The 52,690-nt window shown below is 49.3% G+C and overlaps 1 protein-coding gene across 9 annotated transcripts; it reads left to right on the top strand.

Moving 5' to 3' along the window:
* The first annotated feature begins 15,527 nt into the window (after positions 1-15,527).
* Positions 15,528-52,396, top strand: OSBP (oxysterol binding protein). 9 transcript variants are annotated; one of them, XM_081544575.1, is made up of 16 exons: positions 20,680-23,351; positions 24,583-24,739; positions 24,890-25,057; positions 25,152-25,360; positions 27,525-27,775; positions 32,130-32,328; positions 32,585-32,687; positions 32,993-33,047; positions 33,227-33,358; positions 37,930-38,175; positions 38,437-38,557; positions 46,845-46,948; positions 47,992-48,087; positions 48,800-48,981; positions 49,866-50,086; positions 50,226-52,396. In XM_081544575.1, exons 4-16 carry the CDS (start codon positions 25,165-25,167, stop codon positions 50,366-50,368), a joined length of 2,049 nt encoding a protein of 682 aa, XP_081400701.1. In that variant the 5' UTR covers positions 20,680-23,351; positions 24,583-24,739; positions 24,890-25,057; positions 25,152-25,164; the 3' UTR covers positions 50,369-52,396. The 9 variants fall into 9 exon arrangements, 8 of the variants coding, with proteins under 8 accessions (XP_081400698.1, XP_081400702.1, XP_081400699.1 ...); XR_014069506.1 differs by lacking the exons at positions 20,680-23,351; positions 24,583-24,739; positions 24,890-25,057 and adding an exon at positions 15,528-20,648 and having other exon boundaries at positions 48,481-48,981; XM_081544572.1 differs by lacking the exons at positions 20,680-23,351; positions 24,583-24,739; positions 24,890-25,057 and adding an exon at positions 15,528-20,648.
* The last annotated feature ends 294 nt before the right edge of the window (positions 52,397-52,690 follow it).

Raw genomic sequence — 52,690 nt, 5'->3', positions numbered from 1 at the left:
TGTAGTAAGTTCGTGTTAGCTATTTCAAACTTACCACAGCATCATTTATAATAGGAAAATTAGAAATAACCTAAATGCTCACTAGTGGCTAAGTGATAAAGTATGTGTCCTGGACAGGTATAATATTTAATGATGAAAAGTGTTTATGGTCTGGTGTGGGGGGAAAGCAGAAAGTATATATGCTTAGAATGCGGTTCTTTTACAAAAATGTATATGTGACGGGGACGAAGTTGGGAGGATGTGCTTCCTAGGAGGCTCGGTGGACGCAGGACACATAGGTTCCATTCCCGGGGTCAGGAAGATCCCCGGAGAAGGGCACAGCCCACTCCAGTGCTCTCGCCTGGCCAATCCCATGGACAGAGGAGCCTGGGGGCTACAGTCCACGGGGTCGCCGAGTCGGACACGACGGAGCGGGAGCAGTGCTCCTGCAGGTTTACCCCTAAAGACGCCCGTCTCCCAGTGGCAGGATCGTGGGGAGCTTCCTTTTGCTTTCAGTATTCTCCAAATCTTCCATAGAAAGCAAGCATTGCTTATATTAGAAGAAATACTGTTTTTGAAGAGCTTAGTTACATTAGAAAATGTATATAATGTATAATGTTGAGTATAAGTTCTATATATGTATATGACTATGTGGGCAGTTCAGTTCAGTCCCTCAGTTGTGTCCGACTCCTTGCGACCCCATTAATCGCAGCACACCAGGCCTCCCTGTCCATCACCAACTCCCGGAGTCCACCCAAACCCATGTCCATCGAGTCGGTGATGCCATCCAGCCTTCTCATCCTCTGTCGTCCCCTTCTCCTCCTGCCCCCAATCCTTCCCAGCATCAGGGTCTTTTCCAATGAGTCAGCTCTTCGCACGAGGTGGCCAAAGTATTGGAGTTTCAGCTTCAACATCAGTCCTTCCAATGAACACCCAGGGCTGATCTCCTTTAGTATGGACTTGTTGGATCTCCTTGCAGTCCAAGGGACTCTCAAGAGTCTTCTCCAACACCACAGTACAAAAGCATCAATTCTTAAGCGCTCAACTTTCTTCACCGTCCAACTCTTACATCCATACATGACTACTGGAAAAACCATAGGCTTGACTAGACCTTTGTTGGCAAAGTAATCTCTCTGCTTTTTAATATACTGTCTAGGTTGGTCATAACCCTCCTTCCAAGGAGTAAGCGTCTTTTAATTTCATGGCTGCAGTCACCATCTGCAGTGATTTTGGAGCCCAAAAAAATAAAGTCTGACACTGTTTCCATTGTTTCCCCATCTGTTTGCCATGAAGTGATGGGACCAGATGCCATGATCTTAGTTTTCTGAATGTTGAGCTTTAGGCCAACCTCTTCACTCTCCTCTCTTTCATCAAGAGGCTTTTTAGTTCTTTTCACTTTCTGCCATAAGGGTGGTGTCATCTGCATATCTGAGGTTATTGATATTTCTCCCAGCAATCTTGATTCCAGCTTGCGTTTCTTCCAGCCCAGCGTTTCTCATGATGTACTATGCATATAAATTAAATAAGCAGGGTGACAATATACAGCCTTGACATCGTACTCCTTTTCCTATTCGGAACGAGTCTGTTGTTCCATGTCCAGTTATAACTGTTGCTTCCTGACCTGCATACACGTTTCTCAAGAGGCAGGTCAGGTGGTCTGGTATTCCCATCTCTTAAAGAATTTTCCACAGTTTATTGTGATCCACACAGTCAAAGGCTTTGGCATAGTCAATAAAGCAGAAATAGATGTTTTTCTATTGCTTTTTCGATGATCCAACGGATGCTGGCAATTTGATCTCTGGTTCCTCTGCCTTTTCTAAAACCAGCTTGAACATCTAGAAGTTCACGGTTCACATGTTGCTGAAGCCTGGCTAGAAGAATTTTGAGCATTGCTTTACTAGCATGTGAGATGAGTGCAATTGTGTGGTAGTTTGAGCATTCTTTGGCATTGCCTTTCTTTGGGATTGGAGTGAAAACTGACCTTTTCCTGTCCTGTGGCCACTGCTGAGTTTTCCAGATTTACTGGCATATTGAGTGCAGCACTTTCATGGCGTCATCTTTCAGGATTTGAAATAGCTCAACTGGAATTCCATCACCTCCACTAGCTTTGTTCGTAGTGATGCTTTCTAAGGCCCACTTGACTTCACATTCCAGGATGTCTGGCTCTAGGTGAGTGATCACACCATCGTGATTATCTGGGTCGTGAAGAACTTTTTTGTATAGTTCTTCTGTGTATTCTTGCCACCTCTTAATATCTTCTGCTTCTGTTAGGTCCATACCATTTCTGTTTTTTATGTTCTTTGCATGAAATGTTCCCTTGGTATCTCTAATTTTCTTGAAGAGATCTCTAGTCTTTCCCATTCTGTTGTTTTCCTCTTTCTTTGCATTGATCGCTGAGGAAGGCTTTCTTATCTCTCCTTGCTATTCTTTGGAACTCTGTTCAAATGGGAATATCTTTCCTTTACTACTTTGCTTTTCACTTCTCTTCTTTTCACAGCTATTTGTAAGGCCTCCTCAGACAGCCATTTTGCTTTTTTGCACTTCTTTTTCTTGTTAATGGTCTTGATTCTTGTTTCCTGTACAGTGTCACGAGCCTCCGTCCATAGTTCTTCAGGCACTCTGTCTATCAGATCTAGTCCCTTAAATCTATTTCTCACTTCCACTGTATAATCATAAGGGATTTGATTTAGGTCATACCTGAATGGTCTAGTGGTTTTCCCCACTACCTTCAATTTAAGTCTGAATTTGGCAATAAGGAGTTCATGATCTGAGCCACAGGGGGAATGGAAAAAGGAATACAATCCAGGGTGATTGGAGAGCGGTCGGTGTCGGTGGTTGCCTTTAAGGGGGAGGATTGTGGAGGATTTTGTGTGTCGGTGATTGTTCCTCGTTTCCATTGTCCAAAGTATCTTCAGTGAGCATGTATTGCTGTTAGAACCAAAAGAGCGTTATTCTCTAAAAAGTGCTAAAAATCATAGCCCCCTACTTTCTAGTGAGAAGTGGTAATAGGACAAAAAAGTCTAATCTAGTTGTGCTTGATTTCAGAGCCAATGTATTTGACTTTGAAAGATGAATGTGCTAAAAAAAAAAATGTGAAAGCAAGTCATTTATCCTGTGAGGTGTGGTCAGGTATTCCATTATTAAACACTTAAAATTCCACTGTTAAACAGTTGAGGAATCAAAGAACCACTTTAAGTCCAAGCTGTATCTCCCAGTGAGTTTCTATATTTACAGAAATTGCATTTTTTTCTCACTGCTGAATCAAAATGGGTGGATCTCAACTCCATCCACACAGAAAATCTGCTCAGGTCCATTGTGGCCTGAGTCCCAGTCGGCTGGCTCTCACCAGAGCTGCCCTGTCTGTCACCAGGAAGGCCACGATGCCTTACCGAGTCTGATGCAGACCACCAACTGCCCACCACTGTCTCCTTGTGGAGAGCAGTGAAGTCCTTCGTGTGAAAAGTCCAAGTGGGGAAGTGGAAGGCATCTTACACTTCTCCTCACCCATCTATGTTTAAGTATGTTGGCATTGCGATCCTTAAGAAAGTAAGATACGGGTTTTCAGGCAACAAGTCTCGTGTCTTAAGACCACAGGCAGCATAGTTTCAACCATGAACCTTCTTGAAGCAGAGGCACAGTTGTGAATAGACTGCAGGTCCCCTAACAACCTCAGCTTTGCCTTCTATTTTGTGAATGTTGCATGTAAGACTGTTGCAAAGAGCTTGTTTACTCACCGTGACTCTCTGAGCTCCACAGTTGAGCCAAGTTCATTCTTCAAGGTGACTGTTAACCGAAGTCAGGCCTGAGACCTCGGAAACATCTAGACGGGGACGAGGTAATCAGTGATGTGGGCACTTTCCCTGTTGTGAGTAGAGTATCTCTTAAATTGCTTACGACTTAGTACCAATCTAAAGGATTCCACCACCACCCCCGGAAAACCCTGGCTGACAGTTTAATATATTGTCCTCCAAGTGGTTTCTCTATGCATATGCAGGACACAGAACAGTAGATACTGGATTTTTCCTAATGCATCACGGATATCCTTGTATGTCGATATAGAGAGATACCACTTTTTATTTTAATGATTGTATGGTGTTCACTGCATGCCATAATTTAACTGCTCCCCTATTAACAGGTTCCATCTTCAGATAGTTTTTGCCAAGTCATTACTGTTCATCCAGCAGTGAACAAAGGTAAACCCGCAATTGCCGTTCGGTTGCTCAGTCTTGTCTGACTCTTTGCGACCCCATGGACTGCAGCACACCAGGCTTCCCTGTCCTTCTCCATCTCCTAGAGCTTGCTCAAACTCATGTCCATTGAGTCAGTGGTGCTGTCCAACCATCTCATCCTCTGTCGTCCCCTTCTCCTCCTGCTGTTAATCTTTTGCGACATCACGGTCTTTTCCAGTGAGTCTTTTCCAGTGAGTCAACTCTTTGCGTCAGGTGGCTGAAGTTTCTGGAGCTTCAGCTTCAGCATCAGTCTTTCCAATGAATATTGAGAGTTGATTTCCTTTTGGACCGACCACTTTGATCTTGCAGTCCAAGGGACTCTCAAGAGTTCTCCAGCACCACAGTTCAAAAGCATCAGTTCTTCGGCGCTCAGCCTTCTTTGTGGTCCAACTCTCACATCCATACATGACTACGGGAAAAAGCATAGCCTTGACTATACAGACCTTTGTCAGAAAAGTGATGTCTGCTTTTTAATATGCTGTCAGTGTTTCTATAGCTGTTTTTTATAGTGTACAGAGAGCACTGACATTGATTTTCTAATTCAAGTCTTCTCTATTACCTTTTGAAATATTAGAATGGGCAGCTATAACTGTACAGTACCCAAACGAGATTAGCAAGACCATTCAGCTAGTAAGTGCTCCAGTTTAAGATTTAAACCGGAAGCTTCAAACTCCATATCCAGCATCATGGCTACAAGAAGGCTCCTGCTTCTGGATACATGTTTCATGTAGCAGCAGCTGAGAAGCTGCAAGCATTTAAGGACACATCTGCAAACTCTTCTGATTGGGTTTTAATGCCTTCATTTCCAGTAGGCAGATTGAATAATTCACTCTCAGTAGTGTCAAAAATGTGATTCAGGTTTTAGCTACTGAGGTCTATTACAAAATATAAGAATCAGAATGACAGAAAGGCAGCTGTCGGGCATCTGTTTGGTCCTTTTGGTTTAAGCATTTTGAAGAGGAGATTTTAAAAAAGATTTGCTCCCACACTTCCATCTCAGTATTTGGAAATGCACTTTTTATATTAGATAAATTCAGCCCCAGGCGGCCGGCTCACTGCGTTGACACGGGAGCGCCACCAACGCAGCAGTGGCCTCACTCACAGCCGCGCCCCAGTTCCCAGCACACACACACACCAAGCAAGCATCCAGCCAACACCTTTTCATAAAATAGTTGGGCCACAAAGAAACAGCCTGAAGGGATTATTCAGATCTTCAAGACTGAGAGGCAGACCTTAATGGCATGGACTCATCTGTGTGTGCAAGGCCCATTCCAAACGACATCGTCACTCACTTTATCACCACAACCCCTAGGTCGGAAACAATCTGATGCAGTAAGCCAGACAAGCACTCGTGAATGTCCAGCGTTACTCTCGGTACAGAGGCGACAAAGGCTCTGCTCTGGGGGGATCTGTACTGTAGACAGAGGCCAGGAAAGGCCTTGATGAAAGGTGACGTTGAAGCGGGCAGAGGACAGGCAGTCAAAGGGCTCGGAGGAGCGTCCCCAGCAGGATGGAGGAGTGACCTCTGCCCGAGATGAGAACGGGTGGGGAGCTCACGGGACTATGGCAAGTTAACGTCGCTGGAATGGAGTGACCACACTGCGTTGAAGGGCTTTACTCACATTGCAGCGGGAAGCCTTCACAGAGTTTGTAAGGAAAAGTACAAAACATCTAATCTATTTTTAAGTCACTTTGCTGGGTAGGGGGTGGGGAGGGATAAATTAGGAATTTGAGAATAACAGATACACACTACTGTATCAAGTAGATTAAAAAAACACCTAACATATAGCACAGGGAACTATGTTCAATATCTTGTAATAATCCACAAGGGGATAATCCAAAGAAGATATAAGTATATATATGGATATGCACGTGTGCATATGTAACTGCTTCCGGTTTGCTGTACAGCAGAAACCACATTGTAAATCAGCTATACTCCAGCAACAACAAAACTCAAGGTGAAGTCCTGACGCCCCATACTCAGCATGTGACTGTTTTTGGAGACAGTGCCTTTGACAAGGGATGAAGGGATAGTTAGGGAGTTTTAGTTGGACATGTACACGCTGCTGTATTTAAAATGAGTAACCAACAGGACCTACTGTATGGCACAGGGGACTCTGCTCAATGTTATGTGGCAGCCTTGATGGGAGGGAGGTTTTGGGGAAGATGGATGCATGGATATGTGTGGCTGAGCCCCTTCGCTGTTCACCTAAAACTCACATCGTTAATCAGCTATATGCCAATACAGAATAGAAAGTTCAAAAGAACAACAAAAAAAAAGGTTTAAAATGAAGTCATAAAAAATAAATAAAATGAAGTCATTAGGGTGAGTTCTAATCCAATATGACCAGTGTCCTTACAAGAAGTGGTGATGCGGACACAGGCCAGACGGGAGCCTGTCTGTGAAGACACGAGACAACAGCCTCCTCCATGGCAAGACGCCGGAAGAAGCCGGTGCCGCTCACACCTTGACTTCAGGCTTCCAGCCTCCAGAACTGTGAGAAAATACATTTTCATTGTTGAAGCTACCCTGTCTTTGGTACTTCGTTATGACAGTCCTGGCAAACTAGTAGGTGTCAAACATTTTATCATTAACTTTTTTTTTTAATTTTTGAAAATCCACAGGATAATAGAAGAATATATATCCAGCTGTTAACAATGGTCATTTCTAGAAGGTGTGGTTATAGAGAATGTTCATTTTCTATATTTGCGTTTCTGAACACTTACATCTTTCATAATGAATAGATTTTGGTCTGTATTTGAAGGAAGCAGGCCAAGGGGGAGAGCATGGACATGGTTTGCCCAACACTGCAGCGAGTGAGTGGCAGGAACAGACACCCTGAATTACATTCACAGTCATTCCCAACACTTCTCCATCTAACAGAGAAGCAGACGCCTTGTATGGAGCTTCCAAAACTGCTCCTTAAAAGAAAGGAAATACCTACTTGTCCTGCTTTCTTTCCTCTTCTTGCTGCCTAGAATGCAGTTATAAAGACTGCAGTTCCAGCAGCATCTTGGGGCAAAAGAAAATCTCAACGACAGTAACAACGCGCAGTGGAGCAGAAAGAAGGAGGCTTTTTCTGAAAAGACTTCAGTGAGGTACCATACAAATCCTGAGCTGCCTCCCTCTGAATTTCTTTCATTATTATTTTTTTAATTTCTTTAGATGTGAAAATAAACTCTTATGTGTTTAAACCAACGTAAACTGGGCCTCTGCCCCAGTGGCTCAGTGATAAATATCCACCTGCAATGTGGGAGGTGCAGGAGACTCAGGTGCAATACCTGGGTCGGAAGATCCCCTGGAGCAGGAAATGCAAACCCACTCCAGTATCCTTGCCTGGAGAATCCCATGGACAGAGGAACCTGGCGGGCTACAGTTCATGGGGTCGCAAAGAATCGGACACGACTGAAGTGCCTGAGCTTGTACTTGCAAATAAACCTAATCTGAATCATTGCAAAGGATTTTTTTTTAGCCATTCAACATGAGAATTCATTAAGTGCTATTGGGGAGAAACATTTTTTAAATGATCTTTTTAAAAAAATTATTACAAATTTGAAGGAGTTCTTCACACACAGCCTCCATTTTCTCTGAAGTACAATGCATGATGAGCTGGTATGAAAGCGAGGCTCTGTGTAGCCTGAAGAGATTCGTTAAAACGTTAGTGTAAGCCCCTGGGAGAAACAGGAACAGGGACAGGCTAGTGAAACTTTTTAAAGATAAAAGTGTTACAGTAGTTCTGTTATATTTAAACCAAACATCAGTTCGTTGTGTTTATGACGCCCGATTTAATTCCTTGAACAGTTTCTGTCATTAAGAGGAAAAAAGATTCCCAGGCACCAGTTACATGAAGCCTGCCAAGGCTGAAGAACTTTTTGTATCTATGTTTGAATGCTGGCTTTGCTTTTATAAGATATTTTGCTTGTTTGATTCTCAATTTTTTAAACTGTAGACCGGGTGGTAAAACAACTGGAACAGCGACAAAGAATAAATGAAATTACATTTGTAAAAGTGCTTGACACGCAGTAAGAGTTGATAATCCCTCGCTTTACTAATCCATTTGTACTTCCTACGAAGTCCCAGTATTTCTAGGTTTGTTATACCTGCTAGGAAGATGTGTGTGGGGTCCTGCTTGGATGAGTTATGTCGTGCTGCAAAGATAGACTTGTGTTAATGAATACAGTAAGGCCCCTGCATAGGAACCTTTAAGTTGTGAACTTTCAAAGACATGAACGTGCCCAGGGAAGGGAGTGAGGGAGACAAGAGGAAGAAGTGAAGAACCCAGGAGATTCAGCACAGGAAATGGCCAGGGGATTGCCTTTGTCTGCGCCTTGGTGTCAGTGTCTCAGGCCCCGGGCCCAGATGCAGAACGGCGCACGAAAGTTGCCGCAGCCGTTCAGAATGCAATCCAGCGCTGCCATGTCATCTAAGACCGGGAAGAGAGAGCCACACTGCACCGGATCGCTTTTCTCAAGACGGTAGATGTACAATTGAATCCAGCAGGGAACCAGGACCCGTGCCGTCAAGGTCAGGCGTGAACACGCTTGCAGCTCACCCCCGGCTCCTCCTGCTGACCGCCCTTCAGCTCTACCGTTTCCCCCCTCGTCTCCCTCCTCCATCAGTGACTCTTCCCGCCTGTTCACTCGATGCCAGCCCCCGTGTGTCAGCTGTTGTTTACTGTTCTACTGTACTGGAAAAGGAAATGGCAACCCACTTCAGTATTCTTGCCTGGAAAATCCCATGGACGGAGGAGCCTGGTGGGCTACAGTCCATGGGGTCGAAAAGAGTCAGACACGACTGAGCGACTTCACACTCACTCATTGTACTTCTAAGGTACTGTACTGCAAGATTAAAAATGTTTATTTTTTGTCTTTGTTTTTTATGAATTATTTGTGTGACAAGTATTATAAACCTATTACAGCACAGTACTACAGCTGATTGTATTAGTTGAGTACCTAGACTAACCGTGTTGGACTTACAAATTGGATTTACAAATGTGCTCTCAGAACAGAACTCACTTGTACGTGGGGGACTTACCATAGTGCCTATCAGTTAATAGTGCCTCCTGCTAAGAGGTTAGGGATGTGAATTTTCCCAGCTAGTATGCAGCTCCCCCTTTAAAAATTTACGATCAATCCCTGTGTGATCGTGTGTAAAATACACAGAGAATGTGGTCTTTGCTGTCTGGGTGCACCCAGTTCCCTTGTAAACCACAAGCAGAGAGTTGAATAACCTCCCAGAGACCCCGTTGGAGAATCTGTCCTCACTTCTGTGCCTTCCTCGTTTCAGTAAATTTCATCATCCTGCTGCACAAACTTGAATGCAAGAGGAAGACCAAAGGGCTGGGATGTAGTTCTGGCTCCTTCCACACACCCAGCATGCAACGACTGGCCAGTTCTGTGGAATAAGCAGCCAGCTGTCTCGTCTCACGATTGCATACCTGCAATAGACCAACCCAAGCTGAGATTTCCCCAGAGCTGAGGCTTCTGCTGTAAGTGCCTCTCAGTTCAGCTTCTCCCTGATCCTGTTTCCTGCACCCCCTCACAGGTGTTGTCCCTGCAAGCGCTCCTCAATTAACTTGCGAGGCAAACCTGACTCAAACAAACTTGAATTTCTGCTTCGTTTGGTTGGGGGACACACTGTTGTCCTTTGAAATCACGAATTACTTTTTTCCAGGAAGAATTTTTTTTATTGATTATAAAAAAGGTAAAACTGGGAAACCAAATACCTGGAGTGATCACACTGATAAGATCTGCATTATGAAACTATTATTTGGCAAAAGTTGGGAGAGCAAGCCAGTGACAATGTGGAGGGAGAATGATAGGGAAAAAAAAAGCATGAAAGTTACTCAAATACGTTTAAAGCTACATCCACACAAAAACATGCACAATAATGTTTATAGGAGCTTTACTCACAATTGCAAAACTTGGAAGAAACCAAGTTGTTCTTCAGTAGGTGAATAGATAAACTGTGGCCCATCCAGACAATGGAATATTAGTCAGTGCTGAAAAGAGATCATCTATCAAGCCATGATGGGCTTCCCTGGTGGCTCAGTCAGTAAAGAATCTGCCTGTAATGCAGGAGACCCAGGTTTGATTCCTGGGTCAGGAAGATTCCCTGGAGGAGGAAATGGCAACCCAGTCCAGCATTCTAGCCTGGGAAATCCCATGGACAGAGGAACCTGGTGGGCTACAGTCCACGAGACCATAAGAGGTGGACACGACTTAGGGACTAAACCACCACCAAGCCATGAGCAAAGCTCCACAGGATCCACAAGGCAGGAAAGGTTTTGTTTTCATTCCAATCCCAAATAAAGGCAATGCCTGAGAGTGTTCCAACTACCATACAATTGTACTCATTTCACGTGCTAGTAAGGTTATGCTTAAAATCCTTCATGCTAAGCTTCATCAGTACTTGAATCAAGAACTTCCAGATATTCAAGTTGGGTTTAGAAAAGGCAGAGGAACTAAAGATCAAATTGCAACATTCATTGGATCATGGAAAAAGCAAGGGAATTCCAGAAAAACATCTACTTCTGCTTCACTGACTATGCTAAAGCCTTTGGCTGTGTGCATTGTAATGAACTGTGGAAGAGTCTTAAAGAGACAGGAATACCAGACCACTTTACTTGTATCCTGAAAAACCTGTACTTGGGTCAAGAAGAAACAAAACCAGACATGGAACAACTGACTGGTTCAAATTTGGAAAGGATCATGACAAGGCTGTATATTGTCACCCTGCTTATTTAACTTCTATGAAAAGTATATCATGCAAAATGCCCAGCTGGATGAATCCCAAGCTGGAATCAAGATTTCTAGGAGAAGTATCAATAACCAGAGATATGCAGATGATACCACTATAATGGCAGAAAGTGAAGAGGAACTAAAGAGCCTCTTGATGAGGGTGAAAGAGAGTGAAAAAGCCGGCTTAAAGCTCAACATTTAAAAAACTAAGATCATGGCATCCAGTCCTATCACTTTATGGCAAATAGAAGGTGGAAAAGTGGAAGCAGTGGCAGTTTTTTCTTTCTTGGGCTCCAAAATCATTGTGGACAATGACTGAAGCCATGAATATGAAGATGCTTGCTCCTTAGAAGGAACGCTGTGACCAACCTAGACAGCATATTAAAAAGCAGAGACATCACTTTGCTGACAAAGTCTGTCTAGTCAAAGCTATGGTTTTTCCAGTAGTCATGTACAGATGTGAGAAGTGGACCATAAAGAAGGCTGAAGAATTGATGCTTTCCAATTGTGGTGCTGAAGAAGACTCTTGGGAGTCTCTTGGACTGCAAGATCAAACCAGTCAATCCTAAACCAGTCAAATCAGTCAATCAAACCAGCTGATTTCCAAGAAAATCAACCTTGAATATTCAATGGAAGGACTAATGCTGAAGCGGAAGCTCCAATACTTTGGCCACTTGATGCGAGGAGCCAACTCATTGGAAAAGACTCTGATGCCGGAAAAGATTGAGGGTAAAAGGAAAAGGGGGTGACAGAGGATGAGATGGTCAGACAGCATCACCGACTCAATGGACATGAATTTGAGCAAACTCCGGGAGATAGTGGAGGACAGAGGAGCCTGGCATGCTGCAGTCCGTGGGGTTGCAGAGAGTCAGACACGATTTAGCAACTAAGCAACAGCAACAAACATCAAGCCACGAAAAGACATGGAAGAACCATGAATGGATGTGACGAAGTGAAAGAAGCCAATCTGAGAAGGCTACATAGTATGTGACTCCAACTATATGACATTCTGAGAAAAGGCAAAACCATGGAGGCAGTAAAAAGATCACTGGTCACCAGGGGAAGGAGGGAGGGATGAATACGCAGGAGGATTTTGAGAGCAGGGAAACCGCTCTGTATGAAGATGCATGTTTGTCTGTCTCAGCCGTGCCCCAGGGCATGTGGGCTCTTAGTTCCCCTGCCCAGGATAGAGCCTGTGCCCCCTGCCTTGAAAGCATGGAGTGTTACCCACTGGGTCGCCAGCCAAGTCCCAAAACTATTCTGTACGATACTATAATGGTGGGTACATGTCAGTATACACTTGTAAGACTCGCGGAGTATACACTATTCAGAGTGAACTCCAGGGATTTCCCTGGTGGTCCAGTGGTTCAGTCTCAGGGCTCTCACTCCCAGGGAACTAAGATCCTGCAAACAATGCGGTGAGGCAAAAATTTTTTTAAGGGGTCACTATCCTAACCCCAGGGCTTCCTAGGCTGCCAAGGCAGGAGACATGAGATATGGGTTCCATCCCTGGGTGGCGAAGATCCCCTGGAGGCGGGCATGGCACCCACTCCAGTATTCTTGCTGGAGAATCCCATGGACAGAGGGGCCTGGCGGGCTATGGTCCACAGGGTGGCCAAGAGTCAGACACGACTGAAGTGACCCAGCACTCTATGCACCTTTAATTGCTTCCCATTGTTCCTGAAATAAAACCCAAGCTCCTCAGGAGGCCCTGGAGGCCTGTCACACCTGCCTTCCCCGCCTCTAATCCCTCTGCCTCACGTATGGCCTCTCTTTTCTTTCTTCACACAAGAAAGACTGTCTCCATCCTTTTATTTCTCTAATTCCCCTCCAGCCCCCAGCTGCTCAAAGAGGGTTCATCCCTGTTTGAAGCAGGTTGCACCTGCCGCTCTCTCACGGCGCCCTGGGGGTCCTCCAGGTTACTTCGGGTATATTGTTACTGTCCACATTTTCTCTGTCCAAGTGTGTGTGTGCGTGCGTGCAGTCACGGCCGACTCTCTGCGACCCCATGGACTGCAGCCCGCCAGGCCTGCAGTGGAATTTTCCAGGCCAGGAATACTGGAGCAGCTTGCCATTTCCTCCTCCAGGGGATCTTCTTGACCCAGGGATGTAGCCTGCGTCTCTTGCGTCTCCTGCATTGGCAGGCAGATTCTTGACAACTTGCACCACCTGGGAAGCCCATGCAGATACTGTATATACTGTATATATTCATTTGTATGCTTCTGGTTTAATACCTGCCTGTCCTTTACATTCCACGAGGAACTACAGCGTATCCATACATTGACTACTCTGCCTCCAACACTTGACCAAAGCCTGGGGATTATACGGGAGATGCTCGATTCATATTTGTGAAATGAATGAATACGCTGCGCTTGAGATGGAGCAGGGCTCTACGGTCCTTGCCTCCCCTCCGCCATGGCTTTTGTCTGCAGAAAACCTTAGTCAAAGAACATGTTTAATCAGAGAAGTGAAAGATGTAAAAACAAAGGAAAACAGTCAAAGGAGACTAAATAATAATAATGTAGTCATTAAGCAAAGTCAAGGACCTTTAGTTCTTTCTCAAGGGCTACAGATAATATTCAGAACAAAACCCTGTGAGCTGTCTTATCGATACTGAAACACCAGGTGGAGAAGTTAACTACACGATGACCGGACTGTACCCAGGACAGGAGCAGCCACAGTTCTGAGAACCGGCCTCAAAAAGTACAGGAACATCTCAATAGAACCGATTCAAATGTATTTTTTTTTAATGGCTGAGTAATAGCACCGTTCCATGTCCGATACATGAGGCACGTGCTCAGGGCTGGGGCGGTGGGATGACCCAGAGGGATGGGGTGGGCAGGGAGGTGGGAGGGGGGTCCAGGAGGGGGTACACGTGTGAACCCATGGCTGATTCGTGTCGATGTATGGCAGAAACTACTACAATATTGTAAAGTAATTAGCCCCCAACTAAAATAAATAAATTTATTTAAAAAAAAAAAGTACAGGAACAAACGGACTGGAACTGATGATTAACTGTACCTAAAACAACAAAGATGATGCTGGTCAGACCACCAATGAGCAATCTGAAGCTGCCTGTTGGAGCTGATTGTGCTGTTTCTGCGTGTAGCAACCCCGGCCCCCTACTCTGTCTATAAAAGCTCTCACCCCTGGCTCGTAGGGTCGGGGGGTGGGGAGTCAGCCTCTGGACAGCTGTCCACCACCCTCCCTGCACCCCCAGTTGCCGGCATCTGAAATAAAGCAAACTTCCCTTTCCACCAGCCTGGTGTATTTATTGGCTTTTGTTCGGCAAGCAGCCGGACCTACCACCCACTCGGTAACAGGCTGTGGGCTGTCATGAGGGAACCGAAGATGAAAGAGATACAGATCACACACTGGAGGAACTCACCCCGAGGAGGGGTGACGTGGTAGGAACACAGCTTGCTACAAAGCAAGACAGTGAACATCACAGGAAATTCCGAGTCCTGAGGAAGCGGTGCTCTTCTGCGCAGAGAGCTCAGAGCAGACTCTGTGGAGGGAGGGAAAGGAGAGGGCAAAGGTGGGTACGGACGCAGGGATCAATGCAATTGGAGCGTGGAGTGCATCAAGGCAAGAGAGGCGGAGAGGCTAGAAAGGAAGGGACACCAGCCGGTCAAAGGCCTCACGTAGCAGGCAAAGGAGCGTGGGCGGCACTCTGGAAGCGTTGGTGGGCAACATTAACTAAGCCTTTTTAGACCTTTAAGGAAATGTTTTCAGATATACGATAGAAGTACGAAAAACAGTACAATAAATACCTGTGTACTTCTCACCAACATTCACAATTAACGTTGTGTCTGCGTGCGCGTGTGCCAAGTTCCTTCAGTCGTGTCCAACTCTTTGCGACCCTGTGAGCTGCAGCCCGCCAGGCCCCTCTGCGCTTGGGATTTCCCAGGCAAGCACACCGCAGCGGGTTACGGTGCCCTCCTCCAGGGGATCGAACCCGCGTCTCCTGGGGCTCCTGCATTGCAGGTGGATCCTTTACTGCTGACCCATTGGGGAAGCCCGACCTGTGTCTACCTGCCTTTATAAAGGAAACCAACCCTGAATACTCACTGGAAGGGCTGATGCTGAAGCTGAAACTCCCAATACTGCGGCCACCTGATGCGAAGAGGAAAAGATCCCGATGCTGGGAAAGACTGAAGGCCAAAGGAGAAGGAGGTGGCAGAGGGTGAGATGGTAGACGGCATTACTGACTCAACGTGAATCTAGGCAAATTCTGGGAGATAGTGGAGAACTGAGAAGCCTGGTGTGCTGCAGTCCACGGGGTCTCAAAGAGTCGGACATGACTTACTGACTGAACAATGGTAACAATTTGCTCTTATATATAGGTATACAGATGTGTTATGCTAGTTGCTTCAGTCGTGTCAGATATATAGATACATACACGTAAATGTGTGGTATGTGTGTGTGCATATCAAAGTTTGTATTATTTGGGGGGGGGGGCTTTCTTTCTTTCCTGTTCTGACCATTTCAGAAGAAATTTACAGATTGCTAACACTTCTCCAAAATCTGTTTCTTTTCATTCAGTTTTATTGAGATCTAATTAATATACAGCACTGTGTAAGTTTAAGGCATACAGCACAATGATTCCCCTTACATACATCATGAAATAATGACTGCAATAAGTTTAGTTAATATTTGTCATCTCATAGACACAAAAGTAAATAAATAGAACAATTTTTTTTTCCTGTGACGAGCACTCTTAGGAGTTACTCTCTTAACTTTTATATGTAAGGTGGAGCAGTATTAATTATGCTCATCATGTTGTACATTACAGTTTCCAGTACTTATTTGTCTTATAACTGAATGCTTGTAACCACTGGCTACCTTCACCCTACTCCTCCCCTCCACCACCGCCCCCTGCCACAAATGTGATCTCCTTTTCTATGAATTTGTTTTTCAAGTATCATTGACCTACAACACTGCTAGTTCCTGTTACACAAGATAGAGATTTGATATTTCTATAGATTTCAAAATGTTCGCCACAACATGTTGAGTTACCATCTGTCACAATACAAAGATATTACATAATCACTCTATTCCCCACACTCTACATTTCATACCAGTGGCTAATTTATTTTGCAACTGGAAGCTTGAACCTCTTAACCTCCCTCTTAATTTCTCTCCTCTCCCCACCTGCCTCCCCTCTGACAACCACCTATTTGTTTTTTGTATCTGTGACTGTTTCTGTTTAGTTATGTTTGTTCATTTTTTTAGATTCCACACATAAGTGATAACATACTTTCTTTCATGTCTTTCTCCATTTACCTCAGTAAGCATAATATCCTTTGGGTCCATCCGTGTTGCAAAATCCCATCCTTTATATGGCTGAGTAATATTCTATATTTTCTTCATCAGTTCATCTCTCAGTGGACCCTTAGGCTGTTTCCATGTCTTGGCTATCGTAAGCAATGCTGCAGTGAACTTGAGGGTGCCGATATCTTTTTTGAATTAGTGTTTTCAATTTCTTCAGATAAATATCCAGAAGTAGGACTGCCGGATCAAACGCGGCCGTTCTACTTTTAGTTTTTTGAGGAACCGCCATACTGTTTTCAACAGTGGGTGTGCCAATTCACATTCCCACCAGCAGTGCCCAAGGGTTCCCTTTTCTCCACACCTTTTCCAACACTCGTTACTTGGTAAATTTTTTTTTTTTTATATTGGCCATTCTGACAGTGTGAAGTGATAAAACATTGTGGCTTTGATGTGCCTTTCCCTGATGATTAGGGATCATCAGGGAAAAAGACGATATTGAGCATCTTTTTACATGTCTGGTGGCCATCTGTAAGTCTCTTTGGGAAAATGTCTATTCAGAGCCTCTGCCCATTTTTTAATTGGGTTGTTTGGTTTTTTGAAGTTGAGTTGTAGGAGTCCTCTGTATATTTTAGATATTAATCTCTTATCAAATATAGTTTGCAAATATCTTCTCCCATTCAGTAGGCTGTCTTTTCATTTTGTTGACAGTTTTCTTCACTGTACAAAAGCTTTTAAGTTTGAGTAGGTGCTATTCACTTATATTTTGTTTCTCTTGCCTGAGGAGACATACCCTCCAAAATATTCCTAAGACTTAGGTCAGAAAGCATACTGCGTAAGCTTCCTTTTAGAAGTTTTATGGTTTCAGGCCCTACATTCAAGTCTTGGATCCGTTTTGATTTATTTTGTAATATGGTGTGCGAGTTTGTAGTAGTCCAGTTTGATTCTTTAGCAGGTAGTTTAGCCATGTTCCCCAAAACCATTTATTGAAGAGGGTGACATTTCTCCAGAGTCTACAGATGCTTTCATTCATAGCCATAATACAATATTACATTGAACAAATGTAATAACTGCCTAACATCATCTAATACAAGTCCATTTTAAAATTTCCCCAGTTATCCTCTGATGTCTACAAGAACAGTTTTTTGTTTTTGTTTTGTTTTTGTTTCAGAATCAAAAGAGTCAAGCATTTGTTGGGGAGGTCTCTTTTAAAAACACTTAAAAAAAATTTACAACAATCACCACGTGACTCTGTTACCACATCACTTTTCCTTAATCTTTCGCTTATCTTCTGTAAAACTAGCTGTCTTATAAACTGTCTCACATTCTTGATTTATTCAATTGTCTCCTTGGGGGGTGTTGTTTAACTGGTTCCTCCAGCCTCTGTAAACTGAAGGATAGATCTAAAGTCTTGATTGGACTCAGGATCAAGAAAACTTAATTAAGCGGAGCTGTATACTTCATGCTGCAGCACACAAGTTCAGTTCAATTTAGTCCCTCAGTCGAGTCCAACTCTTTGAGACCCCATGGACCGCAGCATGCCAGGCCTCCCTGTCCATCACCAACTCCCAGAGTTTACTCAAACTCACGTCCATCGAGTCGGTGATGCCATCCAGCCATCTCATCCTCTGTTGTCCTCTTCTCCTCCTGCCCTCAATCTTTCCCAGCATCGAGGGCTTTTCCAATGAGTCAGTTTTTCACATCAGATGGCCAAAGTATTGCAGTTTCAGCTTCAACATTAGTCCTTCCAATGAACACTCAGGACTGATCTCCTTTAGGATGGACTGGTTGAATCTCCTTGCAGTTCAAGGGACTCTCAAGAGTCTTCTCCAACACCACAGTTCAAAAGCATCAATTCTTCGGCGCTCAGCTTTCTTTATAGTTCAACTCTCACATCCATGCATGACTACTGGAAAAACTGTAACTTTGACTAGATGGACCTGTGTTGGCAAAGTAATGTCTCTGCTTTTTAATATGCTGTCTAGGTTGGTCATAGCTTTTCTTCCAAGGAACAAGCGTCTTTTAAAGCGGCAGACAAGGGACCTCATAAAAAATGTTGGCTGTCCCAGGGTTAATGATAACCCAGTTGCTTAACTGGGTTACGGTGGGGACAGCCGGATTTTCCTCAGTGTAAAAGTATGTGTTTCTCCTTTGTGGTTGGCAAATAAACAGAGGGATGTATTCGGCAATACAACTTAAATTTTGTAGCTGTTTAGTTTATCAAACGTGTTCATATATGCATTTAATCAGAACAGTATCCCTATAAGGTTTTATTCCTTTTTAACAGAAAGGAAAACTGAGGCTGGGAATGCTTAAGTAACTTTCCCAGTCAGAGGGCCAGTAATTAGAAAGGCATGACTCTCAAGCATAAAGGGGTTCACTTTAGTTGAGTTAAAACAATCCTCTAACCTACATCTACCTGCAGATTTTCAAAGTGCATTTTATCTCCAGAATTCAATAAATGTCTCTTCTGTTAAAAACGTTTTCTAAAAAAGGACATTTTTCTTTATTTTCCTGATACCATGAAGCACATTGCCAAGAAAAAGCGACTTGTTTTCTAGCTAACAGCTGTTTCTATTGTCCAGCAAAACTAGCAAAATCTAACAGATGCCAGGTTCCCGCAAAGCTCCATTTGTTCACGACATCTAAATGTTAAATGAGTTACTGAAGTTGTGACTTTCACAGATGTGTGAACAAAATCAGTGTATCTAAAATCTGTGCAAAGTTAAGCATACACACGTGCCCTTATGATGCTAAAACCAACAAGGGCCTTTAGGGCTGTTAGAGACATGAGTCCAAGTATAAATCAAGTCAGGTCCCCGCAAGTCCACTTTCTCCTCACAGCTGGGTCAGCAACTCGTGGGACAAAATCAGGAGAAGCATATGACAGTCTAGAATCAAAAGATAAGGTGTGTGGTGCTCTGATGGGCAAACCAGGAAAGGGACAGAGGAAGGTGGATTCGGGAGGACAGCGGGGAAGCCATTTCTGGGCTCCCCAGGATCCTGGGCCTCCAGCTCGCAGCCGGCAGCTGAAAGGGAAAAACTCAGGCAAAGGCCGACTACGCAGAAACACTCTTCCTAACCAACTGGCGACCTTAACTCAGAAAGAGCGACTCCAACACTGACACACAGCATCAAAACACGAGTTAGAGAAACTGACGAGCTTTCGCCACTAGCTGCTGCTGATAAGTCGCTTCAGTCGTGTCCGACTCTGCGCGACCCCATAGACAGCAGACCACCAGGCTCCGCTACTAGCAAACTTCCCCAAATGCGAAAGCAGGCGGGCACGCCCCCGAATTGCTCTTCCCGGATTTTATTGGCTGCCCTGGCCTGACCCGCCCCCTCTCTCAATTGGTCTCTTTCATTGGTCAGAAGTGTCACGCTCGAGCGTTCACAGACATTTCCAGGAGCCAATCACCTCCAATCATCGCCCCGGCTCTTCACCGACTTGCGAGTGACATCCATTCCAACCAATAATAGATGAGAGTGAAGATGCGAAGTGTAGACTCCGCCCCTTTTCCCTCAACGCGTTCAGTGAATGGTAGCAAAGGTTGAGCAGCTGATATCAACCACCAATCCGTAAGGGCGGAAGAGGGCCGCGGAGACGACTGATGGGAGGAGGTGACGTGGCGTTGACGAGTGCACAAACTGAATGAGTGGCAGAAATATTGGCCAATCGACATCCACACGGGCTGGGCTGTCTGCATTCTCGAGTCCTCCCTGAGCGCCGGAGACTTCGGGAAAGCGCCAATGAGCTTGACCTGAGTCTGATTGGCCTTCACCTGCACCAATCAGCGGCGGGCCTGGCGGAAGCGTCCCTCCTCGGACGCTCACTGGGCGCTGCGGCATGACAGGCCCCAGAGAAATGCCAATGTCCTAGGGGCCCTCCGCAAGTGACACTCGGCGGCACCAATCGACTTTCTTCCTCCCCGCGGCCGGCCTGGCGGGGCGGGGACGCTGCGCGGCGGCGGCTGAGGCGCTCGCCGAGTGGGGCCCTCCGGGCGGCGACGGCGGCTCTCGTAGGCGGTTCCGGTCGTGTATCAGCGGGCGGCGGCGGCTCATGGCGGCGACGGAGCTCAGAGGAGCGCTGGGCCCGGGCCCGGCCACCATGGCGGCCCCGGGCGGCGGCGGCGCCGGTCCCCCCGGGGTGGGAGGTGGAGGCGCCGGCGGCCGCGGAGACTCCGGGCCGGGCTCCGGGCTCGTGCCGGGCGCGGCGGCCGCGGTGGCGGCGGGCGGCCCGGGCCCTGGGGCCGGGGCCGTGGCGGCGGCGGGCCCGGCTCCTGCGCCGCCGGCGGGGGGCTCTGGCGGCTCGGGCGCCGGGGGCTCGGGCTCGGCTCGCGAGGGCTGGCTCTTCAAATGGACCAATTACATCAAAGGCTACCAGCGGCGGTGGTTCGTGCTGAGCAACGGGCTCCTCAGCTACTACAGGTAACTGCTTCCGGGGCGCGTCCCCTCCGCCGCCGCCCGCGACACAAGCCCACCCTCGCGAGAGTGGGCGCGCCGGGACGTACGGCGCCGCCCGGCCCCCGGTGCCCCCCGGCCCCCGGCCCCCGGCCCCCGGCCCCGGTAGTTGTTCCGGGAGCTTCGCGTCTCGTCTCGAGTTGCGTCCCTAGCAGCGCTTCGGTGCAGTGAGGAGTCCGCAGGGAGGGCGCCGTTGTCGGTGCTTACGGGGGCAGAACCCGGGCACCGCTCCCGGGGAACTTGCTGTCAACGTCCCAAGGCTTGGTTGTCTGTGCCCCGGCTCCGGAATTCAGGGTTATCAGCGGCCCTGGACGTTCCCGCCGTTGCTCCCTCCACGTTCAGGCACAAGGACGCCACGCACAGGGTGGCCTCGGGGTCTGTCCCCAGTCCTGAGCTCCTCAAGATTCGCCTCAGCCCTCGCCTTTGGACAGCCCACAACGGAGACGTGCGCTCAGAGTTTCTGGTAGTTTGGTCAGCCCCGCGCCCTCCCAGGGGAGATCATTGAGTGTTCCAGCCAGGATTGCTGGGGGCCACCCGGTAGTTCGGTCACGTTTCCTCAAAAGAAAAGTCTGGCTTTTGTTTGACTCCTGTTCAGCAGTGCTTGTGTTGGGACGTTTAATACACGTTTGTGGTGACTCACAGTCTTGCGATAACATAACATGCTTTTGGCTATGAGTATTACTATAGATAGATAGGTTGGGATAGTGGATTTGGGGACAGGACATAAACATCTCCTGAGTGCTACACAGTTTGTACACGTGTGTTATGTACAGTATTCTTTGACTCCCAACGACACCCTGGATATTAGGAGATATTCCCATCTTACCAGTGAGGAAAGGGAGACAGCTTGGGCAACTTTCCCAAGTTCTTGAGTCAGGATTTGAAACTAGTTCTTTTCATACCAACACAGTCTAAAACCCAGGTTAGTGTTACTTGAATCAGTCAGATGAAGAGATAACTACTTGTCTACAGCAAGTTTATAGATATGACACTCTGTGTGTATGTTATACAAAATGTATAGAACTCTTCTTTAAGGAAAATTTTGCTTCATGTAGTGGGATTTCTAAGTGAAAAAGACCATTCTATTTGAGACCCAAAAGATGGTTGTTAAGACTCTATATTTCTTGCCTTCTGCCAGGAGTCGCTTTGGCACTGGGACAGTTTGGGTGACTGAATCTCTTTCCCCTCAACTCCATTGTCTTGACTCTTCAAGAATCTTGAAAGGAAATTGAAGATGGGAGTTGGAGGTTGTTGAAGTAGGAGCACATTCTTATCTGGTCTCTAACATGGTAGAAAATTGCTTAGTGCATCCTCACTGCTTAAGTGACATTAATTGTGAACATTTATGTGTATCATTTGAATTATTCAGGATTGATTTTCGTTTTAATCCTGTTTAATTATTCATCTGCGACTATCCGTTTAAGGTTAAATCACAAATCTAAAGTTTTCGTTTCTTCCAAAATTTTTCCCCTAATCAAGTTCATGTTTTCCTGTTACACTGACCATCATTCTAATATTAAGTGATTCATATCCTAGCTTGGCTTATAAGTCAGTATTAACATTGATTCCCCATTTTTTAATAGTTGTGTATGAGCTGAGAGCCTTAATGTGTGATCATTTTTCCTCATGCAAGTTTTTAATCAGATCCACTTTCCAGCCCAGTTTAGCCTTTAACTGTCTCCGTCAGTATTGATCTTGAACAGTAATAATGTATATATTGTTATCTCTGAAGTACTTGTAACCACTTTTAATTTCTCTCCTACAAGAGGTAGTGGTACCTGTCTGACTACAGCTAGAACGCCTTCCCAAACATACCAAACCGTGTATTGGGAGCTATGCCACGGGCCTGTCCTTGCCAGCCAAGACAGTTCCACCCACAAACCAACCAAGGAACAGTGTTCAGAATTATCAAGTCTACACGCTACCCTCGAAATCACATTGAAGTACTTTCTATCAACCAGTTGGTATTCTTCCAAACAGGTTCTTTGGATCCCCATGTTCTTAGGGTTCATTTAGCCAAGTTGTCTTGCCTCCTGCTTTTCATGCTTCCAAAACCATCTCCTGTGTACGTCTTTTACAAAATCCGGTTTTCTTTTTAACCAAGTGCTTCCTAAACCCATCCTCTGATGAACTGTCCTAATAGGCTTTGGCAAGCCTTCTTTTTACCTATCCTGTTCTTCCTTATATACAAAGTTACACAGCTGTCCTGTTACTTAAAACCATATGTAAAATCCCAGCTCTCCCAGATACATCGTGACAAGCCCATAGTGTTAGTTTTCTTGGCTAGCTTCTGGAGATGGAGCTACTATTTTGGCTGGCCTTTTCCGGGAAGAACTTACTAATCAGAAAACACCACCTAAATCTGTGGTCCTGAAGAACTTCTCTTGCATCCTGAAAAGCATGTCTTTGGAAATACTTCTGCACTAACCATTTATAAGCATAGTTGTATCTTCTTGAGCCCAAGAGCTCTAGAGTCAAGCCTGCTCGAACTTCCAGAGTCCTTTGGTATTTTAAAAAGTGCTATAGACTGTATGATTCGGGAAACTTTTTTAGTTCATGAACATGACCCAAGCAGAGGAGACTCCTAGGAAGCGGCCTGTGGAAAAGATCAGCGCATTGTGAGGACTGTGGCAGAAGGTCCGAGTCGCACCTTTGGAGTAGAAAGTGAGGGTGAGCCGGTAATTCAGCCTGCATTATTCATAATGTAACTGAAGCGCAGGGCGGGGGAGGGGAGTAGGAGTAGAAAGAGCAGGATTCACGTTGCAGCGTGGCAGGTGCGGGAGGTGGAAGATGGCCTGGTTTATTGAGACCCCGGCCCTCCCCACAGCGATCCCATACTTCTCGTCTGTGCATCTGAGGAAGAAAAACCAGTTTCATGTGACAAACCGAACAATAGCCAAGCTGTCTTCCTAAGCACAGTAAACAGGCTTCCTCAAACCTACCCCAATCTTGGTTTCTAGAGATGGAGTGGGTGTCGTCATTTCTGGCATGCAGGAATTTGGGATGTGCCAGGTGTGTTTGGCCGCTTGGCACTCGTGGAAGAGATGGCCCTGCTTTGCACGGTGGCAGTTGGCAAAGGACTTTGACCTCTTTCTGTTCCAAGTTGGTCAGGGAAAACTGCAGTCTCAACATGCGGGTCCCCTGGGCAGGTCACCAGGTGGCGGGGAAATGAGCGCAGTTCGCTCTGTGCACTCGGCTGCGCTCGCGGCTCGATGTTTTATGCCAAGTCTCTTGTAGCTTGTTGTCACCAAGCAGGGCTGTAAAGTTGAAAAGTTAGCCTAATAATAGAACTGTCAGTCAGTAGCAGTGGAGAAAATTTTTACACCTAGTCCTCTGAGAAGAGATTTGCTGAATTTCTCCTAGCTATTAATAGGGTGGCTTAGGAGTTCCCACCAATAGAGGGTGGACCTTAGGAAAGAATATATTCCTGAAAGATTATACCACCCCGTGCTCCTTTAATGAGATCTGGTTACTCCTCTTTCATATCATTTAGCTGTAGTCAGTATTTAATGGCTCCCCTGGTGGTGAAGAATCTGCCTGCCAATGTGGCAGACGCGGTTCGATCCCTGAGTTGGGATGATCCGCTGGAGAAGGGAATGGCAACCCACTACAATACTCTTCCCTGAGGGATCATCCCGTGGACAGAGGCTGGCGGGCTGCAGCCCTTGCGGTCACAGACAGTCAGACACCACTTAGCAGCTGAGCACACACACCCGATATTTAACGCTCTCAACACCTAAGTGTGCCGTACATGTCTGCAAGATGGTTTTAAGAGTGGTATGACAGTTCTCACTGGGGCTGAGTTATAGTGGACTGGGGGAGTGGATTGTTCAATATTTGTAAAATGGAGCTGTTCTTTTAACTTCTTTTTTTTCCTTTGGCCACACTATGTGGCATGTAGGATCTTACCCATGCCCCCTGCCCTGGGAACACAGCGTCTTAACCATTGGCCCGGCAGAGAAGTCCCTCTTTCTGTTAGAGAATAAGATTATTATACAGAATTTGGTTGCATGAGTTTATAAAGCACCCTTTGATAATTGTATCTTGCTAAATGAAAGGTAACTCCTGACTGTAAAGGGACCTGAGGGGACTCTTGGGGGTGATGGGAGTTCTCCATCTTGACTGTGGAGGTGGTTGCACAATTGTTGACATTTGTCCAAACTCACCAAATTGTACACTTAAAATTGCTGGGTTAATGCTGTCTGTAGTTCGCCTTCGGTGAAGCCTGCTTTTCCAGAGCTCAGGGTGAGAGGAGGAGCAGTAAACTGCGACTCAGAGCACTCTCAGGCTCAGAGGGGAAATCCCTGCTGATTGGCTTTTAATTGGAGGGAGCCATCCGAGGAGAATCTTAGAGCTTGCTGATTCCTAAGACTGCGGTATGTTCGAAAGACGCAGAGCTATGAAGTAGAACGTGCCGAGAGAGAAGCCGCGCGTTGTGTCCGCTTAGCTGTTTGTGGTTCGCTTGTGCAGGTCGAAGGCAGAGATGAGGCACACCTGCCGCGGCACCATCAACCTCGCCACGGCCAACATCACGGTGGAGGACTCCTGCAACTTCATCATCTCCAACGGGGGCGCGCAGACCTACCACCTGAAGGCAAGCTCAGAAGTGGAGCGGCAGCGCTGGGTCACGGCCCTGGAGCTGGCCAAGGCCAAGGCGGTGAAGATGCTGGCCGAGTCAGGTGGGGCGAGCCCCTGGGGACGGTCCGGTCCGTTTGCCCCTGAGGCTTGCAGAACTCCTTTGCCCCCCCACTGTCATCTAATTACCAGCTGTCTGCTGGCTGCCCAGCAGGCAGCATCTCTCCTGGAGGGCTGGTTTTCAGCTGCGGCAGTTCAGCCCCTCAGGGGGCAGTTCAGCCCCTCAGGGGACGTCTGGTGATGTCTGGAGACTTCTTGTTACCGCTGAGGGGGGGCGGTGCTCCTGATCCCCAGGGAGCAGAGGCCAGGGCTGCTGCTGAACCTCCCACCAGCATTCAGGACAGCCCCCCATGCCCCCCAGAGGTGGCTGGCCCCAAATGTCAGAATGGTTGAGATTGGGAAACTCTTGTCTTAGAAGCATGGCGGTTACCTTTTGGCTTCTAATGCCCACCGACTGCCTTAAAATCTTGAGAAAGGATGATTGTATTGATAAATCAGATCCAAACTGATAAGCTAACAGGTTAGATCTGTCCTTACTATTTCCTTTTCTCCTGACATCTTCTTACTTGACTGTTTGTTTAGTTGAATTGAAACCAGCAATGTCCGAAGACTGCCAGAAGCAAGATCTGTGAGCCCCCCTGGCATTGGGCGGAGAGACCCCTGATGGAGGGATTGCTCTCACGGCGCTCGGGCAGGGCAGAGGGGCTCCAGCCGTCCCTCATCCCAGCCTGACGCCTGGGTCGGCGGCCAGAGCTGTTTCATGCCTGAGACACATGGGGAAGAAATTACTTGTGATATTTTCTGTGAAAAATCTTGATTTTGCTACCATAGTCTCACTAAAAAGCACAGTCGGCTTATGTTTTGATTTTTCTTAAAGGAAAATGGTAGTTTAATCATACTGAGCTTCTTCGCTTAGAGCTGACCGTGGTGCTCACCTGCTAACTTCTGTTCACCTCTTGTTCTTTTTATCTCTTGTGGTTCCCCATGCTGTGTTTAATGTCTCTTAAGCAATGAAAGGAAAGTTTCCTGCTTTATAAATCTCTGGGTCACAGGTTATATTCTGACTCTGGCCCTGCCCCTCTGTCTAGCAGATACAGGGCAGGTCTTTCCTTGTTCCTTTGTTTTGATTTTAGTGCTGATTTTAGCTCCCCCAAAGGAAGTGACATGGCTAGAAAAGAACTTTGCAGTTACACAGCGTTAAGGACAAACCTGGAAGCCAGAGGCAGGGCACAGCCTCTCCGTGACTTACTCTTCAGGAGGCGTTTAGCAGAAGGCCTTGCACAGCTTACAGTGCAGCGGTGGCTTCAGTGTCAGATGAAGTCATCGTGAAGTTCCTGAGTTCTCCCTGAGAAAAGATGAATTAATGCACCTTTTGATGATGCGAGTGTGGTTTACAGAGGGCTGGAATGTGATTCTCAGCCCAGGACATGCAGGGGCCCACCGACCACCCAACAGATGATTGTGGATTGGTACTTATAGTCAGATTGACTGTTTTGGGACCCTTACGCTAGACTTAAAAGGCTCAATAATTCATTCCCAACCGGAAGAGCCATTTAGCTTCTCCACCCTGACCCCTTGGTCACTAGTTCACAGACCTTAGTGCGCATCAGAGTTACGCAGGCAGCTTATTCGAAATACAGATTCCTGGACCTTGCCTCACACCAGCCAAATCAAAGCTTTTCTAGGGGTGGGGCCGGAGACTCTGCACCTTTAGGAAGAACCCTGCGTGGGCCGTGAGGGGATTGGATGAGGGTGGTCCACAGATGCCGCCTCCAGGGAGAAGGTAAATGAGTACTAGGGATGTCGTGTACAGCACGTGACTGTGGCGAGCTCTGCTGGGGGTTGTGTTTGAAAGTTGCCAAGAGAGCAGATCCTGAAAGTTTCATCCTGGGGAAAAGCCTGCCTTTTGTGTCTGTGTGAGATGATGGAGGTTAGCTTACTTTAATCATTTCCCGATAGATGCAAGGCGTACGTGCTGTGCACAGCATCATACGTCAATTACATCTCAATAAAATTAGAAAGAAAAGCACGAGCAGGAGAAACGCCTGACAGTGTCTGCCCCAGTGGGGCCGTGGCCCGGTGCAGGAGGACTGCCTGGCGGCGGCGAGCACAGGGTCACAGCGCAGGCCTGCTCGCGGGCGGAGCGGGTGGGGTTCCGGCCCTCCGCCCTGGGCCCGGAGTCCTACCGCTCCCCTTCTTGCCCCACAGATGAGTCAGGAGACGAAGAGTCCGTCTCCCAGACCGACAAGACGGAGCTGCAGAACACCCTGCGGACCCTGTCCAGCAAGGTGGAGGACCTGAGCACCTGCAACGACCTGATCGCCAAGCACGGCACGGCGCTGCAGCGCTCGCTTAGCGAGCTGGAGGCCCTGCGGCTGCCCGCGGAGAGCAGCGAGAAGATCAAGCAGGTCAACGAGCGCGCCACGCTCTTCCGGATCACGTCCAACGCCATGATCAACGTGAGCGCCACGCGGGAAAGGCCACGCCCCCCATGTGCTGGGAAGGCTGTGATGGCAAAGCGTAGACCATAGGTCCTGCCTCCTCGTTCCAGGGATTTGAGTTGCATTGTCTGCTGTGCGAAACTGACCAGGGCACAGGGATGGAATGACCCTCCGCGCCGCCCTGCTCGAGTGGTTGGGAGGGCGCGGCCCAGCCCGGCTTCTGCCCCAGCAGCGCCTCCAGTGGCGACGCTGGGTCCTTCACCTCTCGGGATTGCGACTCTCTCTCTCATTCTCTTTCTCTTCCTTCCTCCCTCCCTCCCTACCCCTCTCCCCCTTATCTGTCTGTTTTTCTTCATTCTGTCTGTCGGAACTGAAAGATCGTGGGTCCTTTCCACTTTTCTGTTCTTGGGAGATTTCTGTTGGAGTCTGACCCCTGTTTTGCTAGTGCATGCAGTGTGGTAAGTGAGGGGCTGGGTCAAGGAGAAGAGAGAAGTGACCCATTCCAGTATTCTTGGGCTTCCCTTGTGGCTCAGCTGGTAAAGAATCCGCCTGCAATGCGGGAGACCTGGATTCAATCCCTGGGTTGGGGAGATCCCCTGGAGAAGGGAAAGGCTCCCCACTCCACTGTTCTGGCCTGGAGAATCCCATGGACTCAGTCCATGGGGTCAGAAAGAGCTGGGAACCGCTAAGCGACTTTCAGGCTAACTTCAGTAAGGCCAGATTTTTTCCCTTGTTGAAGAAGCGATAACGAGGTTTTTGTTTAGAACTAGTTTAGTTCGTGCAGCTCTTAGACAAAAGTGGTTTCCTCTGACCAAGGGAAATTTTACTTTCCTGCATTTAAAACCTCTTGGTAGAAAGTTGTGGGGACTTTTATTTCCGTGCCCTGTTCTGAGGCGCTGAGCACTCTCTCCTGTGGTCTGACTCACACGGAGGAGGGCAGAGGAGTTTATTTGTCCATTTAGGGGTTGCAGGCAGATCAGCATCTCCCAGCAGCATCAGTCAGAGTTCTGCACCCCAGCACGGGAGCTTGTGTTTCTGATGTCTGGCCCTGTGCTCTTTCCAGACTCTTCCACTTCTTGGTGCCTGTTTTTCTGATCCTCCTATGATCAGCAAAACTCATAACTCATACAGGTCATTTAATCAATAGTACATAAATATATGTATGTGATAGAACAGCTCAGGAAACAATCGTCTGTTACCTTTTATCCAAGTCTGCTCCCATGACAGTTTTTTTCCTATTATGATGAATATTTGCTACATAAAACACCTCTTGATTTAAAAATGTCTCATAAAACTGTAACTGTATTTTAGACTTTTCTCTTGAAAATATGCTTGTCTTTGTTCCTGGGGGGAATTCTTTCCCCCTGAGCTCTAGGTATCCAGAGTTTGTGTCAGTTCTCTTTCTGTTCTCCAGAGTGCACTGTCTTTGCCTCTTTTGTAGCCAGTTATTGCTGGAAAGGCGTTTTTTTTAATCCATGTGTTGTTTCCTAGGGGATAATGGCAAGGCCTGAAAAGTGCCATATAGCACATCACATCTCAAAACAGGCAGTGTCAATGCAAAGGAAGGGTGTGTGAGTTTCGCTCAGCTGCCTGCTTGCTTAGGATGCAGCTTTTTCTTGCTACCAGAGGGAGTCTCTAGGCAGGGGAGTGAATTGGACACTGTGTTGCTGCTAAGTCGCTTCAGTCATGTCCGACTCTGTGCGACCCCATAGAGGGCAGCCCACCAGGCTCCCCCGTCCCTGGGATTCTCCAGGCAAGAACACTGGAGTGGGTTGCCGTTTCCTTCTCCAATGCATGAAAGTGAAAAAAGTGAAGTTGCTCAGTCATGTCCAACTCTTCCCATGGACTGCAGCCTACCAGGCTCCCCCGTCCTTGGGATTTTCCAGGCAAGAGCACTGGGGTGGGGTGCCATTTCCTACTCCAGTATCCATTTACTAATTCAGTGGACACCTATTGAGCACCTTCTGTGTTCTAGGCTCAGTGCTAGGGGATATGGCTGTGGTCCCTGCCCTCAGGGAGATAACTCTCCGTTTAGGGGCTGAGAGGTGAACAGACGATTGTGGAGTGTGCTGAGCGCCGTGTAGCGGCTGAGAGGTGAACAGACGATTGTGGGCTGTGCTGAGCGCCGTGTAGGGGCTGAGAGGTGAACAGACGATTGTGGAGTGTGCTGAGCGCCGTGTAGGGGCTGAGAGCTGCACAGACGATTGTGGGGTGAGCCGAGCGCCCCGAGAGACGTGGGCACAGGCTGCTGCGCTATAATCCTTGGGGGTGTCCAGCTCAGACTGGGAGGATTTGAGAAGGCAACACCTCAACTAAATTCTGGAAGACCCGAGAGAGTCTTCTTGTGAAAAACAGGCAACCCTGATTCAGGGCTGTGGAGTCCCACGGCCCCAGTTCACCATCTCTATAGCCTGGGGTGCCCTTCTTCCTCTGTGACCCCTGGTCCTTTTCTGTAAGTGGTGATGGTCCTGCTCTTGGGGTGCGGAAAGGCCTTCATGAGGTGATGGGTGTCGAGAGGTGGGCAGGTGCCTGGCGTGTCATCGCCAGTGACTGAGTTGTCACTGGTCTCAGGGGACGTGGGGGAGGCGCCGGTCCATGTCTGGCGGGTGCGCGTCCCTGCCCCGCAGGGTCTGGGAGCCACTCCAGTGGAGAAAGGGGCTGAGGGAAGGCTGAAAAGGCGTTCAGGTGGGCGGGGACACTGTGTGTGCAGATCCTATGACGTGGGCTTGGTGGGAGTGGGTTAGGAGGGAATGAGACCGACTTTGGTGCAGGCTTAACTGTAGTCGTGAGTGCCTTGTTGAGTCATGACTCTGAGCCAGGTCTTTCTAAGTGCTTTACCTGGTCCCGTTAGGCAGCGCTTTGAGATCGCTGCAGCTGTCATTCTTGTTTCACAGATGAGGAAGGTGAGGCACCTCCCGGTTAAATAACTTGCTGAAGAGTCCAGTTAGACAGTGGGATGGAGCTGTGATGACCCCAGGGTATGCTCTCTGCTGCCACGAGTACAGGGAGGGAGAGTCTTGGAATGAAGGAAGGCCCTTTCTTCTATGCTTGGGCAGGTGCAGGGTCTGCCACTGTCCTTGGATGGAGAAGCCGAGTCGGAAAGGGCACGTGGCGGGTTCGGCAGGGGGCCCGCTGATTTTGAGGTTCCTTCGGGCTGTCGGGTAGGCAGTAGGGTAGCCTGATCTGCGGCTCCCCGAGCACAGAGCCGGGATTGCTGACTCCATAGGCCTTAGTCCATAGGTCAGGGTTGAAAACCATGGGAACAGATACCCTGTTTACCTTTTAGTTTCTCTTTAACATTGTCTGGACTTCTAAGCTTCTGTTGCTTCCTTTCTCCATTTATTTATTAAGCAAACTGTATGGACTCCCACTGTGTATAAAGCGGCCAAGTTAGGGGCTGGAGATAAGTATGTGAATAAGCTATAAGTGGTATCTTCAAGTCACTCATGATCCATCTGGAGAGAAAGTCACGATCCTGCTGTGGATGCTGAGAAACAGAAATATGTGCAGAGTGCTGCAGCAGCAGAGGAGAGACTAGCTCCTTTGGGGATGGGGGGTGGGGAGTGTCCCAGAGAAGTAACTTTGCCATAGGTCTCAAAGAATGAAGAGCACTTGGCCAAGTACAGGAAGGGGGCGGAGGGCATTCTAGGCCAAGTGAACAGCACAGGCCTGGCCTGGCGGAAATCTACATGGCAGAGAAGGGTGCGCGGCTCCGGGGCTCTGTGGCGGGGGCAGGGCGGCTGGGGCCCTTGTGTCTGCAGCCAGCCCTCAGGCCTCGGTCTGGTACCCCTGCGGAGCCTGGGGCAGGACTGAGCACAGTCGAGTTTCTGTTCTGTCTTGAGGTCTCCTCTCTGACCCCTCAGATAGGCGTCAGCTTTCTGAGGTCAGTTGTTCTCTTAGTGACCCAAATAGAAACCAAGGAAGTTTCCCCGTGTTTGGTCTGATGTGGTGCAGACTCAGCTGCCGTCGCTGTTGAATCCCCCCACTGTCGGCGGCTCGAGTGTGGTCGGGAAAGGATCGGAAGCGACACACGGCGCCCCAGGCTTTCTCTCCCCGCTCGGTCAGCAGCCCCCGTGGCTGCCACAAACCTTGGTCTAGATTCGCTGCTCACCTGGCATCCGTTTGGTCCTCATGACCAGGAAAATACTAAACCACCGTGACAACCACGTTCAGTGCTTTCTGTTTATTTTTCTGGAGTTGACCTTGGTTGTATCATGGAGCTGGCTGTCCCCGAAACTGTGCCATGGCAGTATCACTGCGCTTCGCTGGCTCAGGTTCCCGGAATGAGGTTACTCAGTGGGCTTCCGGAGGCGGGGGGGACTCTCTGAGTGGTCGAGTTGAGGGGACCCACGTCCACTCTGTCTGCATACAGGCCTGCAGAGATTTCCTCGTGCTGGCCCAGACCCACAGTAAGAAATGGCAGAAGTCACTACAGTATGAGAGGGACCAGCGCATCCGCCTGGAGGAGACCCTGGAGCAGCTGGCGAAGCAGCACAACCACCTGGAAAGGGCCTTCCGGGGGGCCACGGTGCTGCCTGCTGGCGCGCCCGGCAGCACCGGCTCCAGCAAAGGTGGGGGCTCGGGGGCTCGGGGGGCTCGGGGGCGTCCGGCCCGGCCAGAGGGCCTTGCGCAGCGGACAGTGGAGCCCCGGGTCTCTGGAGTTGGTGCCTCACACAGACGGAATCCCAGCCCTTTGTGTCCCCTGCCTCTCCCGCTGCTTTCTGCCCTCGTTCCTGTGTGTGTGGTTCCTGTGTAGAAGGCCTGCTGTGCCAGGTTTTGATAAATGTAGCCAAAGGAAATGAACGCGGCTTGTCCCCCTCCCGGCAGATCAGTGCTGCTCCGGCAAAGGAGACCTGAGTGACGAGGATGATGAGAACGAGTTTTTTGACGCCCCTGAGATCATCACCGTGCCCGAGAACTTGGGCCACAAGTGAGTTAGTCTTGACTCCCCTCCCCCCTCCCCAGCCATCAAAAGGCTGGAAATGTTTCCATGGGAATATCCTAGTTGTTTCCCAAGGTCTGGACTCTCTGCCTTAAGTACCTGGAAGAGTGTCTGCCTTTACATGAACAGCTTCTCCGGAGACGTTTATTCCTGCGCACTCTTTGCTGAGTGTCGTCTCGGTCCCTCGTGAATAAGTTTGTGCGGTGCCCCTAGCATCGCGCCCTGTAAAGGCCGAGGACCACTGTCTAGCTGTGCTCTTCAGTCTCATCCTCACCCGCTTCCCGCCCGTGTAGACGCACCGGCAGCAACGTCAGCGGCGCCAGCAGCGACGTCAGCCTGGACGAGCAGGTGACTCCTCCCGGGGGATCAGCAGGGGCGGGCTGAGGGGCGCTCCCAAGGGTCTGCTGGTCAAGTGCTAAGAGGAGCAGAAGATACCGATCTTTTTTTAGCATGGGGGAAGGGAGGCTTAGGAATCCGGGATTGTCTGTTCTTTGTGGGTCCCTCAGTGGCTTTGTGTTTGCACTCAGTACAAGCACCAGCTGGAAGAGACCAAGAAGGAGAGGCGGACGCGGATACCGTACAAGCCCAACTACAGCCTCAACCTGTGGAGCATCATGAAGAACTGCATCGGCAAAGAGCTCTCCAAGATCCCCATGCCGGTGAGGCTCTGGCCCGCCGGGGGCGCTGCCGGGACAGCCCCGCCCTCCCCTGCGGCCGCCTGCGGCGGGACCTGTGTTATCCGTACAATCATAGACCATCCCTTAGAACCAGGGGCTTTGATTTCGGCTAGGTTTCTGGTATGCTTCCAGATCAGCGAGAATCATGCGTTTGTTCAGAAGCAGTGATTTATCAGCAGATTCCTAGGCCAGATGTGCTGGGGCCGTGCAGAGATAAATTCCGTATCATTTCTGCTTTCACGAACCATGTAGTTCAGGAGACAGGCACGAAAACAGGCAGAGGACTCTCCTTTTTGTGATCTCCTGGTGGGAAGTCCTGCACGCACACAGGCTTGGGGAGCACAGAGCAAAGCAGTTCATTCCAGGCAGGAAGCCGGGGCCACCTCTGTGGGGAAGGTGGCGTTTGGGGTGACGTCCCCGCCTCCCATCAGGCCCACTTCCCGTCTGTCCAGACCGCTTTAGAAGGAGATCGGTGTAGGATTGCATACGTAGTCACGTCATCCCTTCACTTGGACTCCTTCACTCGCTCCTCCCTGCTCTGAGAGGAGTGCAGCTCCCTCAGGGGCCTGGCCCCCCGCCCCACGAAGAGGCTGCCTGTGGACAGGCAGCGTGCCCCCCGCGGGCGCCACCTTCAGGTCCTCGCTGGCTCCTTGGTCTGCCCCCCGCAGCGTCTGCCCGCACTTCCCTCAGCTCCCGCCCGCCCTCGCCACTTGGCCTTTACCCTGGCTGGTGCCCTTTTCCTCGGGAGCTGACTGCAGAGCCGCCTTTCAGCCAGCCTTCACCCAGGTGTCCCATCGGTGAGCGGTCTCAGCCCTGTGTCCCAGCATGTGCCCCTGTTCATTTCTGGGCGGCGGGTGTCACTCCCTCTTTCATCTCCCGAGCGTGTACTGGCAGGCAAGTTGCCCGGCGCTGTATCTGTTGGGTATAGGTTCAGTTTAGAGTCCGAAATATGTTGGTTTAGACCAGGGATCAGTAAACTGTGGCCTTGGAGACAAATCTGGCTGCCCTTTGTACAGCTCACAAGCCAAGCATCGTTTTCATATTTTTAAATGGTTGGAAAATATCAAAGAGGTTAATATTTTGTGATCTGAAAATCATATGCAGTTTAGATATCAGTGGCCTTGAGGTTTTATTGGAACGCAGTAAACGCTCATTCACACACCGATTGTCTGTGGCTGCTTTCCTCCTACAGCAGCAGTGCTGAGTAGGTGAGACAGAGGCCATATGGCCCTCAAAGCCCAAATATTTACAGTCTAGCCTTTCACAGAAGAAGCTGGCCCACAAATACTAGCTTCAGTCACGATCACGCTGAAGTCCAGAAGCAGGTGGTTGGGTTCTGGTCGATGCCCCTGCTGCCGTGACTAGGCGCCCTCTGGCCCGTGGCTCTGCCTGTGGCCTCAGTTCCTGGGTGCTGAGGGGCCGCTGCAGCCCAGGCCCTCAGGCCTCACCCTAGTCAGCACGAGGAGGGGGAAGGGAGAGGGCACGCCTGCCTTTTTCGGGGTGCTTCCTGGAAACTGCCTGAACCATCTTCTCTTCAGTCTCTTTGGCCAGAACTCAGTTACGTGGCCTCAGCTAGCTGGAGATCACGACTTCCGTTTTTGGTGGCGTGGCCGGTATGAAACCTGGGGATTCCGCTGCCCACGGGAAGGGGAGAATGGAGTGTGGGCGGCTGCAGGTGCTGCCCACGCACCATCCGGAGAGAGAGAGGCTCCCGGCCGCTCGGGGCCTACGGAGCAGCGAGCGGTTCTGCCTCCCGTGGCGGCATTCTGCCCAGACCATCTTACTATTCTTTATATCCTTGATGCTTAGCCAGGGCCTGGCACGTATATATCATTCAGCAAATGTGAGTCTTGGAAAACAAATAGATTTGTATGTAAGCAGGTAGGATTTTTGTTAGAAAAGCACTCCTCTGCAGACCAGAAAGGTCCATGAGTAGGCACAGTGGAGAGAAACATAAAATAATTGTTTTATGTTCATGGGGTGGGGTGGGGGTCTTGAAAAGAAGCCCCACTTTTTTGGCCCAGCGCCTAAAGAGAGTGGGAGGAAAGGGAGCTGGAAAGGCCAGTCATCGCCAGAGAAATTCAGTTCCTACTCAGAGGAGCATCCGCGTCCAGGTGACACCCCGCCTCCACCCCTCCCCTTCCCCCTCCCCTCCCCCTCCCCTCCCCCTCCCCCTCCCCTCCCCCTCCCCCTCCACCCCTCCCCCGACGGTCGGTAGTACCTGCTGACGCTGCTGCGGGCCCGCCCTCGGCCCCGCCCCTTCAGCCTCCGCCCCCCGCCCCTTGCTCCTGCCCCTTGCCCGCCTGTGCCAGATCACAGGAGGCCAAGCCCCTGGGCGGTTTCTTCCACCTCTGCAGGCTGTGGCAGGGCCCGGGGCGAGGCCCCAGAAGGCTTCTGGAGTGGGAGGAGGGAGCCACCCCGGGGTGCTCCCTGCGGCCGGCCGCATCCTCCTGGCCCGTGCTCCAGCCGCAGCCGTGTCCCGGAGGCCTCAGCTCCTGCGCGGGCCTGTGGCCTCTGTGCAGTGACCCCATGCTTCCCTGGGTCCCTGCAGCCTGCCGACGGCTTCCTGCCGCTGCTCGTCTCTAGGCTTCTGTGCCGCCCCGCTCTCCATCAGCCATGTCACTAATGCCCTGCTTCCTTCCACTTTGAAGTCTCAGATTTCTCTGTCCCCCGTGAGGCCTCTGAGTGTTAAAAAAAAAAGACCAGTAGGAGAAGCCTGCCCCCTCTGGGAGACGCTGTGGGCCCTGGCACAGCTCGCGGGGGCAGGGCCGTGTGTGTGATGAGCAGCGATGACCATCACGGGCGGGCTGACCTGTCCGTGGCCACCAGCGGAGCGCGTCCCCCGTCCCACTCTCCCCGGAACGTATGGAAGCGTTACTGCACGTAGGCTGCAGTTAAGCACTGAGAGGTTTTGTCCGCGTAGTTAATAAGTGCTCTCTTTTGAAAGACCCTTGAGCATCCGAGGGCTGTCCATCCATTTCCCCTCCGTGTCCGTTGTTCTCATCACACAGCTCTTCTGTTTGTGGACAGGGTGGTGGAGTGTGGGACTTGAAGACTTTAGTTGAGGCGGTAGATCGTGCTTCCCCGTTGGGAAACTTTCACAGGGAAATGCTTGGTTTATTTCTCAGAAAAAAACAGGCCTTTTTAAAAAATACGTAAATGCATAGAAAAAAATATTAAACTACTAAGGATGGTTATCTTTGGATGATGGTATTTCAAGTAGATTTTTTTTCCCTCTAAAGTTTGTTTTTCCAAAGTGTCACAGTGGAAATTACAAGATATTTCATAATTGGGAGGACAGTAAATATTAGCGTAGTGTGTGACTCAGATTGGTGGTAGGAGGTTGGATAAAAATGCAGAAAAAGACAGTAAAAGAGGTCGGACTCTAGGAAAGAAAGGCGTTGTTTTTGTTTGTTTCAGTAACCAAAATGTTGCTTTAGGTCCGCTTCATTCAATACAAAGGGCAGTTTTTTCTTTCTTCTTCTCTTCTTTGGACTCGGAACTCAAGCTGCTGGTATTCAGGCTTGTTTAGCTATGCTGCTGATTAAACAGCTTTATGGGCTAACCTGGAAACCTAACCTCTTTTGATAATAAGTTTTTAAATAGTAAAGTCATCATACATTCCGAACAGTTAACTTAGAAGCCGACTCTTTGAGGGTGGGGAGGACAGTCTTCTGTTCACTTCTCTGCCCCCGTGGTTTGTGTAGGGCCTGGCACCCATGAATTTGCGGCGTGAGTGGACACCTTCTCCCCGAGAGAGGCACACACAGACACACACTGGCTTCATCCTGTAGTGGAGGATGCCCTCAAGTCAGCTCTGAAACGTGGAGATAGGAGTACTCGGAGCCCTCTGTCTGCCCCCGTCGTGAACACTCCTGGCCCAGAAACACAGCTGTCCAGCCTCAGAGAAGGCGGCAGCCTGGCCTGCTGGGGCACTGGACTGAGACTCAGTGATGGCCCCTGCAGTGCTCCCGTCGGACTGCCCGCTCCTGCGCTCTGCTGGCCTTCCTCTCCTCCTCAGGAGGGTCGCGGGCCAGCCTCTTCTCTAGGGGTCCTTGTGCTGCGTCCGTTCCCCTTTTATTCACTCATGCGATGCCTGTTTGATGACAGTCTCCCAGGGGCCAGGCGTCAGGGGCCCTTGGATATGCAGTGCTGGGCAGAAGAGGCATGGGTCCCATCTCAGCTTTCAGTTAGCAAATCAGTGAAAGTGGAGATTTCCCCAGTCCCAGACGTGAGCAACTCGCCACGGAGAACAGGCTGCTCTTGAGGTTAGAGCTTAGTGTCTCCACTGAGCTGCTGCTGCTGCTAAGTCCCTTCAGTTGTGTCCGACTCTGTGTGACCCCATAGACGGCAGTCCACCAGGCTCCGCCGTCCCTGGGATTTTCCAGGCAAGAGTACTGGAGTGGGTTGCCATTGCCTTCTCCCTCCACTGAGCAAAGGCTTCTTTCCCCGTATCTCAGTATGTGTTTCCACCGGTGGGGGGAAGGAAAAAGAAGAAAGGGTCTGGTGTGGCTGTGTGGGCAAAGCGTTTACATCTGCTCTTCTCCTGACAGGTGAACTTTAACGAGCCCTTATCCATGCTTCAGCGCCTCACTGAAGACCTGGAGTACCATGAGCTGTTAGACCGGGCTGCCAAGTGTGAGAACTCTCTAGAACAGCTCTGTTATGTTGCAGCTTTCACCGTGTCCTCCTACTCCACTACTGTCTTCCGTACCAGCAAGCCATTCAACCCGCTCCTTGGGGAGACCTTTGAGCTGGACCGGTTAGAGGAGAGTGGCTACCGATCCCTCTGTGAGCAGGTGAAGGAGCCTCAGGACTGTGGCACGCTGCCTGTTTGAGGAAGGGAGGTTCGGGGGGTTGGTCCCCACCCTGGGTGTTAGCATTTGCAGAAATTCCAGGCCCTGTCACCCCAAACTGCCTTCCTTTGCTTCAGGACTTCAGCCCTGGAGGCCCTGGTGTTCACCTCCTGCTGTGGGCGTGCGATGTCCAGCGGGAATCTGGGGCATCTGTCACCCGTGACTCCTTCCTGCCTGTTCATTTGAGCTCCTGGTCTCTTCCAGGTGAGCCACCATCCCCCCGCGGCTGCGCACCATGCCGAGTCCAGAAATGGCTGGACGCTGCGACAGGAGATCAAGATCACCAGCAAGTTTCGAGGCAAATACCTCTCCATTATGCCCCTTGGTAAGGCCTGCCCCTGGGTGAGAGATGATACCCCGGGAAGGACAGCCGTTCTGGGGGACGCCAGATTACAAGTTAATTTTGCACCAAGACCTAAAGGATCCAGCCTGGAAATAGGAATCCTAGTATGCCGTGTTAGCGTGTCCGTACTTCAGGTGAAAAACAGTTATTCAAAAAGTGTAGTAGACTCCTGATGCTCTTTGGAAGTTCAGCGAGAGCAGCCACGTGTGACCCTGTACGTGTGAAGAGCGAATGCTGGTCTGCAGGAGAGGAAACCCAGAGAGGCCGAGACCAGGTCACTCCCTGAAGACAGCTGACAGGCGGCGCCTGGGCCCGGGGCGCCTTCCCCCTTCCTGGCTCTCGTCTTTGAGGAGGCACGGCTGCAGGGCTGGGTTGTTGCAGGACAGCCTTCTGCTCTATTCCACCCGCTTTCTCTCAGAAAACACACAGGGCAGCAGGTACAGTGCAAACTAGACATTAGAAAAAAATCCAAGGATGTTGGAAGTGGAACTCAAGTGTTAACTTGATTGCTTCATGATTAAAATGCAAGAGACCCTAAGGTGAAAAGGAGACTAAGTGATTTCAGTCTTGATTTTTTCCTGAGAACCTGTAAAAAGGTTCTAATTGCTTCACTGTCTTTGAAGCGAATAATTTCGGAAGTGTGTTAGGTTGAGAGTAGTAAACACTTGAGACGTTCACACTTAATCTGCAAAACTCGAGCATCAGTGGTTATGTTGCCATGTAAATTTCATCCATGGAGAAGAGTTTCAGAGCACCCTGAGGATCACTAAAGGGGTGGACTATGTGTATTTAATGCTGAGAGGGTATGCATTTTAAAAACAGCAGTGGACCTAAATTTGGAGAAGGCAATGGCAACCCGTTCCAGTACTCTTGCCTGGAAAATCCCATGGACGGAGGAGCCTGGTGGGCTGCAGTCCACGGGGTCGAGAAAAGTCGGACACGACTGAGCGACTTCACTTTCACGCATTGGAGAAGGCAATGGCAACGCACTCCAGTGTTCTTTCCTGGAGAATCCCAGGGACGGGGGAGCCTGGTGGGCTGCCGTCTATGGGGTCGCACAGAGTCGGACACGACTGAAGTGACTTAGCAGCAGCAGCAGCAGCAACAGACCTAAATTACCAATGATCTGCTGCACATTTTCTCTGTAATTGGACTAATTTGAAATTCTTTAAGGGGTTAATAACTATAGGAACATGATAAAAGTGGTGGATCCAATTTTTTAAGAGTTCAAAAAAATTAGTTGTTTAGATTCCATTCCTATGGTTTTTTAAGGATTCGATATTGAGTGTATCTACCACATACTAGATGTTAAGCCGATAGATGTCACTGGTGAAAGAGGTATGGACAGGGTTATGAGTGAGGCAGATGGAAGTCCGAGTCTTCTTGTAAATAGACTGAAAAAGTTAGAATTCTTGCAATCTGGAAAAAAGAATGCTTCTAGGAAATGTAATTGATGTTTGCAAAATTATGAAGACTGTGGTAGAGGACAAATACAAGTTTACTCATCCACTCACTTTGGAATTGAGTGGTAGCTTGCAGTTTAAAGAGATACATTTAAATAAGACTATTCTTTCATAGTTTGGAGTTCTGTAACCTGAGAAGAGTCGCAGTCTGAGACTCTGAATGAAACAACCACTCAGCTTGCTGATCTGTGTCAGTGACTGCTGGGCTCCACGTGCCTTGAATTTGCTCAAGTGGCACTTTGGTCAAAAAATCCTCCTTTTGTATTTTATCCATTTTTCCAGTTTCTACTTTTTGCTTAGAGTGATTAATCCATCTATATTTATTGTAATTACTGATTGATTAGTTAGGGTTTACATCTGCCGTTTTGGTATTTTGTTTCTGTACATTCTATGTCTTTTTTGTTCCTCTATTCATCCATTAGTTCCTTCTTTGCATTAAATAGGTATTTTTCTAGTTTACCATTTTAATTCCCTTGTTATTTCTTTTACTGTGGTTTTTAAAGATATTTTTGTTGTGGTTACCCTGGGTATTAAAACCTTCTAATAATCTAGTTCAGATCAATACAACTGAATTTCTACAGTATATAAAAACTTTGCCCTTGTATGGGTGCATTACATTCTCCCTCCTTTGTGCTTTTATTGTCATACAAACCATTTTTCTACATTGTAATTCCATCAATATTGTTGTACAACTGTTGCTTTACATAATTGTCTTTTAATGGTGGCTCAGATGGTAAAGAATCTGCCTGTAATGCGGGAGACCCAGGTTCAGTCCCTGGGTTGGGAAGATCCCATGGAGAAGGGAATGACTACCCACCCCAGTATTCTGGCCTGGAGAATTCCATGGACCCAGGAGCCTGGTGGGCGACAGTCCCTGGGGTCGCAGAGAGGCGGACACGACTGAGCGACTAAACACTTACTGGTCTCTTAGTTTCTTCAGGTGGATTTAAGTTACTGTCTAGTGTCTTTTCATTTCAGCCTGAAGGACTTCCTTGAGTATTTCTTGAAGATGAGATCTGCTAACGATGAACTCTTTCAGTTTTTGTTTTTCTGGGAATGTCTTGAGTTCTCCTTTGTTTATGAAGGATCATTTTGCTGGATGTGGAATTCTGGGTTTGACGGTCTTGGTCTTTCAGCCTCTTGACTGTGTCCTCCCCTGCCTCTGGCCCCCCTGGTCTCTGCAGATCGCTTGTATGGGATGCAGTCACTCCTCTCTTCCTTTCAGGCTTTGACGATTGTCTCTGACTCGGTCTTTCTGATTTGATTATGGTAGGTTTGTGTGTGGTACTCTTTGAATTGCTCCTACTTGGCATTCAGTGTACTTCTTGGATGTGTAGATGAGTGTTTTTCATCAAACTTAGGGAATTTTTGGCTATTATTTTTTTCAAGTGCTCCAACTGTTATCACCACTTCTGGCAGCTGTTGTGTTAAATAATTGCCACTGATTGTTTTGATAATTGCCCCAGGAAAGCAGCTTTTTGAAGTGAGCAGTGCTGAATCCGGAGAAGGCAATGGCACCCCACTCCAGTACTCTTGCCTGGAAAAGCCCATGGACGGAGGAGCCTGGTAGGCTGCAGTCCATGGGGTCGCTAAGAGTCGGACCCGACTAAACGACTTCACTTTCACTTTTCACTTTCATGCATTGGAGAAGGAAATGGCAACCCACTCCAGTGTTCTTGCCTGGGGAATCCCAGGGACTGGGGAGCCTGGTGGGCTGCTGTCTATGCGGTCGCACAGAGTCAGACACGACTGCAGCGACTTAGCAGCAGCAGTGCTGAAGCAGATCCAGTAAAGATAAGCCCTGTGAGTGGGAGTTCACAGGGGACTACCAGACAGGTCAGATAATGACAGTACTTTGGAGCTGGGTTTTGGGGGGCTTCATAACATTCTCCTCCGTCCAGTGTTTTCTGGACTGCTGGCTGGTTTTCCTGGTTACCATGATGGTGAGGCTCCCGGTTTTCAAGGCTTCTGCTGAGCTGGGGAGAGGGGGCTAGGACTAGGACAAGTTACAGTGCCACACAGCTCATTTTGTTGCTGAGATTCAGCCCTTTTCTTGATTAAATGCTTCTTGGATTACTGTAAGCCTTTGGTTAATTTCCAGAGTTAGGAAGAAATTGATTCAGATCACTGTTGCTGGGGTGATTTTATTGGGGAGCTGATATATGGATGTCTTTACCATTCTGCAGGTGACTGTCTTCCACTTTATACATTTTAAATGGTTTGGTTTTTATATCTTTAACTTATTGTCATGTTTTCAAGACACAGAGGAAGGAAGGTAGTCATAGGGTGTTCTTTGTTTTTCCACTATCCCTGTGAGCCAGAAGGGACCCTGTAGGAACAACAGGTACCTCATCAAGGTGGGATATAGGGTTATGGTTTTGGACTGTACAGATGTTCTGCTCTTATTTTGAACTTCAGCTCTAGCTGTCACTAACTGTGTGACCTTGCTGAAATTATTTGACCTGTCTACACTCAAAGTCTTCATTTGGTAAAATGAGGCTGTGACAGGCTGAAGCATGCTCCCCTTCCCCAAATATCCTGATCTCTGAAACATGCGAATATATCACTTTACATAGTGACAGGAACTGTGCAGGTGTGATTTAGGGTCTGCAGATGAGGAGATGGTCCTGGATTTTTCTCTGGGTCTAATATAATCACAGGGTATTTATAAGAGAGAGGCAAGAGATGTGAGTGATGCTTGGAAACCAAAGAATGCAGGTGGCCTCTGGCAGCTGGAAGAAATGAGAGAATATATTCTCCCCTAGAGACTTCAGAAGGACACGCCCCTGCTGACACCTGGGTTATTTTTTTTAATTTTAAATTTATTTATTTTTAATTGAAGGATAATTGCTTTACAGAATTGGGTTGGTTTCTGCCAAACATCGCCAGGAATCAGCCGTAGGTATATATACATCCCTTCCCTCTTGAGCCTCCCTCCCCATCTCCCCCCCCCCCGGAGGTTGATACAGAGCCCCGGGTTGAGTCCCTGAGTCCTACAGCAGATTCCCGTTTCCATCCATTCTGCACATGGTGTGTTTCCGTGTTGCTCTCTGCAGACACCCCCCCACACACACACATCACGTCCAGAAGTCTGTTCTGTGTCTCCATTGCTGCCCTGCAAATAATTTCATCAGTACCATCTTTCTAGATTCCATATATATGCATTAGTATATGATATTTGTTTTTCTCTTTCTGACTTACTTCACTCTGTATAATAGGCTCTAGGTAAGAATACTGAAGTGCATTGCCATTTCCTTCTCCAGGGGATATTCCCAACCCAGGGATCGAACCCGGGTCTCTAGCATTGCAGGCAGACTCTTAACAAGATGTCAGAGCCACCAGGGAAGGCATGTCCTAGCTGTTGTAAACTGTGCTGCAGGGGATATTGACATACGTGTGTCTTTTTCAGTTTCGGTTTCCTCAGGGTAGACGCCTAGGAGTGGGATTGCTGGGTCATATGGTGGTTTTATTCTCAATTTTTTAAGGAATCTCCACGCTGTCTTCCATAGAGGCTGTATCAATTTACATTCCCACCAACAGTGCAAGAGGGTTCCCTTTTCTCCACACGCTCTCCAGCATTTGTTGTTTGTAGACTTTTTGTCGGTGGCCATTCTGACCGGTGTGAGGTGATACTTCATCGTAGTTTTGATTTGCATTTCTCTGATAGTGAGCGATGTTGAGCATCTTTGCATGTGTTTGTTAGCCATCTGTATGTCTTCTTTGGAGAAACGTCTATTTAGGTCTTTTTCCCACTTTTTGATTGGGTTGTTTGTTTTTCTGGTGTTGAGTTGTACGAGCTGCTGGTATATTTTGGAAATTAACCCTTTGTCGGTTGTTTCATTTGCTCTCATTTTCTCCCGTTCTCAGGGCTGCGTCTTCACCTTGCTTACGGTTGCCTTTGCTGAGCAGAAGCTTTCGGTTTAATCGGGTCCCGCTTGTTTATTGTTGTTTTTACTTCCATTACTCTAGGAGGTGGGTCATAGAGGATCTTGCTGTGATTTGTGTGTTCTGCCTATGTTTTCCTCTAAGAGTTTTATAGTTTCTGCTCTTACATTTAGGTCTTGAATCCATTTTGAGTTTATTTCTGTGTGTGGTGTTAGAAGTGTCCTAATTTCATTCTTTTGCACATAGCTGTCCAGTTCTCCCAGCACCACTTATTGAAGAGGCTGTCTTTGCTCCTTTGTTTCTTCTTGCCTTCTTTGACACCTGGATTTTAGATTCTGACTTCCAGAACTGTAAAAGAGTAAGCTGTGTTATTTTAAGCCGTGGAATTTGTCGCAGTTGGTTCCAGCAGCAGTAGGAAACAGATATGGGGGTTAACAGTGCCTGCCAGCTAAGGTATCAACAGGGATCTGAGAGCCCACTGCCTCCCGGCAGCTATTCTAGGCGGGTGTGCGATGGCGAGCAGAAGCCGCTCTGTCCTCATTTAGCTTGCGTTCTTAAGTAGGCAAAAAGGGAAGACTTGAGATAGTGGCGGTCCCGGGAAAAACGAGAGTGAGTGGGGGTGGGGATAACGGTGGGGGAAGGAGGGGGTGGTGTCTCCTTGGTTGGGGGAGTCAGGGAGATTCTCTGACAAGGTTACATCTGGCCAGAGACCTGATAACACAGAGAAACAAAACCAAGAGACGACCTGGGGGAGTGTGTTGCAGGCAGAGAGCCCCAGAGCTAAGGACCCTGGGGGTGGAGAAACGGTAAGGCCGCCGCGGCTGGTTTCAGGGGTCTGGGCAGCTCTTGAGGGTCTTGTATATGGTGGAAAGGAGTTGAGTCTTACTCTCACTGCAGTGAGAAGTAATTGAAGGATTTTGTGGCATGGAGAATTGACATGATGTTTTAGACAGATCATTTTGCCTAGAGACTTCAGGAGGGCCAGCGTGGAGGCTGGGAGGCCGAGAAGGGGTCCAGGCCAGCGCTGCTGGGGCCTTCACCACAGTGGCGGAGGGAAGGCAGGCTGTGGGCTGTCGCTGGGCCGAGGAGATGTTTTTGAAGACAGTTGGGAGGCCAGCTCAGGAGGAGGTCCGGCGCAGTGTCCGGTGCGAGCCAGCGGCCGCCGCCATGCCTGCCGGCATCAGCGGCTGCCCGTTGGGGCGCTCGCCGGCCTGCCCGCTGCGGCCTTTTGTACGAGAAGGACATCCCTGACCACGTGTAGTGCTCCTTTTGTTAGTGCTTCCGGACTGTGACTTGGAAGGAGCTACACTCTGTCATTTGTATCTTGGGACGTCCCTGGCGGTCCAGGGGTTAAGACCACCTTCCAGTTTAGGTTGTTTGGGTTCAGTCCCTGGGCAGGGACCTCCCCTGTGCCTCGCAGCCAAAAAAACCATAAACTAGAAGCAGCATCATAATGTAGTCAGTCAAGACTTGGAAAAAAAAATCTTTAAAAAACTATTTATGTCTTCTGAAAATTTTTTTATTATTTTGAATCTCCTATTCAAACCCCTGATTTTGGTTTGGTGTTCATTTGAATTTACCTGTTGAGAGCTATAAAAGCGTAAATCAGGACCTGCCTGTGGAGAGACACGGGGAAGCGGGGCTGGCAGGATGCTGGCGTGAGTTTCGGTCCCTCCCCGTGAAACGAGGGCCACAGCTCCTGGCGCGGGGATGTGTTTCACCCCCTAGAAGCCCCACCGTGCTCGTTGTCCGGAGAGCTTCCTGGGGTTTCCGTCAGAAGGGCACACTTGACTGAATCCTTGGCCATGTGATTGGATTCTATATCCTGGCCTCCTTCCCTCTTTGGAAGGAATGGAGTATCATTCCTTCAGGAGGTCGGGAGACCCGGCCCAGCCCATATCCCGGACCTGAAGCCCCTGCTCCCTGATGACATGGTGGGTCTTTCTGAGCTGCTCTCGTCCTGAGCCATGTTGTCGCCATAAGCTGTCCAGGGGCCCAGCTGAGGCACCCCACTGGCAGACACCTCCAGGGCCCTCATGAGTAACAGAGACACTATCACTTGGGAAATTGCAAGGTTGAAATGTTGGACAAAGACCAGACGAATTCTTTATTATATGGCACAGGCTTACACAGCTAATGAGTGGTGGAGCCAGTCAGTCAGTTCTGTCTGATTCTAGAGCCCTTGGTCTGTCCACTACTCCTTTTTATTTTTATTTTTTTTCTATTAAGTCTCAAAGGTAGGGACTTCCCTGATGGACCCGTGGTTAAAACCTGGCCTTCCAGTGCATTGCATGTGGGTTCAGTCCTGGTCCGGGGCTAAGATCCCACATGCCTTGAGGCCAAAAGACCAAAATGTAAAGCAGGAGCAGTTTTGTAACAGATGCAGTAAAGACTTTAAAAAAAAATGCTAAAGGATTATTTTTTTAAAAGGCCCATATATGGACCAGTGACTTGCTTAAAGTCACACAGCTAGTTACTCACAATGGGGGCTTGTCCTCAGTACTGACCACCAACATGCTCTATTCCACAAGGTAAATTTTTTTTTTTCATGTTGGGGTAGATTTGACCTGTTCTTGTTAATTTTACTGCTAGTATGGCAGGCATAGTTAGTGAAAAGTCTGGGGTTTTTGCTTTCCTTTTTATTTCTACTGTTGCAGAATATTATTTCTCAGTTAAGCTGTATCAGTTGTCAGTGTTCATCATCATTATTTATATTTTATTCATATTTAACGAATTTAAAAATCAAGTGAAAAATTCAATACTTTCAACATTTGTAATGATTATAAGTCCTTTCTGATGTACTGTTTTCTTTTTAAAAGTAAGAAATATTGATGGAATAAAATTAATCCATCGTTATTTCCTGCCAGCACGGTGCTGGTTTTCTAACGTTCGGCTTACTTTGTACCACTCTCTACTTCTAGGCAGCATCCACTGTATTTTCCATGCAACCGGGCACCACTACACTTGGAAGAAAGTGACCACAACAGTGCATAACATCATCGTGGGCAAACTGTGGATCGATCAGGTGAGCAAAGGGCCTCCACGCGCTTCTGAAGTTCAGAAGAATCCTTACGTCCATCTTTGCAGTGTTCAGGGCGTGTGAGCTGGACCCAGACTGCCGTTCCTGTTTTCTCAGTTTCACCCAAGGAATTCCTCTCAGGCAGTAGCCACACTCCCAAACTGCCGACTTTCTATACCACAAGTTATCATCTATAAATGACCAAGTTACAGCATTCATTCGGTGACTGCTCTCCTAGGCCTGTGTTAGGCACCATGAAGGCGCCAAGAAAGTAATAAGTACGGCTCCCAACCTCCATCTTTTCATTGCGCATCAAACATTTTTTGGGCTCCAGGTGGAGCTTGGGGTCTTTGGGGTACCAAGTCAGATGAAGCATTATCTGAGTTATTTTATCAGAGTTATTTTATCATTGGAGACTTACGACAAATGTGTAGGATGAAAAGTATTTGACAAAATGACCCACATAAGAGGTGTGCTAAGGTAATATCTAATTCATTGTCAATTTGTTCTTAAGACAATGGTTGCAGTAAATTTAGGAAAAAGGGAATACTGTCTCAGCAGTGGGAGAGGCCTCACAGCAGGTGTGGGAATGAAGCTGAGTCTTCAAGAGTGGTTTGGGGTTCACAAGATAGAAAGGAGGAGAGAATGAGATGAATAAAAGACAGAAAGGCCCACCACGTGTGGTCTTGAAACTGTGAGTAGAATCCTTTGATTTAAGCATAGAGTTCATGAAGAGTATGAGTGGAGGATTGGTTTGAGAAGGTAAATTATTATGTGAATATCGATGTGTGTGCTGAAGGTCGGATTACGCCACCTAACATGGCACACAATTAAAAAAAAAAAAGGTCATTTGGCCTTGATTCCAACCAGGAATACCAAGATGGTAAAAGCACTTCACAGCATCTCAAGGGTGACTGAGACCTAAATCTTCAGTGTAGGAGCACTAGAACGTAAGACTGAAAAGAAAAGAATTATGAGGCGTGGGGCTTAGCGTATATCCAAGTCATTCAGTCGTAATAAAACAATCCATGGTTCTTTTCTTTTCACAGTCTGGTGAAATTGACATTGTGAATCACAAGACGGGAGACAAGTGCAATCTTAAATTTGTTCCTTACAGCTACTTCTCTCGGGATGTAGCGAGAAAGGTAAGAGAAGCTGGAATTGAAGTGGTTTCACCTGGTGTATGCGCTGTAGAAAGTCTGTTCCTTTGGAGCTGGCATCGATGGATGTGTGTGTGTTCAAAAAAGGGAGAGGTAAAGGAGAACGTCAGCAAAAGACAGTAAGTCAGAAAGTAAAGGTCAAGAGCAGTTAGCATTGGCCCAGTGGCGAGGGCGCTTTGACTGCTTGGGTCCCGGTTCGATCCCTAGTCGGGGAACTAAGACCCTGCAAACTGAGCAAATGTGGCAAACAAACAGAAAGAACCATGAGAGACTGAAGATGGGAAGCACCGCAGCAGGGCTCAGGAGAGGACTGCAGGAGGAGGGCACAGGTGCCATGACCCCTGTGAAGTCTGAGCGAGGGTTCTGTCACCACCGCAGCGGAGTCGTGCCGGGAGTTGTGTTGGGAGAGTGAAGAGGTCCGTCTGTGGTCTCTCTGATTTCTGGGGAGAAGAGCAGAGCATAATCCCGAGTACGGTCAGACCCTTCTCCTGCGCACATCCTGCCACAACCCCCTGACCACAGAAGGGTAACGAAGCCCCCGTTCACGACGCTGTCCCTTGGAGCGGTTCAGGCGCACGCTCACGGAGTCTGTGCAGCAGGGTGCGAGCAGCAATCTGCCCCAAGGGCCGGGGCGTCCGGGCGTCAGGGGCGCGGCCCCCGGGGACGCCGTGCTCCCGAGCCTGCTCTCCGCCCCTAGGTGACAGGGGAGGTGACCGACCCCTCGGGGAGAGTGCACTTCGCGCTGCTGGGCACTTGGGATGAGAAAATGGAGTGCTTCAAAGTGCAGCCGGCCCCCGGGGAGAACGGGGGCGACGCCCGGCAGCGCGGCCATGCCGCGGAGGAGAGCAGGCTGCTGCTCTGGAAACGGAACCCTTTACCGTGAGTATCAGGCCGCGGCCGGCCTGGGCACGGGCGGGCCCCGGGGCCCCTGCCCTCTTTCCCGCTTAATTCTGCGCAGACCCAGCGCCGCCTGCGCCTGCAGAGGACCGCAAGGCGGCCCTGTGGGGTGGGCTTGTCGCGGGCTTTGTCCCAGGAGAGTTCGAACGACTTAGACCATACCTGCCAAAAAATAATTTGATGTCTCCTAAAGCTCCTTTGGTGGACAAGGAAATGGCACCCCACTCCAGTATTTTCTTGTCTGGGAAACCCCGTGGACAGGGGAGCCTGGCAGGCTGCGTACAGCCCATGGGTCGCCAAGAGTCAGACACGACTTGGCGACTGAGCACACACGCACCCAGAGGCCCTTCGGGTGGTGATGCAGAAGGATATTTTTCTATAATTTAGAGCAAAACTGTTCAGAAACGGCCAAGGGAGAAATATGCCTACCACCTGTGGCCTAAAGGTTTATGGCAATATGATGGCCCCGAGATACTGTCCAGGACTTTGGAAATCACTAAGATGGAGACCGTTTGTCTGCTGTCATCATTTAAAATGTTCAGTCCTTAGTGATAGCAAGGTTATCCTAGAAAGTGGTAAAAAAAAAAAAAAAGAAACAAGTTGAAGTTTCATTTAGTAGAATGTTTCAGTCTTAACTAATTTCGACTGAGCATAACCCACACCCAGGAAGCCATCCAGTTGGGGGGTCCTGGGAGGGCATGGGGGTGGTCCTGTCGGGTCTCTAAATTAGGGGCCCCGACAGGCCTGGAGCCCTGCCGTCTGTGGACACCCTGGGGGCTGTATCCCTGGAGCGAGCTCAGCTGTGCGCGAGCTCGTGGGGGTCTGGGCTCTGGCGTTGCCCGTCCTTCCTGACCCCTGCCCTGCAGGAAGAACGCGGAGAACATGTACTACTTCTCCGAGCTGGCTCTGACCCTCAACGCCTGGGAGGCCGGCACCGCGCCCACGGACAGCCGGCTGCGGCCCGACCAGAGGCTGATGGAGAACGGGCGCTGGGACGAGGCGAACGCAGAGAAGCAGCGCCTGGAGGAGAAGCAGCGGCTTGCAAGGAAGAAGCGCGAAGCCGAGGCCGTGAGGGCCACGGAGGACGGTAAGGGCGCCTCTGCCCCGCGTGTCGCGCGCCGGCTGAGGGGCAGGCCGCCGTGTCCGGGGCCCGGATGCGGCCCCGGTTGAGGGACGCGCCCGCGGGCCGCGGCCCTGAGCCCGCCTCTCCGCCTCCTGCCCGACAGGCGCGGCCCACGACCCGTACAAGGCGCTGTGGTTCGAGCGCAGGAAGGACCCGGTGACCCGGGAGCTGACGCACATCTACCGCGGCGGCTACTGGGAGAGCAAGGAGCGGCAGGACTGGGACTCGTGCCCCGACATCTTCTGAGGGCGCCGGCGGGCCGCCGGGGAGGAGGAGCCCGCGGAGTCCTGCCGGCGCCGCTCGCCCGAACTTGTCTGTCTTAACCAATCACTCTGTTCCGAATCAATCACCAGAAGCAGACCCCGTTGGTGGTGATTGGCTGGTTGCCTTAGCTGATTGACCCTGAAATCAACATTCTGGACCCCGCGTGCGTGACGCGCCGGCGCCCCCCACTTCCCCGGAGTCGGGGGGCCCCGTCCGCCCCCCGAGATGATGGCCCTCACCCCCCCCCCCGGAGCAGCGGCTCAGTCCGGCCCGCGGAACACGCTGCTGCGGGGCGCCCGGCGCTGTGCAGCGAGAGCTGATCCTAGAGGTTCCATCGAAAAAGAAACACGTTCAGACTTGGCGACAGAGCTTCGTGAGCGCCGTGGTGGAGCCGAGGCGCGGCCCCAGGAGACGCCCGCGGCCGGGGTCGCACGGGGCGCCCGCAGGAGGGGCTCATCTGCAGGACCCGGAGGCGCAGAGTTCAGTGCTTGGAAGTGTCTTCGCTCGTTAGAACACCCCGCTGCTGCTCTCCACCTTCCCTGACGGCCGCCGAGGCCACTCGGGGGTCGCAGGAGGGTTGCCTTGTCTTCACGAGGGGCTTTTACGGACTCGCTCAGGCAGAGAGCTTCTGAGAACCCGGAGCACGAGGCCGCGTGGACGCGGCTGGGCACCGCGCTCTCCCGTGCCTCCCCGCCTCCCCGTCCCCGCCTCCTCCTCTTCTCTCTCTCCCCCCCTCTCTCCTCTGTCTCTGGGCACAGTACCCACTCAGGTTTGTGCCCCGAGGAACAAAGCATTACCTGCCCCATTCTGACACACTTCAGAATCTGAGAGAAGGCGTTTATCCCGAGTGAGTTTTCACCATCTCTCAGAGCCCACGGACTGAAGCCACTTCTGGAATAATGTGTTAAATACCTGTATATTATATATATGTAGAGAAAAGTCCTCATTTTGTTTGATTTCCCTCCCTCCCGTTAAGAATCTTGCTCTCTGATCTCACTTGTCTCCCCGGGACTCTCGGACACACTCGTGCGGATGGGAGCCCCCTCGGCCACCCCTTTTCAGGGGCGGACATGTCGGGACTCGGAGCGGCCCATCCTGCGGGTACCTGGCAGGGTCTGTGTCCGTGATGCGCATCCTGGGCGCCCACTGCCGTCTCAGCTCCGCTCTTCTCACCCGGCTCTGGAAGACGAAGCCCTGACCCCTTGCCCAGCGTTTTGTCCTCCTCCAGCGGGGGAGAGTGTGGGTAGACGGTCAGGAGGGTCGTTTCCGGGGGCGGCCCGCCTCCGCCTAGCTGATCCTCCTTCCTGGGACCTGGGGCTGCAAGCCCCACCCCGCGGGCTGGGGGAAGAGAACCGCTCCTGTTTGGCCCCGAATTCCTTCTTTTTTGTTCCGTATTTGTTTTGTTTCAGTTGTCTTTGTCCGGAAATCTGACCCCTGTGCCGCCCACCCTTGGTTGAGGATCACAAATTGAGGTGCCTTCCTTGTCTGCTCTTCCTTAGTGCTCTCTGTTCTGTTCCTTAACTGCCGAGCCTCAGCCAGCGTGGGTCCTTGGGGGGAATCATTCCAGGGAAAGCCGTCCCCGCAGGGAAACTGGATTCCTCCCCGGGAACCAGGCCTGCTTCTTCCCCGCTCGCCCTCCCTGGCGGCCGCCGGGAGCTGCCTCCCAGGGACTCGCTTCCCAGCACAAGTGAGGGGTTCCGCCAGGGCTGCCGCCTCCAGGGAGGCCCACGGAAGCAGTGACCCGCTCCTGGGGTGGGGTGCTTCAGACGGTGGGACCCCCAGGAGACTGACTCCCTGCTCTGTCCCCTGACCCCCTGCCTCTTCCTCCATCTGCACTACGTTTCCAGCCTGATCCTCAGATTCCTGCTCAAGGAAGAAGCTTCGAGTCCTTCAGGTGAAATAGTGTCACACGGAAGCAAAACAAAACTATATATATTTTCAGGTTTTTTTTGCCTTATTGTTTTTTTGTTTCCAAGAAAACTACTAAATTAAATAATTTTTAAAAAGTCAGATTGTCTGATTCACTTCTACTGAGTAGGAGGCGGCGGGAAGAGGTGGAGAACTGGCCCCAGGGTGATGTGTTTTTCAGGAGTCGGGAACTTGATCTTCATGGGAAACAGAGAAAAACTGGGCGTGGATTTACAGATGTTTGACTGAATTTAATTTCACCCGCCCATTTAAGTTCTCAGGATGTTAGCTGATACACCCTGGGATTCAAATTCTGTGTTTTGAAGCATAAGCAACTGAGAGGTGATTGGAAGACCTTGGAAAGACGTTAAGGACACTGAAAAAGCTAGTTTAGTT

This window comes from Giraffa tippelskirchi, chromosome 11, assembly GCF_054371585.1.
Source record: "Giraffa tippelskirchi isolate mGirTip1 chromosome 11, T2T-mGirTip1v1.2.pri, whole genome shotgun sequence".
NCBI classification, from domain to species: domain Eukaryota; kingdom Metazoa; phylum Chordata; class Mammalia; order Artiodactyla; family Giraffidae; genus Giraffa; species Giraffa tippelskirchi.
This window is presented reverse-complemented; position numbering and strand designations above follow the sequence as displayed.

Excerpts from the sequence above, each read along its gene's own strand:
- OSBP (XM_081544572.1), top strand. The coding sequence starts at position 20,281 with ATGGCGGCGACGGAGCTCAGAGGAGCGCTGGGCCCGGGCCCGGCCACC. Across the intron at positions 27,776-32,129 it reads CGTCCAACGCCATGATCAAC|GCCTGCAGAGATTTCCTCGT; the intron begins GTGAGCGCCACG and ends GTCTGCATACAG. Across the intron at positions 38,558-46,844 it reads CCTCTCCATTATGCCCCTTG|GCAGCATCCACTGTATTTTC; the intron begins GTAAGGCCTGCC and ends CTCTACTTCTAG.